The following is a 51889-nucleotide window of genomic DNA, read 5'->3' on the forward strand; positions in this document are numbered from 1 at the left end:
TCATGGTAGAAGAGAGATATAAGGAAAGACTACAGGAGAGGATAATGAGGTAATTGGTTTGATAGTAATATAACATGGAATAGAGGATTAAGAAATAAAATAAAGTTTTGAAAAGATGTGTGGACAAAGGATTTACCTCTAAGAGATAGATTCTCTAGAGTCTTTGCTAACTCAGTTTTAAAAGATGCCACATTGGGAGAGGTTGGGTTTTGGAATGAAAACCAATGGTGGAATTTGGTGTGGAGAAGAGAATGATTTGAATGGGAGAAATTACTGGTGGAAGAATTGATGAAAGAGATATACAAGAGTGTACATATCAAAGGGATGAGAATGATGAATGGTTATGGAAGACAAATAAATAAAAAAAGTAGACGGTAAAGTCAACCTATAGGAGGTTTTATAATGGAAATAGAGTGGAGGACAATGACCATTTTGCAAAATTTTGGAAATGCAGAGCATTACAAAGTGCTCAACATTTTGCTTGGCGAGTTTTTGTCAATAGAATTGCAACAAAAAAGACAACTTGATTGAGAGAGGAATGACACTAGGAAATAGAATGTGTGGAATGTGTGGAATTAAATAAGAATTAGTATCACATTTGTTTTTAGTTGTTCCGTAGCTAGTCAAATTTCGAACAAGTGTAACAATTGATCTAGGATAAATCTAGGGATGACAATTCGGGGCAAGCCAGGCGGGTTGGCCCGCAGACTCGCACAAAAAAATGCGGGGCGGGCTGGGATGTTGAACCCGCTGACCCGCAATGGACTGCCTCACATAGGCTCGCAGCCCACGCAGGCTAAAGGCGGGGCGGGGCGGGCTGGCTCGCTGGCCCGCTTACCAAATTATATGTTCTCATTTTTTTTAGTTCTCATATCATTCATCACGTTTTTTCTTTCATTTCCTTTTATTTATTTTATTATTATTATTATTATGTTTATGCATAATCATTGTATATAAGATAATGATTTTAGTTCTTAAATATGAAATATCTTTTTATGCAATTTTAGGTACATGTCTTGTAAGGAGACATATTGTCATTGTACTTTAGTTATAATATTGTACTTTAGGTAAATTAATTAGAATTATTTCGATAGAAAATGAATATCAATTATTATGAAAAAATAAAAAAGTTTTTATTTTGCTCAACACAAAAAAAAAATTTCGCTCATCATAAATGTGGGCCATCCTGCGGGCTCGCAGACCAACCCGTGGGGCGGGATAGGCCAGAAAAATGATCTTGATATTAAACTACGGGGCAGGCCAACCCGACCTGCACTTTGCGGGCCAAAACAGGTTAGGCTGGCTCGCTTTATCATCCCTAGCTACAAACGAGGAAATATTGTACATGTATCAAAAACAAATTTTGAATTGGTCTGGTTTGCTTTTAATATACATAATGTATGACGAAAGAGTATTGGTTGTTGTTGGTGTTTTGATTTTGATATGCAATATAGAAGGTTGTGGTCACCAGTGACGGAACATGGACAAAAAATTCAGGGGTGCCAAATTATATTTTTTATATATAAATTATTATTTTTAATTAAAAAAATATATATTTATTTCCTCTCTTCCTTTCTCCTACTCAAAGCATGCACACATAATAGTAAAATCCAAAAACATATAACTATCATTCATTATCATATCATAACCATAAAATACTATCACTAAATGTCAAAGATTACTTTTAGTCAATGTGCTCATCTACGTCTTTTAAATGACTTATCTTGAATAATTGAATAAAAACTAAAATGTGTTGCAATATTCCTTTCAATATAAACTATAATAATACTAGTTAAAGAATTTTCAAATTCATTATATGTAATTCTATGGACTTTGGAGAGTTGTTTTTCCTTTTCTTCAAATTTTGAACGCATGAAATTTCTCCATTTAGTTTATGTAGATGCATTTTTTTCATCTTCATCGCAAACCTCTCCCTTAAAAAAGAAACAATTCTTTTATCTTAAACCCTAAACCACATGTAAAAGGAAAATAGATTGCTTCGAAAAAACAAAGATAGAAAATTAACTTACTCAAAAGAAAAAATTGTTTGGTTGAAAACAAGGTTAAATTTTGCAAAGTCTGAATGTTTATATTCAATTATGCAACAAATAAAAATCACAAGTTTTATTTCATGTTTATAACATAATTTGGATATATTATAAATAGGTTATACCTAGATTCCTAGCAATAAGTCTCTCATTTATAATATTCCATTTGAAAGTCATTCCCATGTTTTGCTCTAGAGATCTTCAAGTTTGTTGACACTATTTGATATTAGGATTGGTACAAACATTTTTCTAAGAAAGTGTTCTGATCCTAATCTTTGGCTTCTTTAATAGCTTTTACATATTTTGTATCATCTGCTAAAAATTCAAAAGCTAAGCAAGTTTCTCTAAATGTAGGATAAGTTATGTTTTTGACAATTATGAGATCTTTGTAAGTGAACATTTAGCTACTGTTAGCATTCTTCTAAGATAGAAAATTTCATCAGTTGTTAGGGGAACCCATACAAGTATGCCAATGGTATTTCCTTTTTTCCGTTGGTTTCCAACATCTGTCTTATTGTAAATGTATTTTGAGACAAATTGTGGATATGTTAAACTTCTTGCTTCTAAGTATTTGTTGTTGCATTCCATCCAACTTGTAAACATGGACTTTCTCACGATTGGTTTTACAATGATGTCAACGATATCATCATCATCTTTGAAATGTATTGACTGCTCATTTGGGAGATGATAAAATAATTATTCCACAATTAGGTTTCTCCTATGAATAGAAAATGAAAATATTCTCCAATATGTTTCACATGGTGATATGTACCTGCAATCCAAATATTGTTTTATCTCATCTGGTGTCTGTTTTGATAAGGACGTTTCATTATCATTTGGAACTATAACAACTACAATTCTATCATAACCCTTGTTAGTGTACTTGAATAAGTAATTGATTGAATTGCTCTTGTTACACCATTCTACATTAATATGAGCTTGGTACTTTAGCAATATCCTAGGGTTATGAGGGTCAACAAAATGATTGTCTAAAGTAATATCATTCTTCACAACTATTAAAAGGTTGTTTCTTTGACGGTAATATGGAAAACTATCTTCTGAAATGGTAGCAACACTTTGAAATTTCTTTGGGTAAAACCATGAACATGATCCATTCTTCATGCAAGTACATGATCTATCTATCTCACACCATGAATCATATGCTTTGTGACATAATGATACAACTGTGGATCTTTTTTAGCACATGAGATTTAGGCTCAAATTACCTTATAAATATTCTCTAGTGTTGGGTATTTGCTAGAAGAATGAAATCGTATTCACTAGAAACTTGCATTTATGGTGACCTATACTGCTTTATAGAGCCACTGCCAATGGGTTTCACCCTACTACACACAAGGTCAATCCATGATCATCTAAGGCTATTATCCGACCTTAGACTAGGACCTCCTACTACTTTCGCCACATGAACCTTCCACTTTGTGAGTTTTAATAATCATTAAAGTATTAGGATGCAATCTTACTTGAATCAATAAATCATTACATACATTATATTATCACCAAAGTAATTTTTCCATGAAATTCTCACATCTTTCACATGTAATCTTAGAATAACTCAGGCCTCATGTAAAACACATTAAGTCAAGTCTCAAAAATTCCACATAGTTCATGCATAACTTCGTAGAATTGGGAATATTGTGCAACCACACATTTCTCGTTCATGATGAAAGAACATATTTTTTGGCTAAACAATCTAAAAAAAACATGTTAAATGCAAAAAAAAAAAAAGAGATGGTTTAGTTGTGTATAATTTTTTGCAAAGTTGTGTCTAATGGAATGGTGATAGATGCAAGTTGTGAACCATTCTTAGTAAGGGATTTTAAAAAGAAAGTGGTGATTATTGCGGTCGCTGGATAGGGCTTCCATGTTTCTCCATGGAGCACGAGCTCTGGGCAGCAGTGGAACAGGAGTGTGATGCAGAGAAAGCAAAGAAGAAAGGGAGATCAAGCATAGTAACGCAGGTAAGATGAAAAACTGAAACTTTATTCTTCTGTAATATTCTTAATAATCATGGGGAAAATGAAACCTATGCTTAAATAGGTTTGTGGAAAAAGGGAAAACAACCCTAATAACTGATCTGAATCAGTTATTGGGTAACCAACATTTGAAACAGAAAACCCTAAGGGGTTAAAGGGGTTAAAACAACTGTAACCGAAAAACCCTAAGGGTTCAATATCCTCCCCTCAAGCTGGATGGTGGATGCTCATCATTCCGAGCTTGGAGACGTTGATTTTGAAGTTAGTGCGATGGAGAGCTTTGGTGAAAACGTCTGCGAGTTGATTGTTCAAGCTGATTGGAAGAAGACGAAACAAGTTGTTTTGAAGACGCTCCCGAACAACATGACAGTCAATGTCTATGTGCTTGGTGCGTTCGTGGAAGGTGGGGCTGTTCGCGATGTGCCTTGCGGACTGATTATCACAGTAAAGAACAACAGGAAGATCGGTCTGAATTTGTAGGTCGCGTAGGATGTAGGTGATCCATTGTATCTCGCATGTAGTGGTGGCGAGTGCTCTATATTCAGCCTCTGAAGAGGATCTGGAGACAATGTTCTGTTTTTTTGTTTTCCAGGAAACTAGGGAATTTCCAAGGAATATACAAAATCCAGTAACACTCTTTCTAGTTCCTGGACAAGCAGCCCAATCAGAATCACTAAAACCTTTGATTTGGATATCAGTCTCGGCTGGGAAGAAAAGACCACGGCCTGGATCTGCTTTGATGTATCTAAGAATATGTTGGGCAGCTTGGTGATGGTGTATAGTTGGTCCCTGCACAAATTGACTGAGTAAATGAACAGAGAAACTAATGTCAGGCCTAGAATTAGTGAGATATAGAAGCTTCCCTATTAATCTTCGATAAGAGTCTGTGTTGTGAACAGTCTTGTTGGTGTCAAAGAGATCCTTAGTATTACTCATGAGAGGAATTTGCCAGGGCTTGCTGTTAAGCATCCCAGTTTCTTCTAAGATGTCTAGAGCATACTTCCTTTGACATAAATGGATTCCCTTTGTTGTCCTAGCCACCTCAAAGCCTAAGAAAAACTTTAATTTTCCAAGGTCCTTAAGTCTGAAAGCTTGGTGTAGCAGAGTTTTGGTTCTATTGATAGCCTACATAGAATTTCCAGTTAGTATCACATCATCTACATGAACAAGCAAAGCAGTAAAATCATTAGTAGTATTTTGAACAAATAAGGAATAATCAGCCTTTGATTGAACAAAACCAAGACTTATAAGGAATGAAGACAGTTTAGCAAACCACTGTCGACTTGCTTGCTTGAGTCCATATAGAGATTTTGTAACATCCCTAAGGAATATTACTTAAAATAAATAAATAAAAGAAATAATTTAAAAACTAAAGTCATCTGGATATGAATCCCAACACGGGAGAATTTAATTTTATATAAAAAAAACGCGCCAAAACTCATAACATAACATTAAATTGTTATAAGTTCCCAAAAGTCATGTCTATAATAAAATATAGTAAATACACAAGAGAATATCCCTAGCTCTAATCCCCATAGCTAGCCCTCACTCTGTCGGCTGGTCATCCTCAGCTCCACCTGTTTCAACATTTGCTCCCGTGTAACGAATCACACGATCATCGCCAAACACAAACACACAAACAAGAAAGGGTGAGCTGAGAAAATAAAATAACAGATATTCAACATGCAACATAAAGCATACACCCATCTTATTCATAATACATAGTTATTGGCCAAGACCTTAACCCCAAGACTTATTAGTCTTCAAATCATATAATTGGTTAGCCTTGGACTCGGGAATATGATGCTCACACGAACCTGCCCGCTCGTGGTCCTGCCTCTACGAACCTCCCCGCTCGTAGTCCTGCTCTACGAACCTCCCCGCTCGTAGTCCTGCTCTACGGACCTGCCCGCCCGTAGTCCAACACATGTGATCCACCAGCCCCGTACCTCCCCGCACGTGGCATCTCTCATCATGAGCACGGAACATACGAACCTACCTCGCTCGTATCCCCACGTGAGAGTAACTGGATATGAACCTCCCCGCTCATATCATCACATATCAACCACCATCCATGAACCTACCCGCTCATGGCACAACATCTCCCGATCCAAGCAAAGCATCATTATCAGTTAAAAACAACACACACAACTCATAACCTGCCACGCAAGCGCCTGGCGCGTCAACCAGTGTCGCCTGGCGAAACAGGTTCAGGCCGCTTGGCGGTTTACGTCCCATTGCCAGGCGCTATGTCCTCGAACAGAAGCTCGCTGCCTCGCGTCCGCCTGGTGAATCTCACCTCACCGCCAGGCGCCAGCCTCTGCAGACCCCCTTAATGGGTCTTCCACTGCCTGGCGCACCCAATCCAGCCGCCAGGCGCCGTGACAGTACAGTACCACTCACTGATTTCACCTCTCTTTCAGAGTAACCCACACTCTCCTAATCTCTCCAAGGTAACAAAACAACCATGGTTAATCCCACTCTCATTCTGAATTCCTAACCAGCCTCATGACTGATCGTGGTACCTATAACTCTCATTCCCAATTTCCCTATCTCTCTTACGATTCACCAATTCCCTCCAACACTAAACCATAAATTCTCCAAATTCCTAATGAAACCACACAGTACCTTTCCTCATACCACATTCCCTGCTCAGATTCATTATCACAGTACCACACTATCTACTCAGTTAATTTTATAATTCATTGTACGCAAATCATGGTATTAACTCGAATCTTAATCTCACTATCTCGTATTCCAGCGATACGACCCTAACAAGTGTGTTCATTCAACCTGTGACTTGTCATTAAACTCTTATTCTTATTATCACAAACTAACCTTCTTACAATCTTTCCACCTCATGTTCATACCTTCATGATTAATCCAATTTCCCTAGTTATATGCTACAGCTTAATTATCTCATACAGTTTTATCAATAGTTGTCTAAAAACATGACTCGTCCAAGTTCTATTCCTTTCCATCATTTTCTCCCTCTTTTAAACACACAAAGCCAGACCTGCACCCATCACCGCCTGGCGGAGGGCAGCACGCCGCCAGGCGGTACACCAGTATTCTGCAGCAGCGCAGACTCCCATTTCCTATGACGTACCCAATCCCTTTTCCATTTTCCATTCCTATCAATTACAGTCATCAGGACGCAACATACATGCATTACGTGCTAATTATCTATTCTCAATTTAATTCATGAAGGTGCCTCTATATTCACACTCATGTGTAACCCCAATCGATTCATACACAATCGTCTCTCAACCTTGCCATACTCCAAATTGGTAATCAATTTCGGTCCAGCAAAGTATTTAATTGAACCCACTCACATCAATCACAAAAACCACATACACACTTGTACGAATAGCATCAAAAACATCAAAAGGAACGCGAACGTTGTCGCGCCGCCTGGCAGGAATTCATCGCCGCCAGGCGGTTCAAGCCAAAACAAGAACAAACGCCCACCTCTGATGAGCCGCCTGGCGGTAGGGATCAAACCGCCAGGCGGTTTCTGGGAAAAACCCAGAAACCCAATCGAACAGTGCAGAAAAATAGGTGGAAGGCATGCAGTTTCAATCACCAAAGCACAATACAGTGTATTCCTTGCTAAATTCGGATTGGTATGCTTATCCCTCACCAAAAACCTTCCTAGCCTTTGCCTTCCACTCCAACCTTTGTGATTTCAGCCTCACCAATTCACTCTAATAGCCCCAATCCTCTGGAAAACTCTTGCTTGTGATTAACACGAACCCACAATGCTCTTTTCTCCTCTTATGAGCTTCTCAAGAATTACACTGAGGCTAGCCAATGTTTAATTAACTCTCTGTTTTCCAACCCTTAGGTTACCTCTCCATTGGCTGCTAGGTTTCTAACCCTTTCACATTCATGCAAAAGGAAAATTTGGCAAAAAAAGAAATTATTTAGTTCTGAACAAGGTTTGAACCCACACTCATGCATATACCAAACCAAAGCCAAACCATTCAACCAATCCAGATTTCATGATAACTCCTACAATTCTAGGAATTTATCATCACACCACGTATTCAATATATAATTACACAAAAACGCATAATTTAAATAACATCCAAGTGGCACACATAGGACTCGAACCCAAGTCCTCACACACAATAAAGTACTCTCAACCACTCGAGCTAGTACTTTTCCACGTCATAATTCCTCACATTAATTGCTTTAAATGTTCTTATTACCCGTCCTAATTAAATAACTAATTAAATAACTATTTAATTTTTCCAGGTCTTACAGATTTAGTCAGGCGACAAACTTGTCCTTGTTTTGAAATACTCAGTCCTGGTGGGGGTGACATATAGACCTCCTCATTCAGCTCTCCAGGAAGGAAAGCATTATCTACATCAAGTTGATGTAGGTGCCATTTTTTAGCAGCAGCGAGAGCTAGGAGAAATTTAATAGTGGTTAGTTTAGCAACAAGAGAAAAAGTGTCAAAATAGTCAACCCCTTCTAGTTGAGAATACCCCTTAGCCACTAGCCTAGCTTTATATCTTTCTATAGTACCATCTGCATTATATTTGATTTTAAACACCCACTTACACCCTATAGGTTTCTTTCCTTTAGGGAGATCAGTTAGGTACCAGGTTTTGTTCTGTTCTAAAGCATTTATTTCTTTATTTATGCAGTCATCCATTCAGTATTTTTACTGGCTTCAACATAAGTTTTAGGTTCTTTATTAGTCGAAATTGCCAGGGTGTAATTGAAGTGATCTTTGGACAGGGATTTATAGGAAACAACAGAGCTAATGGGATAGGCAGATTTATGGGTATGATCTATGCATTTAGGAAGAGTAGAGTTGTTAACAGTAAAGAAACCATTGACCTGATAATTCTTTAGGTAGCCAGGAAGTTTTCTGCTGCTCTTTGATCGCCTTAGGTCTTGATCTTCAGTGCTAATGAGATCTTGTTGAATATTGACAATACTTTGCTGGTTTTCTTGATCATGTTCAGGCTAGACATCAGTCTGATCATGATTTTTAGTGATATCTTCTCTTTTGTCACTCTCACTACTAGAATCTGTAGTGTTATTATCAGTATTGAACCCTTCATCATCACTGTCTATGATGTTGTGATCATTGACATAATTGTTGGGAACATCATTATGTAGACTGCTTGGTTCTAAGAGTTCAATATTATGTTCCTGTTCACAATTGTTAGAGAAATTGCAGGGAAAAATATTTTCATAAAACATGACATTTCTACTAACAAAAATCTCTCTACTTTTAATATCCAGAAGAACATAGCCTTTCATTCCAGGTTAAAACCAATAAAAACGCATTTTCTAGCCCTAGGATCAAGCTTATTTCTGTTAACATCACTGGTGGAAGCAAAGCATAGACAACCAAAAGCCTTTAAACTAAGATAAGTAGGAGGTTTTTGATTAAGAACTTCATAGGAAGATTTATTCTTTAGAACAGCAGAGGGCATCTTATTTATTAAGTGTACAACATAATACCAATAGCATTTAGGCAATTTTGACTGAAATAAAAGACTTCTAGCAACATTAAGAATGTGTTGATGCTTTCTTTCTACAACAGAATTCTGTTCAGGAGTTCCAACACAACTTTTTTGATGCTCAATGCCATAACTGTTATATAAATCAGTGTAATCAAACTCAGGTCCATTGTTAGACCTTATGGTTTTAATGCTCTTTGTAAACTGATTTTTGATGTAAATGACAAAATTTAGCAAAAGTTTTCTGGTTTCACTCTTAGAATGCATATGGAAGATCCAAGTATGTCTAGAACAATCATCAACCACAGTAAGGAAATATCTATGACCATGTATAGAAGGGACAGAAATAGGACCCCATATATCAGTATGTATCATGTCAAAGCAATTTAAAGAAGATGTAGTGCTATGTTGGAAAGGAAGTTTATGTTGCTTAGAATAGTGGCAGATATAACAAATATTTTTACAAGAATCGTTCACATAAGGAAAAACTTTACATATTTGTTTCATAACACTGTCACATGGATGTCCTAATATGAGATGCCAAACATTTACACTAGTTTTAGAACAATTGAGAGTTATATTCATAGGCAGATATTCTTCAGAGATGGATGGGCAGTTATCAAGGTAGTATAAACCCTTTAGCATGCTAGCACGCCCAATCGTCTTGTATGAAGTATTATGCTGGATCTGACAATTCTCATTAGAAAAAATTAGTCTGCAGTTTAGGTCTTTGATAAGGGACTGCACAAAAATCAAATTAAAAGAAAAATCTGGAATATAGAGAACATTGTAGATTATGAAATCATTAGTGAAGTATTTTGTCCCAGCATATTCAGCAATGACAGTAGAATTGTTAGGGAGTTTTACAGTTACAGGTTTGATTTTATAAAAAGTTGAAAACTGATTCAGATCATGTGTTACATGACCAGTAGCTCCTGTATCTAAGATCCAGAGTTTACCTTGTTGATCTTTGTGAGTAGAGATATTGTTGCTAGACCTTTGAATGTGGCTGACAGCATGATTGGATTCACCCTTGTCTTCCAGAAGCCTCAGCAGTTTCTATATTTATTCAGTACTTAAGGAAGTACTTGTGTCAGCTTCTTTGATGGAAGTCTGATTAGTGGAGTCTTGTGCATCAGTCTTGACAGTTAGGTTGCATGTCTGCTGTGTGTTGCCATTTTTGTCACTGCTGTAACTCCTTTCTTGATCCCCTTTTTGTTTATACCATGGGGGATAACCATGCTTTGAATAACATTCATCAGTTGTATGGTTCATTTTATGGCAGTATGTGCATTGTTTCCCTTGATTGGGATTTCTTCCTCTGCCCCTTCCTTGGCCACGAAAATTGTTTCCTCTGCCTTGACCTTTCCAAGAACCCTGTTCTTGAGCTTTGTAGTTGGTTTTCTCAACAGTATTTAAAAGAACCTTATTTTCAGTACTTAAAGTTCCAGTACTGTTATATTTCCTTTCTTGTTGTATTATTAAAGAAAACACTTTGTTTATACTAGGCAAGGGATCCATTAACAAAACTTGAGTCTTTACATTGCTGTAACAATCATTTAGACCATTTAAAAAACAAATAGAATGTTCAACATCTCTCTGTTTCAAAAAGACTTTAGTAAGATCACACTCACAGGATTTTCCACATGTGCAAGTTGGTAAAGGACGCAAGAAGTCCAGCTCTTCCCATAGCTTCTTCAATTCTGTAAAGTATTGGGTTATGATCCTTTCTCCTAGCTTGATGGAGTGAATTTCCTGGAGGAGATCAGAGATATGAAAATAGTCTCCTTGAGAGAACCTTTCTTTAAGTTCTTCCTACAAATCTTTAGCATAATCAATGTATAGGACACTCTCAACAATATCAGGAGAAAGAACCCTCATAATCCATGACAAGATCATAACATTGCATCTTTCCCATGCTTCGTATGGGGGATCATTAGGAAGGGGAGTCTTGATGCTCCCATTGACAAACTTCAGCTTATTTTTGGACAATAGTGCACGCTGCATATTCCTGCTCCAAGAGGAGTAATTAGAATCATTCAGATTAGTGGAAACTAATGCCAAACCTGGGTTTTCTCCAGGATGTAGGTAATAAGGGCTGGTGGGTATGAGGGCTTGATCAAGATTAGTGTTCTGCATCCCACAGTTGGTGCTCTCAGTCTTAACCACGTCTTTATTATCCATTTTCAAGAAAGGCTCCAAGAAACCTTGAGCCTGGTGTGTAACAGAGTGCAGCGGAGGCAGAGCAGGTTAAAAACCTACTCTGATACCATATTGCGGTCGCTGGATAGGGCTTCCATGTTTCTCCATGGAGCACGAGCTCTGGGCAGCAACGGAACAGGAGTGTGATGCAGAGAAAGCAAAGAGGAAAGGGAGATCAAGCATAGTAAACGTAGGTAAGATGAAAAACTGAAACTTTATTCTTCTGTAATATTCTGAATAATCATGGGGAAAACGAAACCTATGCTTAAATAGGTTTGGGGAAAAAGGGAAAACAACCCTAATAACTGATCTGAATCAGTTATTGGGTAACCAACATTTGAAACAGAAAACCCTAAGGGGTTAAAGGGGTTAAAGGGGTTAAAACAACTGTAACCGAAAAACCCTAAGGGTTCAATAGTGATCTAAATGATCACACAATTTTTCTTACTATACAAAGAATAATATATTTTGACAAATAGAAGGTTAAAACACTTTCTAGTTTGTTAAATGAAAACAATCAGTGATTTTATGAAGCTTAAGGCATAAAAAGAAATTGAGCAACAAAATTAACAATGTTTTCACACTCTTGATCGCTTGTTTTGCATGCATCAATTTGGAAGACTGCTTTATATGTGGAGTTGAGAAGAGACTCATTGTAAATCTTCTTTTGTCAATCAAGAAACTTCACTTTAAATTTTCACCTTCAAGTTTGTGTTTGTCCATGCAACCATGTAAAAATGCATTAAATTGTGTTTTATGCATCATTAAATGTGCATTTCTTCTTTATGCATTATCATGTTAGTTATCAATGAGTTATCAAACCTAGGTGATAACTTTTACCCAAATTAAAATAAAGCATATTAACATAAAACATGAGTTAACATAAAACACGTCAACATGCGTATTGGGTTATAACAACAACTTTAGAACGTTTTTCAAGAAATATTTAATAATTATAGAAGCTTTACAATATCTTCTTATTAAACGCACAAACATAAACATTCCTTACGATAAAAAACAAGTTTATAAAAAAATTAATAATGTACAATTAAATAAAATGTATATGTATCGTGTTGTCTAAACAATGAGAAGAAATATAATATGAAGTTTCAACTTTATCAATAAGAGAGTTTTGATTATTTGATAATGATAAACTACTTCATCTTACTCTACAACTTTTCTTTCGATCTTTTTGGTATTGAAATACTTTATACCCACTTCAATTTATATATATATATATATATATATATATATATATATATATATATATATATATGTATATATATATATGTATATATACATATATATATATATATATATATATATATATATATATATATATATATATATATATATATTACCAAACTCTTCAAACTAATTTTCTGAATTTGTTTTCCCAAAAATTATTTTAAATTTCTCATACAAAATAGGTGACGAGTACTTAATTTTTGTTATTATTGTGGAGACTATGTGATACCAATCATGAATTTTATTCGAATAAATATCATGTTAGAAGGGTATATATGTTTGTGTGTGGCTCCTAATTGTAGTGATAGCTTTTGGCAAACTTGAAGGAATAAAGAAATTGGACCAAAATCCCATGATTGGTATTAGTTCCATAAAGCTTCCAAATATAGGTAATGTTGACTTGGTTTGGTCTAGCCCTAAAATCAAATGGTGAAGATAACATTTTCAAGAGTTAATGAGATTGACTCTTTTGGACAACATTCAATAAATTTATCTAGTTGACTTGGTCTAACTAACTAATATAGATTATTTAAAGTGGAACTTGATTTATTAACCCTTCTGCCTATTTTTATTATAAATATATTTTATATTTTTTAAATATTAGGTATGTTTACATGCATTTAAATTTTTTTATAGAATAATAAAATTACAGAATAATAATCTCTCAACCTATAAATTCACAAACTAAGTTTATTATTCGTAATAACGTAATCACTAGTCCAAATGGCACAGTTAATCACAAATGAACTTTTATTACTTGAATTATCCTCACAACATAATTGTTTGTTTAAATACCAAATCCATCATATTAAACTTTGTATTCATGTTAATACAATATTTTATATATTTGTTCCCAAAACTTTATAAATAATTAAGATGAGAGAGATGTCTCAAAGTGAGTTGAGATCAAAATATACTAAAATGATTCAATAATTTTATAAAGATAGATGAGTAAAAGATGTTTAATGAATTTAGATATATTTTACAATTAAATTACTGAGTGAATTATTTTTTATGAAAAAATACAATGTTAAAACTAAATTATTGAGTGAAAAATAAAATAAAATATCTTATTTACGTTAAGTAATAAATATATTTCTTATTTAAACTATATACCTTAAAAAAACTAATTGGTTCTATCCGAAATATTACTTGTTACTTTAGTTACATTGTAATATATATATATATATATATATATATATATATATATATATATATATATATATATATATATATATATATATATATATATATATATATATATTGGGCTGATGAAAATAACATGTCTTGAAAAGTTTCACATCACCTAGGAGGATAACCAAGGAATGGTTGTTAGTGACTATATAATGGACTATAAGACCATGATATTCCTTGCCCCAAGTTAAAGACACTTTGAGCTAGTGTTTGACCTTTCTTATTCTCTTGTAATAGAGTGTTGAGAGGTTTAACTAAATTTTTGCTCTAAAGGGTCTGGCCGTACTTGGAGTCAAAGGATTGAGAGTGGTTTTTGTGTCTTGTACAAATTTACACATAATGATTATTCTTTGTGATTGTGGTTTTTCTCTATATTTGGAATTTTCACGTTATATAAGTTCTCTGGGTTAATCTTATTTCTCTGTTAATAGGGTGATTCTTGGAGATAAAAACAGTAATGTTCTTAATCAATGATGTGTTTTTCCCAATAGTGGTATTAGAGTTATGGTTCAGTATGATTTTTTCTTAGTATGCTAATTTCTTGTGTTGGAGAATCATCCTTGGTTGTTGAAGATGCAATGAGAAATTTGATGGAAGGATCATTGTAATTGTTGTGTTGACGTGGTGAATCTACAACTAGGTTCGTGGAGGTGCAAGGATTATAAGTTGTGTTGAATCTGCAGTGGAGTTCGCCTGTGGCGAGATGCTCATGGATCTACGAAGTACATCGCAGTTAGTGCTCGCATGGCCTAATGAGTGATGTACGATGGAGTCATATTTGTGTGAGTCAGAGTTTGCGGCATGTGCGTGGAGGAAGTGCTCTACGGTTTATAGGTCGGCTTCAACAAGAGTCAATGGAGGTGTTATGCCTACAAGTATTATGTCGACAGGTGTTGCATCTCCAACAAGGGAGTCAGACGACATGGTGGCTGCGAAGTTCAGATGTTCGATTTATGTCTTTTGGCAATGTTATGTGGTTTTGCGACATGGTTCCGACAAAGGGTGTATAGTGTTTATGCGCGAGCATTGGATAATATTTATGCAAGGTGTGTGGTGATTATACATAGACATTAGTTAGCATTGATGCATGATGCATGGAAATTCTTGAAATGACTTAATTCGAAGTGGAAATTCTTGGAATGATTTGATTCCAAGTGGAAATATTTGGGATGGCTTAATTTCAAGTGGAAATTCTTGGGATGGTTTGATTCCAAGTGGAAATTCTTGGGATGGTTTGATTCCAAGTGAAAATTCTTGGGATGGTTTAATTCCAAGTGGAAATTCTTGGGATGGTTTGATTCCGAGTGGAAATTCTTGAGATGGTTTGATTCCAAGCGAAAATTCTTGGGATAGTTTGATTCCAAGTGGAAATTCTCGGGACAACTTGATTCTAAGTGATACTCCTTATGGTGGAGTATGATTGCTGGTATAAGCAATGAAGATGTGTTTATTTGAATCATGGTGGAGAATGTTGGACTTATAAAATAACATGTCTTGAAAAGTACCACATCGCCAATGATAACCAATGGGGTGGGTGTTAGTGACTATATAATGGACTATAAGTCCATGATATTTCTTGCCCCAAGTCAAAGAAACTTTGAGCTAGTGTTTCACCTTTCTTATTCTCTTGTAATAAAGTCTTGTGAGGTGTAACTAAATTCTTGCTCTGAAGGGTGTAGGTGTACTTGGGGTCAAAGGGTTGAGAGTACAAATTTTCACATAGTGATTATTCTTTGTGGTCGTGATTTTTCTCTGTATTTAGACTTTTCACGTTATATTCTTGTATTCTTTGGGTTAATCTTATTTCTATGTTAATAGAGTGATTCTTGGAGATAAAAATGATAATGTTCTTAATTGATGATGTGTTTTTTTCCAACAAATATATATATATATATATATATATATATATATATATATATATATATAAATTTTTCTTTAAATTAACTATATTCAATGATAATAAATAGAAAATAATACTTAATCGAAATTTATAGGGGATATAAAATTAACAAAGAGATCAAAATCATATTTAAATCCACGATAAATAAACAATTATAACACGTGTGATTAAATTTATTAATTCTTATTATACATGATTTTAATACACGTATAAATATAAATAAAATGAAGGTCATTCTACCATTAGTATAAGGAAATCAATTTCACCAAATGTTCCTAAGTCAGCAATATCATAATTAACACCTAAATTCACACAATCGTAAATCATACAACAACTCAATTTCACAAGCAAATCTTAATAAAGTCATGCAATTTACCAATTCAGTAACTCTACAAGTCATAAACAGTATAATTAGCTTCTCATACCTGAAAATGACTCAAATGACTAAAAAGAGTATTAGATTTCCCTCTTAACTAACAAGGCTCACAACTCAACCTAGGAAAACATAAGCATGATCAGGGAACATCATCAAAACCACTAATCAACATAAACTCATAAAGTAAATCAGAAGTCACATGCGATTCACAATTGATCACATGCATACACCAGAACAACTGACCAAGAAAATAGTAGAAAACCAACTTACTCAATTGAGGAAATTGATTAGACATAACTATAGCTCGCCACATGGGTCATCCTAGCATTCTCTAATCCTCATACAAATGAATATAGGAGTGAGAAATCTAGAGAGAAGGAGGAGAGCTATAGAGAAAAGGTTTTTAGAGAAATGAGATGTTTATAACTAATGAAACTCTTTTATGAAATTTCTATTGTTATTTTAATAGTTTAATATTAAAATAATCGAGTATTCATTATTTTAAACACTTTATCAATTCTAAAATACCGTTTTCTCGGTGGTGGGCACAATTACATCTAGAAACAAACAAAACCCATGTAGAATATGATATTCCATATAATCAAGATCACTGCGCTAGAAAAACAAGAACCTGTCTATTGATTTGAAACTGTGAAAAAGTAAAAAAACTGATACAATATTGACTTCTATATATATATAGAAGGGTAAAACTGTAAAACGTAATAAACCAAAACAAAATAAAGACTAAAAACAATTAGTTACATCAGTATTTAGTTACAACAGCCCTCCCTCAAGCTGGATTATGTATAGTCATTAATCCAAGCTTGGAAACAATATTTTTGAAAGCTGGACTGTCAATAGCCTTTGTGAAGGCATCTGCAAGCTGGTCATGTGAACGTATAGGCAGGAGATGGAAAAGATTGGCTTGAAGCTTGTCACGAACCACATGACAGTCAATGTCAATGTGCTTTGTTCTTTCATGAAAAGTTGGGTTGTGAGCTATGTGGCGGGCTGACTCATTGTCACAATAAAGAGTAGCTATGGCAGAGGTTTTTATATGAAGATCTTGGAGGAGGTAAGTTATCCATTGCAATTCACAAGTAGTAATAGCCAAGGCACGGTATTCTGCTTCTGAAGAAGAGTGTGAGACAATGGACTGCTTCTTTGACTTCCATGAAATGAGAGAATTTCCCAAGAAAATACAATAGCCCGTTGTGGACCTTCTAGTATTGGGATAAGAGGCCCAATCTGAATCACTGAATCCTTTCAATTGAATCTCACTATTAGAGGCAAAAAAAAGACCTTGTGCAGGGTTGGATTTAATGTATCGCAAAACGTGTTGTGCAGCTTGATGATGATAGGTGGTTGGATTCTGAACAAATTGGCTAAGGAGATGGATGGCAAAGCTAATATCAGGCCGAGTGTTGGTGAGGTATAGAAGTCTCCCAATAAGTCTTCTATAAGATTCAGCATCACACAAGGGAGCATCAGTGAGGAATAATTGTTTGCAGTTCTTCGATAGAGGAGTGTGACATGGTTTACTGCCAAGCATCCCAGAATCAGTCAAGATATCTAAAGCGTACTTTCTTTGGCAAAGATGGATTCCATGTTTTGATCGTGCAACCTCCAAACCAAGGAAGTATTTCAGCTCTCCTAAGTCTTTGATTTTGAAGCTTTTATTAAGGGTCTGCTTTATTTCTTCAATGGCAGCTAAGGAATTTCCAGCAAGAATAATATCATCTACATACACAAGCAAAGTAGTGAAAGCAGTATCTATTTTTTTGATAAAAAGGGAATGATCAGACTTAGACTGCACAAAGCCAATAGAGATAAGGAACGAAGAAAGTTTGGCAAACCATTGTCGACTAGCTTGCTTTAAGCCGTACAAGGACTTGGTTAGCTTACAAACCTGATTTGATTGTGATAGAATAAGTCCTGGAGGGGGAATCATATAGACTTCTTCTATGAGATCTCCATGCAAGAATGCATTATCTACATCCAACTGGTGTAAATGCCAATGTTGCGTGGCAGCTAAAGCTAAAAGTAATCTCATAGTCGTTAACTTTGCCATAGGTGAGAAAGTATCCAAGTAATTTATACCTTCAACTTGTGTGTAACCTTTAGCTACAAGGCGAGCCTTGTATCTCTCAATGGAGCCATCCGACTTGTATTTTATTTTGTAAACCCACTTGCAATCAATGGGAACCTTGTTCTCGGGTAACTTTGTCAAATACCAAGTCTTATTTGCTTGGAGAGCTTCTAATTTTGTTTTCATGGCAGCTATCCATTCTGGGTATTTGCAAGCTTCCTTAAAATTTCTCGGCTCAGTGTGGGATGAGATAGCCATAGTAAAACGCAAATGTGTGTCAGATAATGATTTGTAGGACAAAACAGAAGAAATGGGATATTTAGTTTTACCTTTCAAATTTATCTGAGTGGAGTTGTTAATGTTGTGATGGTAGTCATTCAGAAAGTTTGGAGGCTTTCTGATTCTGCTAGAGCGTCTTAGGCAATCAACATTGGTATCTTCATTTTGAGTGGTCTCAGCATTGTTATTTTGAAGAGCATCATTAGTACTGCAAAATTTTTGATTTTACAAAGATCTCTCACTATTGTGGCAATTCATATTAGTGTTGCAGTGATCAGTCTCAATTTGTTCAACCTGGACTCTACTATCACTGTTGTATTTGGTTGGCTCAATCAAGAAATTGAATTCATTATTCGTGACAGGGCTCTCGTGATTAGAGAAGGAACTACCAATGTTGCTATAAGGAAAAACATTCTCATAGAAGATAACATTTCTATTAACAAATATTTCTCGATTAACCATATCAAGAAGCACATAACCCTTTACTCCATTTTTATAACCAAGGAAAACACATTTCCTAGATCTAGGATCAAGTTTTGTTCTATTATTTTCTAGAGTAGAGGCATAACACAAAGATCCAAACATTTTAAGGTTCATGTAAGTAGGAGGGGTATCATGCAATAACTCATAATGGGATTTAACATTTAAAGAAACCGAAGGCAACCTGTTTATTATGTGTATGGCATGAGATATAGCATAACACCAGTAAAGCTTAGGTAAGCCAGACTGAAACATTAAACTACGAGTAACATTCAATATGTGTTGGTGTTTCCTTTCCACCACAGAATTCTGCTGTGGAGTCTCCACACAAGTTCTTTGGTGCAAAATTCCAAACTTATCATACAACTCATCATATTCAAATTCTTTCCCATTATCAGTCCTAATGATTTTGACAGCATAGTGAAACTGATTTTTAACATATATAATGAAATTCAAAAGCAGCGATCTAGTTTCACTCTTAGATTTCATAAGATATATCCATGTATGCCTAGTATGATCATCAACAATTGTAAGAAAGAATCTATGGCCATGAACAGAAGTAATAGAAAAGGGGCCCCAAATATCAACATGAATAAGGCTAAAAGCAGTGGCAGTTGAGGAATTACTCAATTGATAAGGAAGCTTGTGTTGTTTAGCAAAATGACAAACATCACAAATGTGCTTAGAATCAGCACGAATGTATGGAAATTTTTTACACAATATGTCAAGAATCCTATTTGAAGGGTGGCCTAGTATAAAATGCCACATATATGAATCAAGTTCTTTATATTGCAAAACATTATTTACAATGACTTAATTATAATCGCAAGAAAAATGTTGCAAGTAGTACAGGTCCTTATTGAGCTCAACACACCCAATCATCTTGGAAGTACCCCTGTCCTGGATCTGACAACTCTTGCAAGAAAATATTAGTTCACAATCCAAATTCCCAATTAAACGTTGCATGAAGATGAGAATAAAGGAAAACTCAGGTATGTATAAAACATTAAAAAGCATTAAATGCTCAGTGAATTTAACAGTGCCAGCATGAGTAGCTAAAACATGAGAATTGTTAGGCATTTTTATGCAAACTGGTTTAATCTTGTAGAATGAAATAAATTGTGACTTATCAAAAGTGACATGGTCTGTAGCACCTGTGTCAAGAATCCAAGAAAATTTACCTGATTGTAATTCTTCCTTTGTAATCTGTCCGGTGTGGCTCCGAATCTGATTGACACTATGACAAAAACTTTCCTGCAAAAGGGTTAATAGCTTTTGCACCTGTTCGTGAGTGAAGGGATTTCCATCTTGTTTAGAATCCTGATTAGTCTCAGATTCTGGATTGTTTTGGCTAGAAGTCTTTGTGCTTAAATTGCACACTTGATCACTCCTTCTATCAAAATTGGTGGTATTTCCAGACAAATCTTGCTTTTTGTACCAAGGAGGATACCCGTGTTTGGAGTAGCATTCATCCACCGTGTGATTAGGTTTGTGACAATAGGTGCACTGTTTTCCTTGAGCAGCAAAGCGACCTCTTCCTCTTCCATGATTCCTCCAGCCACTTCCTCGTCCTTGAGACTTAGAATTGATTTGTTTTTCTTGATTCCAATTATTTTGTCTCTCTGCAGAGTTGATAGAAGCTTTGGTATCTTGGAAGACAGTACCCATTAACTGTCTTTCTTACTGTATAACGAGAGAAAACACTCGATTTATGCCAGGAAGGGGTTCCATTAGTAGCACTTGAGTTTTGGTCGTATTGTAAGTTTCATTCAATCCTTTGAGAAAGCACATCACGTATTCAATTTCTCTGTATTTGGCAATAATCTTGGACAAGGCGCAGGTACAAGGAGTGTCGCAAACGCAATCGGGTATAGGCCTCAAGAACTCCAATTCCTCCCAAAGGATCTTCAAATCTGTGTAGAATTGGGTTATAGTTCGTTCTCCTTGTTTAACAGAATGAATCTCTTGCAACAAATCAGAGATCCGAAAATAATCTCCTTTAGAGAAACGTTCCTTTAAATCTTGCCAAAGCATCCTTGCAACATCAATGTAGACAATGCTCTCGGCGATCTGCGGAGAAAGAGTGCGAGTTATCCAAGACAAAATCATCATATTGCATCGTTCCCAGGCCTCGTAAGTTGGATCATCCTGTTCAGGAATCTTGATACTTCCGTCAACGAACTTCAATTTATTTTTCGAAAGAAGGGCACGACGCATATTTCTGCTCCATGAATGGTAATTGGTTTCACTAAGTGGAGGTGATACAAGAATCATTCTTGGATTTTCACCGGGATGCAAATAATAGGGACTGGATGGATTATTGACAATATCCACAGTTTGAGATCCAGGGAGAGATTCGGATGTGGTGGTAGAGGACGCCATGGGAGAAGAATCAAGAAACCGAAAGGAGATAACGAACCAGCACAAACGAGGGAGAAATGGGAGACAGCGAAAGCAAAGGCGTTACCATCTGATACCATGTAGAATATGATAATCCATATAATCAAGATCACTGCGCTAGAAAAACAAGAACTTGTCTATTGATTTGAAACTGTGAAAAAGTAAAAAACTGATACATTATTGACTTCTATATATATATAGAAGGGTAAAACTGTAAAACGTAATAAACCAAAACAAAATAAAAACTAAAAACAATTAGTTACATCAGTATTTAGTTACAACAGTGGGCACAATTACATCTAGAAACAAACAAAATCCTTGCTCGAAGAAGTAAAGAACGACGTCATCAACGACGACCTTTGCTAGGAGAAGGAGGTTTGATGGCAAGTTTGGTCGGAAAAGGGGCATGTAGCGGCGACGTTACACCTCCGACCTTGATCGTAGGACCAACAACAAATGACGATGACTATGTTGGACAGTTAAGGATCTCACGTGCTGGAAATGGATCGTAGTGCTTGAAATGGAAAACCTTGGATAGGTGCCCTAACAAAGAAGAAAAAGATGATGTGGAAAATAAAATTCATTTTTTAAATTAAATAATGTGTCACCTGTCCCAAACGAAATGCTGACATGGAATATCGTTTGCCATGTCAATAAAAACGCTAACGTCATTAGTCATTGAGGACTAATTCCATGAATTTAGAAAGAATAAAGATATAACTAGAGCAAACTTTAAGAGATAAACTAAAATCAAAATTACTATTTATTTTAAAAGATAAATTAAAATCAAAATCACTTAATAGTTTAGGGACAAAAAATATATATACTTATTGTACTATACATATTAACATGTGGAAATCATCCAGGTATACTTTAATATTTGAGTCATATTAACATCTAAGCCCATCGATTTTTGTTCCCTTTATTTTATAACTTTTACACAAAATGTTATTTCTTCTAAGAGAAATAAATAAAATACATCTAATTAACTACTAAGAGAAATACATATGCTTATTAATAATATAATTAATTAATCTTAGTTGTTAATATAACATCAAATAACTGAATAAAAAAAAATAATCACTCCTTTCAGTTACTCTTCAAGTAACTGAATCCCTTCTCATTTAATATATTAATTTTTACTTTAAAACCTTTTAAATTTGTCAAAGGAACTCTAGATATAATATTAGTATGCATAGGTTATTATAAAGTATGTGATCTTTAATTTCAACGAGGGTAGAAATGGCAAAGACCAAAACTTGGTGGGAAAGGAACCATGAGACAGTTACAAATTCAAAAGTTCGAAACAAAAACACTGAGCGAGGATTCCAATTTCCCAACCTCAACTCCACCCACTACTCTCGTCTCTCGTCACGTCTTTTATCCTTATCTTTCCCAAAGATTCTCGGAATCTCCCAACCCTATTTTTTCTCCCTTTTTCTTTTTCTCCAAGGCCTCCCTCTTCTGAATTCAGTTTCTTTCAGTTTCGTATCTTTCAATGGAACCTAACGGGATTGGCGAACTCAAGGTACCGTTGTTGCAGGCTCCGGAGGCTGCCGCCGCCGCCGCCGTAAAGACAGTCACGTTTCAACTGAGCGACATCAAATGTGCTTCGTGCGTAAATTCCGTTGAGGCCGTTGTCGGGGGCCTTAACGGCGTGAAAAGCGTCGCCGTTTCGCCGCTTGATGGCCGCGCTGCCATCAAGTTTGACCCCAAGTTGGTTACTGTAAGTTGGACTTAGGTCTTTTTCTGCTCTGTTTTATCTCGTAAATGATCAGTTTAGTCCTAGAAGAATGAAAATTCTAATTTAGTTTTTGAATACGTGAAAAGTTCAAAGTTTTCTGTTATATTATAACTTGATGACAAAATAAACTTGAATTATTATTGAGGTCAAACTCTAATCTGGAAAGAGAACAACACTAAAACACACGAGGATATCCATCTATGTTTTATCCATGTTATTGGCTTTGAAGGACTTATTTGTATAAGTGAGAACTTTTAGTGGCTAAATTGGCTTTTGTTACAACTTTCCGAGATGAATCTTTGGTGATAATATTTATACTGATCAAATGGTGGTGATATTTTTTTTTGAATGTAAAAATGTTGTAGGTGAAACAAATAAAAGAAGGCATAGAGGAGAGTGGGTTTGGAGTTGATGAGCTTCATGAACAGGACATTGCAATGTGCCGGGTACGGATTAAAGGAATGGCATGCACAAGCTGCTCTGAGTCTGTTGAGAATGCCCTTCAAATGGTTGAAGGGGTGAAAAAAGCAATAGTTGGTCTTGCTTTGGAGGAGGCAAAAGTGCACTTTGATCCTAATCTCACCGATGTTGACAAGATAATTGAGTCCATAGAGGATGCAGGTTTTGGAGCTGATCTTATTAGCTCTGGGAATGATGCAAACAAAGTGTTTCTGAAGCTGGAAGGTGTTGATTCCGCAGAAGATGTAAATGCAGTAATGTCTTCTCTTGAGTTAGCTGGGGGGGTGAACCATGTCGAGATGGATTTATCAGAACATAAAGTTACAGTTAGCTATGATCCAGATGTTACAGGTCCAAGGTTTCTTATTCACTGTGTTCAGGAAGCTAGCTGTGGCCCCAAGAAGTATCAAGCAACCTTATACTCTCCTTCGACTCAAAGAGGAAGGGATAAAGTGAACGAAATCCGTATGTATAGGGACCAATTTTTGTTCAGCTGCTTATTTTCTGTTCCCGTGTTTGTATTTGCCATGGTGCTTCCCATGCTTCCTCCTTATGGCAACTGGTTAAACTACAGGATCCACAACATGCTTACTCTTGGCCTGTTCTTAAGATGGATTCTTTGCACGCCTGTCCAGTTCATAATTGGAAAAAGGTATTATAATTTATAACTATTTATCCAAGTTCCTTTTTTTGCCACTGTCTCTCTTTATTCACCAAAAGACAAGTTTATTGCATTCAAGAAATTAGAGATTTTCAAAGTCATTTACCATGTCAATTACTAACAGGTTCTATGTTGGATCATATCACGCACTGAAGCGAAAATCTGCTAACATGGATGTGCTTGTTGCACTTGGCACAAATGCTGCTTATTTTTACTCTCTATATATCTTAATAAAAGCACTGACTTCGGATACATTTGAAGGACAAGATTTCTTTGAGACAAGTTCTATGTTGATATCCTTTATTCTACTAGGGAAGTATTTGGAAATTGTGGCTAAAGGGAAAACATCTGATGCTTTAGGAAAACTGACTCAACTTGTTCCTGATAAAGCTTATTTAGTAGCAATTGATACTGATGGAAATATAACCACGGAGACAGAAATTGACACTCAACTTATACAAAAAAATGACATAATTAAGATTATTCCTGGGGCCAAAATTCCTGTTGATGGAATTGTTATAAAAGGGCAAAGCTACGCAAATGAAAGTATGATCACTGGGGAGGCAAGACCTGTTGATAAGAGCCCAGGAGACAAGGTATTATTCTTATATTATGACTCAATTAGTGTTCTAATTAGTGTAAATGTGTAATTGTAGGGTGGTAAGAGCTTTTTAATTTAATTTCGTTTAATATGCTGGACAGGTCATCAGTGGAACCATCAATGAAAATGGATGCTTGCTGGTTAAGGCCACACATGTTGGATCAGACACTGCACTTTCTCAAATAGTTCAACTCGTTGAAGCTGCTCAACTTGCCAAAGCACCAGTTCAAAAACTTGCTGACCATATTTCACGGGTTTTTGTTCCAATAGTGAGTGTTGCTCCTCAACTCTATGTTTATAGTTTTTTTTTTTTCCCTTAAAAATCGTTTCATCTACGTATAGTAACTTAATGTAATACCACCGGAAACACAGGCTCTCTGCGGCTGTATGACCGCCGTTTTATTAAGTTTAATTTTTTTTATTAAATTTAATTTGATATATTTTATTATATTTTTTTGTTATGCATTTGCATATATTAATATTTAAAAGAGAAGAGATATAAAAGAGAAACAATAGTGTATATAATAGTTAAATTTTATTCTAAGCTAAATTTAAAAGATCCCGTTAGAGTTAATGTACACTTTGTAAGAATTACGTATACTATTAATGTATGTAAAAAAAATTCTTTATAAGAATTCAAAATTGAAACAGTTACTTTATTTTTTTAAAGGGCTTATGCAATTATGAAACAAATAAGGGTAAAAAATGTCTTCAAAAAATGTACACCAAAATGTAGTATTGACTTTATATATTGTTATAGAATAGATATATGTTGATGGTTGAGAATAAACAAAAAATCACTAATCATGTTTTTGGTGGGCATTTTCTTGTTCTATGTAGAGGCATTTCAAAACAGTGGAATATGCCATCAGTTATCTAATTACTTTTGTTGCTTCACCTTTATGTTTATATGCTGATATTATCTGACTTAAAATGAAGGGATGATGAAGATACTGCATATTTAACCTTGCTTGATGCCTGCATTGCAACTTTATTTAATAATTTCATTCTTCGGAAGCTTCTTAGTTTGTGGTTGCATCCTTAGGTGGTTGTTGCGGCACTAATAACTTGGCTTGGATGGTTCATTCCTGGGCAAGCTGGTATTTTTCCTAAACATTGGATACCAACTTCAATGGATGCATTTGAGCTTGCTTTGCAGTTTGCTATTTCTGTGTTGGTTGTTGCTTGCCCATGTGCCCTGGGACTTGCAACACCAACAGCAGTCATGGTTGCTTCAGGCATGGGTGCTTCTCAAGGTGTCCTCATAAAGGGTGGAAATGCACTGGAAAAGGCACACAAGGTAATGCTATTTCTTTTCCCTGTTACTTCATATCACAAATTGTAGTATGTAGTAAAAAAAAAGAAAAAGGAATTGTTTACCTTGTTTCAACATTCATAATTTTCCCTTTTATGGATGATGCTGGTCTTTCCATTTTTCCTTGTCCAAATTCTTATACTATGATAAATAAACTGCATATATATGAAGCGGGGCTAAAGAATTTGTCAATGCTTATGTATTCTTTTCTTGCTGGATGTTGCTAAATGACAATATCTTCTTTCTTAGAATTTTATACGTAGATTGTGCAGTCAGAAAATCAAGACTGCACTAAATCATCAAGGTCAATGCCGTATATGTGTGTGTGTAGGGTAGGGGTGTGTCGAATTTTTGGAGTGTTTGTAAAGGAAAATGAGAGAAATAAATTTGGGCATATAACCATCTATGAATGGTTAGGATTAAAAGTTGTTTAATAATAACACGACCTCTTACACAAGTCAAATGATTTTATCCTTTAATTTTAAACTTCAATGATTTGATCCAATGGTCAAGGATTCACTCTCTCATGATGACATGCGCGCACACACACTCTCTTTCTCTCTCTCTCTCTCTCTCTCTCTCACACACACACACACACACACACACACATATTGCAAGACCAAACTGTTTCCTTTTTCATTGTATCTGAGACGTTCACGTTATGTATAATTTTATGAGAATTCTTTTTGTTGAGATCTCATTAACTGTCCCCAATGCAGGTAACAGTTGTTGTGTTTGATAAGACTGGTACTCTAACAGTTGGGAAGCCAGAGGTAGTTAGTGCAGTTCTGTTTTCTGAATTTTCTATGGAGGATTTATGTGACATGACAATTGCTGTGGAGGTATTTTTCTATGTTGAATACTGCACTTATTTGGATATCTGAATATTTGGTGTAATTTTGTTCTTGGTAACATTTTAGGCAAGCAGTGAGCACCCAATAGCAAAAGCTGTTGTGGTACATGCGAAGAGACTGCGCAAGAAGTTTGATTCCTCCACAGAGGAAGTCCTGGATGTGGATGATTTTGAGGTACACATGGGAGCTGGTGTAAGTGGAAAAGTTGGTGATAGAACGGTTGTAGTTGGAAACAAGAGACTCATGCATGCTTGTAATATTCCAGTAGGTTCTCAGGTTGAGAAGTACATCTCGGAAAATGAAAATTTGGCTAGAACTTGCATTTTAGTTTCAATTGATGGAAAGATTGCTGGTGCATTCTGTGTAACTGATCCTGTAAAGCCAGAAGCTAGACGTGTTGTATCTTTTCTCCACTCAATGGGCATCTCAAGCATCATAGTAACTGGTGATAACCGTGCTACCGCAACTGCTATTGCAAATGAAGTAGGTATTGATGAGGTTTTTGCTGAGACAGATCCTGTTGGCAAAGCTAACAAGGTGAAAGACTTGCAGGTAAAGCTTGTAATCTTTTAAGCTTAAAGAAGATTATGAACTCCAGATTCTGGATTTTTTTTGCAGTCTTCTGCTGGACATTAAAAATACATTGATGTTGGTATTTTAAAAATCTTTTTAACATATTTTAAAACATCAAAATCAGTGTCTTTTGGTGTATTTTGAAGGTCCAGAAGAACAACATAGAAAAACCTAGCAGTCCCAATAGAGAATCCAAATTCAAATTATGCTAAAAGCTAGTCTTTATCAAATGGATCTACTTAACTAATTTAGTTGATACATTTTTCTTTTAGAATGATGTATGAAGGCTTGTTTGTTTCCCTTCACACATTTGTTTTTGTACTGCTTGCAGTCAATTTACCATTCAAAATTTATTATCATTTTCAAACCAAGACCAAAACACTGAAAAAACTTCAGATGTCTTTTCATTGTCTTCTGTTCTCTTTAAATACTATGTTCAAGCACCCCCAGCAACTTTTTAAAAAACTGAATTTTGTTCACTCAGAAAAAACAATTGTTAAAACAGTCACTAACAAAGGTTAAACCTTTTCTGAATTTTGAAACTTAATCTTGGTGCAGATGAAAGGAATGACTGTGGCAATGGTGGGTGATGGAATAAATGACTCACCAGCCCTGGTTGCTGCTGATGTTGGGATGGCAATTGGTGCTGGAACTGACATAGCCATAGAAGCAGCTGATATAGTTCTGGTGAAAAGCAGTCTGGAAGATGTGATCACAGCCATAGATTTATCCAGAAAGACCATGTCACGCATCCGACTGAACTACATCTGGGCTCTTGGTTACAACATTCTGGGCATGCCAATTGCTGCTGGAGTCTTGTACCCTTTTGCAGGAATCAGATTGCCCCCATGGCTTGCTGGTGCTTGCATGGCTGCTTCTTCTCTTAGTGTGGTTTCGTCCTCTCTTCTGCTGCAGTTCTATAGAAAACCTCTGCATATAGAATCCTCTTGATCATCATATTTATGCCCTCTAGTTTCATTAATCCACATTTTGGCCATGAGACAGGTCAGATGTAACTTTTTTCTGTTACCCCAGTTGATGCAATTCTTTTACTGCTACAATTTTATCAAAAAATAGGCCAGCCTGATGAATTTCAGAGTTTCACTGAAATAATTGATTTGATTGACCAACATCAATTCCAAGTTTTGTATCTGTAGTTTAGATCTTGAGATTGTTGGAACAAGAAATTGGAAATGAATCAGGGATCTATTAACAGGTTCCACTGTTAAAAAGGAGAAATCTTATAGAAAATTATGTATTTTTATCCATCCCTATAAAAAAAAATACTTATAATTTCTTAACTAGGGTGCTAAGCATTTGTCAAAATTTTAATATTTAAGTAAAAAATGTCAATTAATATGAAAAACAGGAGGAATAAGATTTAGGCAAATATAAATTAATAAGCTTAAGTTTAATATTCAAAATTTGGTTTATATTTATTTTTGGTGAGTATATTATCTAGACCAAGTTGACACATTGCCATTATCTTAACTCAAACGTCTGCTTCAACTTTAATTTATGCCATAAATCTACCATCAGTATCCTTTGTTTTTAAGGAACAATCTTCCACAACCCACCGACACTTCGTGTTTGGTGTCATGTTTCTTTTTAGATATGTTTTAGCTTCAACTTTGTTAGAATTTCTGTCACAATCCTTTTAGATTTCTGTCACAATTTTTCTTTTTTACCAGCATCTTAAAGGATTAAAGAAGTATAAATGTATATTTGTATTGCATTTGACTTTAACTTTTAAGTTATGCGAGTCAAACATATCAGATCTCAACTTTTAAGTTACTTGGATTCTTTAACATGTTAAATCTCAACTTTTAAACTAAAATTTTACCTTGTCCACTTGCATTTTTTTGTCACGGTTTTTTTGTTTTTTAAAGAAATCTAAAAGGATTATAATATATAGCACTTAACCTCAACTTTTAACATGAGAAACTATTAAACATATTAGACCTAAACTTTTAAGTTATATTGACTATTAAACATATTAAACCTCAACTTTATGTGAGATTATTAAACATATGAGATTATGTTCCTCGCTAAAATTAATTTATGGTGTGTTTGGATAAGGTAATTTAAGAGAGTAATTCATTTATTTGGAGAATTTGAATTTATTTTAAGTAAAATCACTTGTTTGGATGAAAAAATTAAAAGGAAATTGAAATTGATGAATGGTTTAATTACTCGTATAGTACACAGTTTGGGGCTAGTGTATCAAATAGGTACCCAGTTTTAAAAAAGTGTCAATTACATTCCAATTTTTGAAAATTGCTTCAATTAGGTCCCTTTCGGACAGAGTTGACTAACGCCGTTAGTCAACGTGCCACGTGTCAATCTGTGATTTTTTTGATTTTTTTAAAAAAATTTTAAATTTTTTTTAATTTTAAATTTTTTTTTAAAAAAATTAAAAATGCCACGTGTCAAGTCCCTATGTGTGACACGTGGCATTGACAGTGTCACTATCAGATGTCATTGTGTTGATTTCGATTTAGTCCCCATATATGTCTTTTTGTTTCAATTTAGTACCTAAGTATGTGTATCTGATTCAATTTTGTCCCAATTTTTCTTTAATAATTAAAATATTTTTGTAATCCATTTTTTATAAGATTAGAAATAATTAAGTATAAATATTTTTACAAAATTAAGTACTAATATTTATAATGTTTCTCTCAATTTCAAACCAAATTTATTATTTGTATAAATGTTATACTAATATTTTTTATTAAAAACAACTTTTTAACATATTACTTTATTAATTACTTTTTTATTAAGTACTCGTGTTTTGTTAATTTTTATTTTATTTTTTTAAATAGAACAAAATTGTGTCTTACTAATTTTAAATCAAAATTTCTATTGGTATGAATGTTATACTAATTTCTTTTTTATTAAAAATGACTTAATAAAATGACTTTTACCACTAAATTTTAATATAAATATCAAATACTTAATTTTTGTAAAACTTTTATACTTAATTACTTTTAATTTTATAAAAAAATATTTAATTATTAAAAAATATTAGGTCAAAATTGAATCAAATACACATAAGTAAGTACTAAATTGAAACGAAAAAACATAAATGGGGACTAAATCAAAATCAACACAATGACATCTGATAGTGATACTGAAACATGGCATTGCAATGCTGCGTGACACTGACAATGCCACGTGTCACACACAGGGACTTGACACATGACATTTTTTTTAATTTTTTAAAAGAAATTTTAAAAAAAAAATTAAAAATTAAAAATAATAATAATTTTTTTTAAAAAAACAAAAAAAAAACCATAGATTGACACATGGCACGTTGACTAACGACGTTAGTCAACTCTGTCTGAAAGGGACCTAATTGAAGCAATTTTCAAAAGTTGGGATACAATTGACACTTTTTTAAAACCGGGTACCTATTTGACACACTAGCCCCAAACTAGGTACTATACGAGTAATAAAACCTTGATGAATTTTAAGAAGGTATTTCAAATCACTAAAATAGTAGAATTTGAAATTCACTAAAAAAATGAAGGAAATTGAAATTTCACAATTTGTGAAATTCTTCATTGTTCAATATTAGAGGTATCAATTTGGCCAAAATGACCCAAATGACCTAGACGGGTTGGATCGATCCGATGACATATACGGGTCGGGCCGCCCTAACGATCAAGATAGACCAAGCAGGCCCGACAATACAAATGGGCTGGGTGGACCAACGATTAAGGCAGGCCAGATGACCCAAACAGGCTTGACGACCTAGACAGGTCGACCAGGCTTGAAGACACACATGGGCCAGACATGCTCGACAATCCAAACTGGTCTAGTGGGACTGAAAGCCAAGACAGGTCAGGTGCCGGATGACCCAGACAGGCTAGGGGGTGCCTGACGTCCCAGATAGGTCGAGTCGGGTTAACGACCTTAACGGGCCCGACCGACACGATGACCTTAATGATTCAGGCCAACCTAACGAACCAAACGAGCTCGACAACCCAAACGGGCAGGTCGGACCGACGATCTAGACGAGTTGGGACGCCCCAACGACTCAGACGAGTTGAGCAGGACCTACAACCTTGACGGGCCCAACCGGCCCGACGACGCAAACAGGCTCGACCGATCCGACGACACAAACGAGCCTGACTGGTTCGACGATGCAGACGAGCCCGACCGGCCCGATGACCCTGACTGACTGGCCCCGACAACTAAGAAGGGCCTGATGACCCATACAGGTCAGTTCAGGTTAATGACCTAAACGAGTAGGGTCGGGCCAATGATCTAAATGAGTTAGGTCGGCTAGACAACTCAGACGAGTCAAGCAAGACCGACAACCTTGACGACACAGACGAGCCTAACCAGCCTGACGACCTAGATGGGCCTAGCTGGCCCGACAACCAAGATGAGCCTAATTAGCCCAACGACCCAAACAGGCTGGGGCGGGCGATGACTTAGACGGGCCAGGTGAGACGACACAGTCTTAAATTCATTCAATTTGGTCGAGTCAGCACCGGCCAAATTTTGGTCAAATGTGACCGAGTTGACTCCAACCTAAATTTTGCCAAATTAGACTGTGTTTAGGATGGTCAAATTTTGGCCGAATTTGGCCAAGTAGGCTCGATCAGAATTTGACCGAATTTAAATATTTTATGTTGACAATCATATATGTTAAATTTAATTTCAAAATTTATATATTAAAATAAATATTATTAAAATGAAATTTTATCTCATAAGAAAAATTTAATTATTTTATCCAAACAAAAAATTGAAATGTAAGGTATTCCAATCACACTATCCAAACATATTATTTAAAAAATAAAGGAAATTCAATTATAAGAATTTCAAATGTAATGCATTTTAATTTCTTAGAATTATTGAAATACTTCATCAAACACAAGGTTATCGAATTTGAAGTTTCAAAAATGTCCATATGTACTTCTTTTTTTCATCAATTAGCCATTAAATTTCTACAACTCGAGAAAACTTATAGAATAAAATATACATCATATGTTAAGTGAAAATAAAAACGCTATAGCGTGTACGCGTATTTTATTACACCATCTTATAATTTTTAAATATAATATATATATATATATATATATATATATATATATATATTTTGTTATTTTATTTTATTTTATGTGATTTTGTTTACTGTATGAAAACATATTTTAAAAGATTACTCGTTTAATTTTAATTTTGAGAACTTAAATTTTTTATATAAGTTATTTTTAAAGTTGTCAAGAAAAACACACAATTACTAACCTTTTAACATATGGTCTTTGAGTTCCAAATGCTTTATTTTCAGATTAAAGAACTAAGAAGATCTTTTAGATTTCAGAGAAAAGAATTCATTTTTAGAATATGAGAATTAAAAGAGTGTTATTTTTAAATTAGAGAGAGAAAAATATATTTAAGCTAAATTAAAAAAAAAAGACTAAGTTATTTTGTTTTTATGAGGAAGAATATATGTTTATTTCACTATAATAGAGTATTTGGGCTACCTAACCTATATATACATAGTATTAACACATTATAATCTCCTCATATTTGTTTATTATTTGAAACTCACTAGGAGATGTAACACCACCGGATCCTCTTGGGCTTACCAGGCATCCCACCCGCCACCCTCAAATCGGTTGTGTTAGGTCCGCAACCCAATACACCCCAACCCATCACCTCTAGCACCAACTAGCAGGTGGGTTGTTCCCAGGGAGGATCGAACCCTAAACCTGAGCTTTAACACCTCTGGCTCACCAGCAGATGCTACCAGTTGTGCTGGTGAGCCAGAGCAATGATTTTCAAATGGTTTTTGGGCCTTGGGGAGTGAGCTTGTCGAGTTTCGGTTGCGAAACCTTGTAGGAATGGATTTGCAGTCTATCAATCATACTTTTGATTGCGGACTGCGTTGAGTTGTGAAACTAGAAGCATTAAGAACAGAAAATATCTTGGTAAAGTGATGAGGGTGCACACTCATGACTATATTAGAGATAGTTTCCCCTCTTAATTCTAAAGGTCTTGGTAAAAGAAAGGGAAGTTATAGGTTGAGTTTCTCTCTTATACCTTTTCTTGTTATGTTTGCACTTCTGTGGTATGTGTTTGTTATTTGTGGTAACAAAGGATTGGAGATTCAAGGTCAAACTTGACCTGCTTGCCTTGTAGGGGTTCGAGTAGGGGTTTTGAGGTAGTCCCTTGACCGAAGATACGAATATGCAGAAGGTTGTGTAACAATGTACGAGTGAAGTTAAGTTGTGGATTTGTAGGCGAAAAGCATTGGAGGAGTTTAGAAACATCGCGTTAACTGAGGGCAAGAATAGGTTCTTGGAACGAATACCACAAGTTTTGCGAGAGGAATCGAATTCAAAGGTTATAATAAGGAGTGATGTTCAGTGCATGTTTGTGCAACAAAGTTGAGAAGTCAAATTGGTACTACATCCTAACATGGGTCTGAGGTCGGAGTGGAAAGTAGTGAAACTTATGAGGTTAAGGCTAAACCAAAAGGGTATATACAAGGAAGTGAGAATCTCAAGCGGAAGGTAAAGTTGAGGCAAAGCTCGAAGGAATAGGTCGACCAGACAATGTTCTAAGAAAGGGGGAAAACCAATCGTGTGGTAAGAATACTGTATGGTCAAGGTTTTATGCTAGTCAACCTCCATGAGAGGCAGTTAAATCTTATCGGCAATAACCACAATTTAATTTAGGAGTAGAATGGATGTCCTAAGTAAGGTGGCTCACAAGAGAGAAAGGTTTGACTTGGGACATGAGATGAACGATTTCAAGTATCGAAAGAAGAAGTACTTCGTTAAGTTGTTCTTATGGGAATGAGGCAGTTGGTAATGTCATGGCACAAGGGAGGACGAAAGTAAAAGAGGAAAGTATTTTGTAGCTAAAGGAGTGTCTCTACAAATTGGTGTTGGATCGGTTAAAGTAAATAATGAAAAGGATACAAGGTATAAAAGTGGTGTTTGGGGTAGGCATTTTGGTTTTAATCGAGATCATATACTCCTTGGTATCGCTATTATGAGAATTAGGTTCTGGTTGTCTGCAAGAGGGAATTGGTAGTGAGATGTTGGTTTACTCTACAGTTACGGCTAAGTGCGGAATACTTGGGTTTGGTGGTGTCTCGGGGTGATCGAAGAATCCATATTCAAGGTTAATTGGAGTTGACTCTTTTGTGAGACTGGGACATCAACGCAAGAGTGGATAGGTTATTTTCCAATCTCATTCTGGAACGATGTGATACTCAACAAGGTGGTGTTCGATGATCCAAAGAGATAAATCGACGACAATGTATCAATGGTAGATGGATCAGAAAGGTGAGGACAAAATGTCGTGTGAACTAGAGTTACTTAGCAAAGATAAGAGAATAATAGACACAGAGGATCTCAACGGTGGAGGAGTCCTAAACTCGTTTTCAAGTAGATACTAGAATTTCACTTGGAGTGGCGAAGTTCTTTATTGCATTAATACCCGAGGAAAAGTTGGTGTCAATAGTTTCTAATCAAATGGTTTCGTGGGGAATGGGAAGAAAGAGAAGCAGAGGAATAGATATTGAAGATTTGATGGCAAGGACTTAATGTAAACACTTTAATGATTGCAAGTTTTAGTGCATCTCGCTTAAAAAAAAAAAAACTAGTGAGCTAAACCATTTAAGTGAAGTATTGACTAAGATCATGGTGGTTCCAAATGAGACGTTGGGTGGAAGGAGAGGCATAATGTCGTTGTGTGGATACCAGGATTAGGAGTCGGTGATAATTGGACCGAGTTGTTGCAGCAGACGACGGAGAGGGTTAGTTTAATCCAAGGATGGATGTGTGCGCCAAAGAACAAACAGAAGTTGTAGGTATGTATGAGGAGAAGGTCGTGGGAGTTTTAGGCTGGAGAGCATGTGATTCTCATGATTAAACTCAAGAAGTAGACTCGGAAATTCATCAGACTATATCAGATAACACGAAGGATAGGTCCAACAGCCTATGAGATCGCTTTATCATCGCACTTGGCAAACTTGCATATGGGATTTATAGTTAAGGAAGTACACTGCAAGTCTTACGCATGTGTTGGAGGAGGAGGACGTTGAGGTGCGTGAGGATCTAACAGTGGGAGTTGGACCAGTGCGCATCTTGGATTGTCGAGTCAAGCAACTCAGAGGGAAAGAGATTAGAACTGTGAAAGTCCTCTATGACGAGGCAACCCAAGAGATGACTTGGGGGATGGAAGATCGCATGAGACAATCCTATCTGCACTTGTTTCCTGGTAAGTCCAATTTTCGAGGACGAAAATCTTTTAAGGAGGGGGAATGTAAGACCCGAGAAATTTAAATAACTAAATAATTAATTAATTAATAAATGCGGGCAATGAGAGCCTTTATGGCATTAAATATTGATTGATGTGATGTGGAAAAGTATTAGCTCAAATGGTTGAAAGTACTTTGATTGTGTGAGAAGACTTGGGTTTAAGTCCTATGTATGCCAATTATGTGTTGTTTTATTTATTATTAATTTTTAATAATAATATGCATGATCATGTTGAGTGATAACATGATTATAGAATTAGGTGAATTATGACAAAATATAAATTGCTTGAGTGGTTAGGCATTGATTTAATGATGAGCATGGTATGGGTTCAAACCTTGGTGAACTTATATTTAACTTTCTTTTTGTTAAAAGATTAGTTATGGCCTGAATATGAAAGGGTAGAGAAAACCCTAACAGAAGGGGAAGCCAAGAGGGGCTAAAAATAATGGGCTTTGAATAGCAACTAACCTTACCATAAAGCCAATTTCGTTTTTTTTTTTGCATTTACCAACATTAAGGCAACCTTTAAAAGGCAAATTCAGGTGAGAAGAGGGGTTTTTGGCATCTGTTATTGTGGCATAGGCACAGGGATACGAAAATTTAGAGTGAATTGTGAGGATTGAGAGCTGATTTGGGAAAGAATCAAAGAGAGGGTATTGGTGCTCAAAGGAAGACGCATAATTCAAATTCTAAGTAAAGGAAAGTCCTAAGTAAGGGGAGCTGACTAGTTTAATCTCTTCCTTTGAAAGAAGATTTTAAGTTTTGTTTGATTGAATTATTGTTTACAATAAAAAAAATGTGATGCATTTGTTTTATATTTTAGAAACTTTGATTGTAATGGTGATATAGTATCATCAAATTTTTGTTTGAATGTTAAGTATGTGATTGGTGAATTTTAGTGATACGAAATCTAATATAGCATGAATGAATTGAGGTTTTCTTGATTTGTGGGTGAATGATGCAAAGGAAAGGTTAGGGTTTATGTTTTTCTTCTACAGTGGCATGACTTAGGGTTGCACTCTAAAGCTTTCATTTTTTTTAGTTATATGAAAAAGTAGATAAATGTGGTGTTATGGTATGCTATAATATTTTAGGAGGATATTTTACGACATTCATCATATATAGTAATTTATATAATATTAAAGAAAAAAAAGGAAACAAATTATCTAATTTTGGTGTAGAGTATCGATTACACTAAATAGTTTTTTTTAATATAAATATATATTTAAAGAAGGTTAGAAGTGTGACTGACTTTCTTTCTTTTCTTTTCTTTTTTGTTGTATTTGATATTATATATGACTTGTAACTTTTGGGTATTAAGTTTTGGTAGTGACTAAACTTTTGGTATGCTGCAGTTAAGGTTTTAGAATAATTAGTAATTTTCTTTGCTAGTGTTTTCTTATAGAAATTATGATATGGTATAATTAGTAATTTTTAATATATTATATAAGAGGGGAATGGAATAGTTATAGAAAATGGTTTATAAATGGGATTCCAGAAGTGATTTTATTAATTTAGGTTGGTATTTCTAGGATGCGTGTTTAGAGTTCTTCTTCTAAACACAACACATTTATTATTATTATTATTATTATTATTATTATTATTATTATTATTATTATTTATTTTTATTATTATTTATTTTTATTATTATTTATATTATTATTATTATTATTATTATTCTATTTTACTACTATTATTGTTATTATTATTCTTCTTATTATTATTATTTCTATTATTATCATCATTATTATTATTACTTTTATTATTATCCTTAATATTATTATTATTAATTTATTTTACTATTATTATTATTATTATTTTCATTATTATTATTACTATTATCATTATAATTATTATTCTTGTTATTATATTATTTATTTTATTTTATTTTAATATTATTATTATTATTTTATTATTAATATTATTTTTATCATTATTATTATTATTATTTTATTATCTTTTATTATTATTATTATTATTATTATTATTATTATTATTATTGTTGTTATTTATATTATAATTATTTTTATTTTTATTTTTAGTTTTAGTTTTATTATTATTTTTATTTTATCTTACTAGTATTATTTTTATTTTTATTATTACTATTATTATTATTATTTTATTATTATTATTATTATGATTATTATTATTATATTATTTTATTATCATTATTAACTTTATCATTGTTTTCTTTTATTTATGGTTTTATTATCATTATTATTGTTTCATTATTAATGCTTTATTTAATTATTATTTTTTTATTTATTTTTATTTATTTTTATTTTATTTTATTAGTATTGTTGTTTTATTATTATTGTTTATTTTATTTTATTATTATTTTCATTATTATTATTTTTATTTTTATTGTTTCATTTTATTATTATTATCATTATCGTTATTATTGTTGTTGTTGTTATTTTTATTTTTATCCTTATTACTATCTTATTGTCCGTGCGATATTTTGGGGCAATGATTATGTGTTCTTCTTGGTTTATATATTGTTTGGTTGTCCATGATTGTGTGTTGGGTATAACACTTTTGTTTCGATGGTTTTATATGAATTTAGAAAGGGATAGATGTGTGTTTATAATTGAATGATGCATATGAGCTGTGATGTTGTAAATTTAAGTATATGAAGTATATGAATGCATATTTTAGGTTCGGGATGTTTGAGAATTGAATTGTTTGATACTAGGAACTTAATTAGAGTACCTAAAACCAGTAGTGTCACATTACTGGTGTAACTCCTGACGATGAAGAGTGAAGTGCTAAGCAATAACCAAAAATAGGGAAGCTTTGTGTGTCATGATACCTGACGGTGTTGTGGAACCGTCAAGCGGTCTGCACTTCCATTTCGCCTGGTGGCGCTTTGGCAGCGCCAGGCGATAATGCAGGAGCAAGGCTCCATTGTAGATGAATTTGCATGGATGGGTTTGTGAGCTTGGTTAGGGATATGCTGGATTAGTTACGAGCGGGGAGGTTTGTAACAGAGATTTGAGATGCGTGATTGATGCGGGCGGGGAGGTCCGTATCTGTTGTACTCTTGTGTGGGGATACGAGCGGGGAGGTTCGTATGTTTCGTGCTCACACTTGAGGCTACTATGAGCGGGGAGGTTCATAGTAGGTGTTCACACATGTTGGACTACGAGCGGCGAGCCAGAGATGTTAAAAAAAAGTGCACTTTTTTGTAACACCCCCGAATCCTCTTGGGCTTACCAGGCATCCCACCTGCCACCCTCAAACCGGTTGTGTTAGGTCCGCAGCCTAATACACCCCAACCCATCACCTCTAGCACCAACTAGCAGGTGGGTTGTTCCCAGGGAGGATCGAACCCCAGACCCGAGCTTTAACACCTCTGGCTCACTAGCAGATGCTACCACTCACTAGCAGATGCTACCACACTGGTAGCAGGTAGCATCTGCTGGTGAGCCAGAGGTGTTAAAGCTTAGGTCTGGGGTTCGATCCTCCCTAGGAACAACCCACCTGCTAGTTGGTGCTAGAGGTGATGGGTTGGGGTGTATTGAGCTGCAGACCTAACACAACCGGTTTGAGGGTGGCAGGTGGGATGCCTGGTAAGTCCAAGAGAATCCGGGGTGTTACAGGAGATACTTATCTAAAAATCTAAGTCATTTAATTAACTAAATGTAGGGTAACATATTTTACTGTAGAAATTTTTAATGGTGTTACGACATATCTGACAATGTTAAAGAGGATGAGTGACTAGAAGTATTTTGAAAATTTAAAATAAAATTTTCAATTTAGTAAATAAAATAATAAATTGATCCAAATTATGTTATTAATAATTCATACGTGAAAAGTACGCATACGGTTATTTTTATTTGATTTTTATTTGGGAGTATATTGCAATTAAAACGTGAGAGATTACTTTTTCTTCATATACCTGAAAGTCTCATTTCTGATAGTTTTTTTGTTTTTTGTTTTTTACTTTTAGGGTTTTTCTTTTAACTTTTTTATGGTGATTTAACGATATTATTAAAAATAATATATAAAATAATTTGTAAACACGAAATAAAGAATTATATAATATCGTAAATATGCATATATTTTTGAAAAATGAAATGACATTATTTGACTAATAAATTAAGTGAAAATATTAGAAATGATAATCTAACATCTCTATTCTTAAATATTAATTTAATTATTTAATTTATTCGTATTTTATTATGGATAATGAGTTTAAAATCTTAACCTTTATTTTCTTAGCTATATGAATAAAATATAAATAATAAGCATTAATTACGATAGTATTTTGAAAATTATAATTAAACCATTTTAATTTATTTCAAGTTAGTTCAAATACAAAAGTTAAAAAAATTTGTAAGATTATATTAATTTTTCAAAATTTGGATTTAACGAACAATTAACTAACAGTTTTCTGAAAAATATTACTATAAATAATAGAAGTTATTAAAATATTTCAATAAAATCTTAAAATTAGATAACAGTGTTTGATAAGTTCTTTTCCATTCCATTCTTTGTATACTTAGGTTGTGTGTAGTTTTGAAGATGAATTTGGAAATGTGGATTTAAGTGAATTTGAGAGAAAAATGAGGTAAAGATGAAGTTGTTAGATTAAGGAAAAGATTGTGTCGTTTGAATAGATTTGAAATGAAAGCTTGTGAAAATATGTGTATGATATGATGAGTGTAATAAATGAAAAAAATATTTTAATGTAAAATTAGATGATTACCATTTTATCTTTGAAGATAAATGTTATATAAAATTTAAGGTTAAATTATGTATTTGGTTTCCATTTTTGTTGAAAAATAGAGTTTGATTCCTTTATTTTTATTTATCTCAATTTGGTTCTTATGGGAAATTTGATGCAATCAAGACATTTTCGTTAGTATTGTGTAACAACGTTAAAGAGGTACCACATGCCAGTTTCTAGTTTATTTTTGTTTTTTATTTATTTCTTAGTCTTTTTAAATATTAACAATTTGACACATGTCAAATTGATGTCGTGCTATGTGGCAGTGACTGTGTGATGTAACAATGACAGTGTCACGTGTCACTGTTACACTAGGTGTCATTTACTCATTGTCAATTTGGTCTCTGTATTTTTATTTTGTCTAGTCTCAATTTTTGTAAAATTTGAGTAATTTCATCCCTCTCCAAATTAAAACAAAAAATAATTTTTATATAAATGTTATAAAAATATTTTTATTAAATTTGGTATTTTTATTCAAATTGATATTTTTATTATATACTTTTAACAACACTAAGTTTATTTAAATTTGTATTTCACATTCAACTTTATTTAAAATTGTTTTCAAATTTCAAATTTATTTATTTTAAATTTTTATATAAATTGTTTAAAATTATTTTAAATTTTACATTTGAATTTATATAATTGTTATTTTTACACCACCTCCAAAAATTGTATAGAAATTATTGAACTTTATAAAATTTTAAAAATATACAATTATTTGAAATATAAATTCAAATAAAAAAATAATATTAAAGCATGATGTAATAAAATATCACTACAAATATTTGAATTTTTTTCTATTAGCATTATTTTATATTAACAACTTTAAAACAATTTTAAATAAGATTCGATGTAAAATATAAGTTTAAATAATCTTAATCTTGTTAAAAATATTTAATAAAAATATTCGTATACAATTTATAGAAAAATTAAATTTGGTTTCAATTTGGAGAGAAACAAAATTACTCAATTTTTTACAAAAGTTGGGACTAAATTGAGACAAAATAAAAATATAAGGACCAAATTGAGAATAAGGAAATAACATTTAGCGTAACAGTGACACATGACGTGACATTGTCACTACCCCATCACACTGTCACTGCCACATGACACGACATCAGCTTGACATGTGACAAATTTTTAATTTTTTAAAAATTAAAAATAAATAAATTAAAAATTAAAAAAATTAAAAAAACCTGGAGCTAACACGTGATACCTCTTTAACAGTGTTAGTACAATAATGATGAAAATGATTTGATTGGATCAAAATTTTCAAAATAAAGACTAAATTGAGATAAATAAAAATAAATGACCAAATCGATATTCTCTTATGAAAATGGAGACCAGATGTATAATTAAACCTAAATTTAGACGTAAATTATAAAATTTATGTTAAAATGAAGTTATTATTTTAAATTAAAAAAAAAGTTACACTTGAATATATATATATATATATATATATATATATATATATATATATATATATATATATATATATATATATATATGTGTGTGTGTGTGTGTGTGTGTGTGTGTGTATTAAAATTGAAAGGGATTTGTAGGAATACATTTGAATTACATTATCTTATATAATAATTTTTACATTATTATTACCATTATTGTTAACATTATAATTATAACAATTATTAAGTTTTATTATTAGAGTTATTATAAAATTACGTTCTTGAATGTGAAATTAGAAATTATGAATTTATAATTATAACTTTGGTTTATAATAAGTTGTAATTTAAATGCATGAGTTATAACATTGCACATTCTACATGAGTTATAGAATTTATGCATGCATCACGTTCACACATTAAAATGTTAACAAAAAAAAAAATTAACTCAATAGGCTAAAAACAAATAGTAAAAAGTTAACAAAAACAAATTAACTAAGTAGGTTAAAAACACATTGTATATATGATATTTTGTTGATGTTTACGTGGCTTTTCATGACAATCTTTTTATTTGGGCAAAGCAGCTCAGACATGGGTCTCTCGTATTTCTACACTCGTTTTTTTCTTTCAAATATGTTGAAATAAATAACCTTCCCACACGATTTTCTTTGCTCGTAAGCATGATATTACTCCAACCAAACACAACATTAGTGTTCTTAAACTTCATCCTTTCTCATCCATTCATCACCATAACTAGCCAACCAGATATAAATACAATATAATACATATTTACATTATGATACAAATTAGTTTTGCAATCCCACTATTATTCCTCAAAAGTCTTTGCAGGAACATTTGTTAAGTCCTATGCTCACGTATAATACATATACAATCATCGTAGGTTGGTACCAAAACACCACAAAATAAATGAAGGGTAAGCTAGTGAATTTATAACAATCCTTATCAATTAAAAACTATCACTTGAGAAATCAAATTCCCTTTCCTCATATAAAATCATAATTATCATGCATCATCAATCAGTCCATCACATATAACAAGAATCAAATGTCTACCACAATGGCCCTCATGGCTCAATCATCACAAAATAGCCCTACAACTCAACCTTCATGGCTCAAACAAAACATAAACATTTCACTCTACTTCTGGAAAATATGTGTATTGAATGGACTCAAAGATTGTGCACTTGTCATCTCTCACTCTTATCTCACTCTACTTGTCATCTCTCACTCTTGTCTCACAAGAGCTATAACTATGTATTTATATCAGGGTGAGGCAACTCCTCCCTTCACATTGCATCACAGGGTGAGTTTGATATTTGTAGGTCGAGAACTTTTACCAAAACCCAAATATTAAATACCCTTCGACTCTCACAATTAGATACATTCCTTTATATGACTAGAATTTTAGCACACTCAAGATAATCCCTTTACATAATCAACATTCAATACACCCTAACTCAAGATTAATGTAACATTTTCTCTTGAAAATCTCTACACTATCCTCGTTCAAAACATAAACATATTACATTTCATATCAACCTCATCCACCATTCACTGTATATTGATATATAAGCTAAATAAAACAGAAAAGGCATCAATTTAAAACACACACGGGCTGATGTCCAGATTCAACTGAATTAGGTCATCCAATCTACTCATCAAGGTAGGTTTAGCCCCTCTTCGGTGAAAAATCATTGTTTAGTTCAAAATTCATTGGTGAAAAATCATTCATTCACAATATATCAAACCAATTTCACATGAAAAAAAAAATCAATATGTCCAAGTCAAAATCAATTTCTCAACTTAAAACAGGAAATTACTATAAATAGGCTATCTTTCGTTACCTTAGAATAACTCTTTTCCAAAGCTAAGACTCCAAAACTCAATATTTGAGTTATTCCCAACTAAACACTATGTTTGAAATAATTATCAGTCCACAACGTTCCAACTACTCATAGGTGCAATTAATTTATAAAAATAAATGAAGATAGTAGGTGAATTTAAGAGAAAATAATGGAAGAAGTATGGTTTTGTAATGGAGGCTGGAAGATAGATGAGAAAGTGATACAATCCTATTCAGGTAAGAGTACGCTCGTTTCTGAACTTAAATCCTCAAGAGACACAACAAAAATAACTCAGAGAAAAACGCGACAAAAAGATAGGGATGGAGGACGCCACAATCTAGCAGATTAATAAGTCAAGTGAAGATTCACCACAAAGATATCAATCTTTGATAATAAAAAAAAACCTAAGGCCTAAGACAAGAACAAAGAGAATCCTCTCTTTAATGAAATAAAATTCAATATATGACTAAAAGTGTTTACATTAGTTTTTAATGTCTCTATATACATGCACGTAAGTTTAAGAAAACCTATAAACCCTAAAAGAAATCTCAAGCCCAAAAATATAAAAACATAAATTAATTTCTAAAAGAGAGCCCAAGGTCTAAAAACATAAAAACATAAACCAATTTCTAGAAGAAAGGCCAAAACCTAAAAATGTAGTAACATAAACTAATTTTCCTAATACTTGTTCTTCAAATATGCTCATGATCTTCATGTTATTTAAATTCCCTCCTTCATGGAACATTATAAGCTTGAAGGAGACGTGTTTTAATCTTTGACCTTATCATAAATCCTTTGAATTGTAAATGTTCTTCCTCAAGTTCTTCATATATATATATATATATATATATATGTGTGTGTGTGTGTGTGTGTGTGTGTGTGTGTGTGTGTGTGTGTGTGTTAAGAAGATAGTCTTCTATCATACCCTCATTCTTGAAGAGAATTTGTCCTCAAATTCGTACCACTTAAAGTTTAGGAGATAGTCATCTATCACACCCTCCTTCTTAAAGATAATTTATCTTTAAATTTGTATCACTTGATTCCTTATCATTTTATTTTAGACTTGTGTCTTTGATTTATATTTATGTTTGTGCATAGGATCTTCTAAAATTCAAGTCAAATTCTCTACAAACAGAAGAGAATGATAAGGTTGTAATTAACACAAAATAAAAGTTAAAAGAATAATAGTTAACATAATAAGAATATAATCCATCAAAGGACAAATCATATTAACAATCAATAGCCTCAACAAAACTAAAAATGAAATTTATAAAAATAAATATAGGTTATCAACTACACAATTGAAAATTCTCCATGTAACATTAAATTCACCAATAAAAATTCAAATTTATTTCAACAATCATGTAAAATAAATGTTGTCAACTAATTTAGCCCAATGAACATCCCTTAACGAGCATTATATATATATATATATATATATATATATATATATATATATATATATATATATATATATATATATATATAACTATTTATATTTAAGCTAAAAGTAGTTTTAATTTCTATTTTTTTCAATATTAATATGCTTTACTTTATAATGTGTGACGTGAAAATCAATATTTCCGTAATAGTTTAATACTAAATAGTTTAACTTACATGATTAAACTATAATGACTAATTTTTTAATAAAGAAATCGATAGGGTAAATGTATTTGTTTTCAAAAGATGCCACAAAAATACAAGAATAAAAAAAAATAATGGTAGCTCAAAGTCTAGTCCTCTTATTATTCCCTCACGGAAGAAGGTTCATAGTTACTCTAACTTGGTACTAAGTACCTTCCTAAGTCCTTTTCATTGCCACAATCTTCCAAAACCCACCAACTTACACTATTCTCAATTTCTCAATAAACATTCATTTTTTAGTAATATATAGTTTCTTAACAATAACCCTACAACAAGGTCACGACAAATTAAATCACAAATTTATTCTTAATTCTTATTTTAATATCTTTATTAACCTCATCTTCCATTTTATTATAATTTTTCGTCACATTATTGGCAGTGTTTTCTATGAATAATCTTGATGATAAACCCGAACTAAAAAAAATAAAAAATTTAACTAACAAGGAACTTATTTGAGAAATGTGAATTTAATTTTATTCAAACCAACAACATTTTCTATTTAAAAAAAAAATACAACGTGGCACTTTATTATTCTATCACATCAACACATTTAAATAACAACAATGTTAACTAGAGTTCAAAATTAAATAAAAAAGAAATCCCAAAACTTAAAAAAAAAAAAAAAAAAAAAAAAAAAACTTAAGACCTATCGTATAAAAAGTCAACGTTATGGTTCAACTCTATTCCATGTTTTCATCTTCCCAGATTTTAAATCCAACAATCCTATTTAAGGAGAAAAAAAAAGGTGGAATCAAACAGAAAGATATCTTGAACTTCTTGCAATGGCCATGGCAGTGATTTCTCTGTTCATCTTGTTTTTCTCATTCTCCATATCCAGTAAGTCATTTCCTTATCCAAAACTCCAAAAATATTTATATCAACGATGTGTTTGGTGTTTTGCATTTTGAATCTATAATCGCGTTTCACATGTGAAAAAGGTAAAAATTATTATTAGTTTCTGAAATTTTTGGATTGTGAAACAGGAGGTGAAATTTCAGGGGAAGTGGGAGTGAACTATGGGCGATTGGGGTCGGACCTTCCACCGCCGAGAATCTCGGTGCGTCTGATACAGTCGCTGCTGAAAGCGAAGCGCGTGAAAATCTACGACGCAGACGCGGAAATTCTGGAAGCGCTTCAGAACACAGGAATTCAGGTGTCGATCATGCTCCCGAACGAGCTTGTGGTGAACGCCTCCACCAACCAGACATTCTCGGACCAATGGGTTCGATCCAACGTCGTACCGTTTTACCCAGAAACGCTCATCCGCTACCTCCTCGTCGGCAACGAACTCATCAGCAGCACAGGTGCGTTTGTTTGGAATCAACTTTTTACCACTTTTATGCAGATTCTGTTACTTCAAATTATCTCCTTATAATTTTTCAATCATTGGATTAAAAGTATTCAACGCTCAAATTATTATAATATCACACAATGCATGGTAAATTGTCTTTGATCAGATACTTTTTAATTAATTAAAGAGTTAAATATATTTTTATCTTTTCAGTTAAAATTGGAATTAATTTTTTTTTTAATTTTAATCCAATTTAATTTAACCAAACTTTTGTTAGATTTATTTATAGTTTATTAGTTAATAAATAAAAAAAAAAAAAGAGTTTTATAGGTTTAAACTCAAGATGTTGCGTAGGAGTATGTGAGGCAGATGTCGGTATAGTTGAATGATTGATTATTGAATATTATAATATTGGTAATGAAATGTGTTTCTTATTTAATGGCTTTTTTATTATTTTAAGAAGCAAATTATATTTTATCTGCTTACAAAACAGGTAATTTTTTTTTAAAATATTCTTTTAAGAACACTTATTTTAAGTTCAGAAGAAACTAATCCAAAATATACATACGAACATCTTCTATATGATTTTTCAAATCTGATCTTTAAACTATATATATATATATATATATATATATATATATATATATATATATATATATATATAAAATTTAGTATTTGATTTGGACTTGCTAACGTGTTTTGTTAAATAAATTTATTATTTTAGATGTGTTATTATAAATAGAGTCAAGCTAAATTTTATATAGATACATTTACTAACTTAGTCTTATGGGTCCCAGACTTTGAAAACAATGAGTTTAACCAAGTTTTTCAACTCTATCTAAAAGATAGAATTAATGTTCTTAAATAGTTTTCTTCTTTTTAACTTGAGACCAATGGTGTAATATGTTTCAATCTTTGACTTTTCAAAACTTGTGTTCTTTTTTCTATTTTGCATAATAGTGTAAAATATCCGCCATCTTAATTTTCAATTCTAGCTATAACGTAGACGAAAAGAACAGAACAAATGCGTTTTTGTAATATTCTATTTTGTAGTTTAAAATTAAAGATTAAAATAGTTAACTATCAGATTTTCAGGATTTGGGTGCAGATTTATATATTTATTTGTTTCAACTTGCATGCGTCAATTTAAGGAACGAATACAATCGCTTGATGTATACAATTTTTGACTTTTTTTCTTCAATAAACACCTTTCAAAAAAGAATTTTTATGTCAACACTCTTTACTATACTAAAGTTACTTTTCACGTTCCGAATTCGTCTTTCACGTCGACAATTGGATATTTGAAAAGTCGAATTTACAATATGATATAACTCATTAGAGCTAGAAAATTAGTTAGAATTTGATCTTGGTGAGAGAATTTTGGTCCTTTTTTTTCTAAAAAATCTTTATCTTTTTCATGATTTAAAAAAAAAATCATTAGTTAAAATTCGATAACATTGTGTATATAGTAAAAAATTCGACTTTCAAGAAATTGAAGAATTAATGAGTCAGTCTATTTAAGTAAATGTTGTTAGATTTTTTTCATCTGTAAGTTTGAAAAAAAAAATAATGGAAATGATCAAAATTTAAAAATATTAAGTACATAAATAAGTTGAAAAGAAAACATTTTATAAATTGCTAATATAAATAAATTAAACATGTTAAATTTGATTCATAGTCAGCAATTATTATTGATAGATTAATTTTGGTATTCACTTCTATCGCATGACAGGCAACGAAACATGGCCCCACATTGTTCCCGCGATGCACCGAATCTCACACTCTCTGAAAGTTTTCCGTTTGCGCAAGGTCAAAATCGGAACTCCACACGCCATGGACGTTTTGCAATCGTCGTTTCCACCGTCAAACGGCACTTTCAGAAACGACATTGCGCTTCCCATCATCAAGCCAATGTTACAGTTCCTCCACAAAACACGCTCCTTCTTCTTCCTAGACGTGTACCCGTTTTTTGCGTGGGCCTCCGACCCGACCAACATTAACCTCAGTTACACCCTCTTCGAGTCCAGAAACATCACGGTAACGGACTCGTTAACTGGGTTAATCTACACCAACCTATTCGACCAGATGGTTGACGCCGTTTATTACGCCATGAAACGGCTCGGGTACCCGGATATTCGGATCTTCATCGCAGAAACGGGTTGGCCCAATGGGGGAGACTTGGACCAAGTTGGCGCCAACGTCCACAATGCTGCCACGTATAACAGAAACGTAGTCAAGAGGCTTACCCAAAAACCGGTTTTGGGAACCCCGGCTCGACCGGGTCTGGTTCTTCCGGCTCTCATATTTTCGCTTTATAATGAGAACTTAAAGCCGGGTTTAGGTTCGGAGCGACATTTTGGGTTGTTGTACCCGAACGGGTCGAGGGTTTACGACATTGATCTCTCTGGCAAGACTCCGGAGTCGGAGCTCGCACCAGTGCCGCCGGCGATGGATTATAAAGGGAAGGCGTGGTGTGTCGTGGCAGAGGGGGCGAATGTGACGGAGGTGGCGGTGGCGTTGTCTTACGCTTGCTCGCAGGGAAATGGAACGTGTGACCCGATTCAACCAGGGAACCCGTGTTATAAACCCGATTCGGTGACGGGTCATGCAGATTACGCGTTCAGTGCTTATTGGGCTCAGTTTAGGGGCGTGGGAGGAACGTGCAATTTCAATGGGCTTGCAACCCAAACGGCAAAGGATCCAAGTAAGTTTTGTTTTGCAGAATTAGTAAATTTGCAAAGTGGTTTTGTAAAAGGCCTATTTATTATAATTTCTTTAAAATAATAACTTTTTAAGTTTTTAAATTATTCATATATTTTAAACCAATATAAAATATAATTAAAATATGTTATTTATTTTTCTAAAAAATGAACTTTATGACTGTAATCAGAATATAAATTAGCTTTTTTCTTTTTAAAAAAAATCTAAGATAGTTATTAGATTATCTTATATCATAATCAGTTTTTTAATTATTAAAAAACAGATAAAAAATTTTCATATGTTATAGATTATTTATTTTATAGTAATTATTTAAAATATGATATCAAGAATGATTTTTATTAGTTGGTAATATAAATTTGTGAAATCCTTTAAGGAAAAGAAAAAAAAAACTATTTTTTAAATAAAAAATTAACTGATTTTCTTTTGAACCTACAAACATGAGAACAAGGACTAAGTTAAGCACAATTCATGTTTTTTAGAGACTAACTATATCACAAAAATGAAAAAGATATAATTGATGAACAAAATAGTATTTTCTTTAGGGATTACAGATTTCAGTACAGTTTTTAATATTCCTTAGTTTATGGATTGCATATTAGGTTCATAATTAGTGATTTTTTTTTTTTTTGTAATATTTTAATGTACCGATCTACTTCTTTTTCTGATAGAAATTCTTTTAGATTTCAACATTTTTTGCAAAACTAATAGAGTAGGTTTAATTAATATTTAAACATTATATTTATTTTAAAACCAATTAATTCAAGAAGAGTAAACTGAAGCTTCATATTAAATTAAATTCAAAATCCAAATTTAAAAATAGAAGATAGAAAATTGGTTTGTACTGATTTGAAGAGAAATCAATCAAAAACAGAAATAGTTTGGTTCAATGGAAAAATAATGAATTTGAAAAGTTTATCATCGATATAATTGAATCAATGAAAGTTTGTCAGTTAGCTTTTAGTATAATGTTAAAATTGTTCTTAGATACATTTTTTTTAAATATAAACATTTTTTGTTACAAAAAAATTAGTGGAGAAAATAAAAACAAATTATTTTTTAAAATATTAGCTATTTAAAAGTATTATTTATTAAATCCCAATAATATTTATGTAAAATTAAAAAGTGATAAATAAAATCATTTTGAAAAACAAATATTAAATATATTAATAATTTACTAAATAATTTTTACAAATCAATCACTTTCTTCTCCTCATACTCTTTATTCTCTCTCATTCAAAACTTTTTCTATAAATCATCACAAATCACTTAAACCAAGTAAACATAATCCTCACAAATAATCTTGAAATAATAAATTACTCCTACTAAAGAAAATTCTCAAACATGTTTCTAACTTTTTCAGGGAAAAAGGAAAGTGATTAAGAATTGGTGAATCCATTTAATGTTACTTATTATCCATCATTTCTGAATTTTATTTTTATCTAATATAATTGATTTCTTTGGTCGTTTTATAGGTTATGGTTCTTGCAAGTTCCCAAGTGTGACGCTTTGAAGAATATTCTGTAAATCAAATGCACTGTGGCTAAAAGTTGTAATGCACACTGTTCGATATTAATTCTGTGTCCATCAACAACCAATTATAGCTTTGGAGCATGTGATATTTATCGAAGGTTTAATTAGTCTGATCCTATTTATCTTTTTTTTAAATATAGTTGACACGTTTTTAAAACAAAATCTAAACTAACATATATTAAGAAAATAGGTATCATTCAATTAATTAAATCTTTATTGATCTATTTATTATTGCATTTCTTTCCTATCATGTTCCACCAAAGAAAAGAAATAGAACAAATAAAAATAAGTTGGTAGAATAAAATTTATTAAAACTTATTTGGTTAAAATAAATAAAAAATTGTAAAAATAAATAAAAAAGATAAGAAATCAATAAAAATATGTAAGAAAGTGATATAATCAATTTTTTATTTTATCTAACAAACATCTCATTCTATTTCTTTCTTTACTTATGTTCTAAATCAAATTGTAAAAATAAATAAGAAAAGAAAATAAATCAATTCAAATATGTACAAAGTGATA

At 33.1% G+C, this 51889-nt stretch overlaps 2 protein-coding genes across 2 annotated transcripts; both read left to right on the forward strand.

The window, feature by feature from the left end:
* Positions 1–23020: 23020 nt before the first annotated feature.
* LOC114167312 (copper-transporting ATPase HMA4-like) lies at positions 23021–29039 on the forward strand. The gene is made up of 8 exons (XM_028052365.2): positions 23021–23422; positions 23806–24551; positions 24685–25156; positions 25263–25430; positions 26207–26461; positions 27196–27318; positions 27397–27882; positions 28462–29039. Exons 1-8 carry the CDS (start codon positions 23195–23197, stop codon positions 28852–28854), a joined length of 2871 nt encoding a protein of 956 aa, XP_027908166.1. The 5' UTR covers positions 23021–23194; the 3' UTR covers positions 28855–29039.
* Positions 29040–46503: 17464 nt separating this feature from the next.
* Positions 46504–51480, forward strand: LOC114166042 (putative glucan endo-1,3-beta-glucosidase A6). Its single transcript, XM_028050695.2, has 4 exons — positions 46504–46662; positions 46809–47129; positions 48849–49820; positions 51310–51480. Exons 1-4 carry the CDS (start codon positions 46608–46610, stop codon positions 51345–51347), a joined length of 1386 nt encoding a protein of 461 aa, XP_027906496.1. The 5' UTR covers positions 46504–46607; the 3' UTR covers positions 51348–51480.
* The last annotated feature ends 409 nt before the right edge of the window (positions 51481–51889 follow it).

The sequence above is a fragment of the Vigna unguiculata genome, chromosome 10 (assembly GCF_037176805.1).
Source record: "Vigna unguiculata cultivar grain cowpea cultivar isolate G323 ecotype 2 chromosome 10, ASM3717680v1, whole genome shotgun sequence".
Classification (NCBI taxonomy): Eukaryota; Viridiplantae; Streptophyta; class Magnoliopsida; order Fabales; family Fabaceae; genus Vigna; species Vigna unguiculata.

Coding starts and splice junctions, on each gene's coding strand:
- LOC114167312 (XM_028052365.2), top strand. CDS start 23,195: ATGGAACCTAACGGGATTGGCGAACTCAAGGTACCGTTGTTGCAGGCT. Junction 25,431..26,206: donor CACGGGTTTTTGTTCCAATA/GTGAGTGTTGCT, acceptor TTGCATCCTTAG/GTGGTTGTTGCGGCACTAAT. Junction 27,319..27,396: donor ACATGACAATTGCTGTGGAG/GTATTTTTCTAT, acceptor GTAACATTTTAG/GCAAGCAGTGAGCACCCAAT.
- LOC114166042 (XM_028050695.2), top strand. CDS start 46,608: ATGGCCATGGCAGTGATTTCTCTGTTCATCTTGTTTTTCTCATTCTCC. Junction 47,130..48,848: donor CGAACTCATCAGCAGCACAG/GTGCGTTTGTTT, acceptor ATCGCATGACAG/GCAACGAAACATGGCCCCAC. Junction 49,821..51,309: donor CCAAACGGCAAAGGATCCAA/GTAAGTTTTGTT, acceptor GTCGTTTTATAG/GTTATGGTTCTTGCAAGTTC.